General features: G+C 39.6%; 2 protein-coding genes across 4 annotated transcripts; one reads left to right on the top strand and one right to left on the bottom strand.

The window, feature by feature from the left end:
* Nucleotides 1–1,297: 1,297 nt before the first annotated feature.
* Dlgap5 (DLG associated protein 5) lies at nucleotides 1,298–42,761 on the top strand. Of its 2 annotated transcripts, none has more exons than XM_074067975.1 (19): nucleotides 1,298–1,422; nucleotides 4,545–4,783; nucleotides 8,261–8,454; nucleotides 10,800–10,862; nucleotides 13,325–13,409; nucleotides 13,504–13,626; nucleotides 14,367–14,437; nucleotides 16,233–16,501; nucleotides 17,879–17,961; nucleotides 18,390–18,516; nucleotides 21,774–21,859; nucleotides 22,743–22,903; nucleotides 24,037–24,129; nucleotides 26,503–26,719; nucleotides 37,469–37,643; nucleotides 38,509–38,560; nucleotides 39,135–39,366; nucleotides 40,338–40,387; nucleotides 42,385–42,761. In XM_074067975.1, the coding sequence occupies exons 2-19, from the start codon at nucleotides 4,546–4,548 to the stop codon at nucleotides 42,523–42,525; spliced, it is 2,460 nt and encodes an 819-aa protein (XP_073924076.1). In that variant the 5' UTR covers nucleotides 1,298–1,422; nucleotide 4,545; the 3' UTR covers nucleotides 42,526–42,761. The 2 variants fall into 2 exon arrangements, with proteins under 2 accessions (XP_073924076.1, XP_073924077.1); XM_074067976.1 differs by having other exon boundaries at nucleotides 1,301–1,426.
* Nucleotides 42,762–45,506: 2,745 nt separating this feature from the next.
* Lgals3 (galectin 3) lies at nucleotides 45,507–58,427 on the bottom strand. 2 transcript variants are annotated; one of them, XM_020175572.2, is made up of 6 exons: nucleotides 58,292–58,427; nucleotides 51,531–51,552; nucleotides 50,679–51,008; nucleotides 48,629–48,717; nucleotides 46,921–47,086; nucleotides 45,507–45,802 (listed from the first exon to the last, which is right to left on the bottom strand). In XM_020175572.2, exons 2-6 carry the CDS (start codon nucleotides 51,546–51,548, stop codon nucleotides 45,647–45,649), a joined length of 759 nt encoding a protein of 252 aa, XP_020031161.2. In that variant the 5' UTR covers nucleotides 51,549–51,552; nucleotides 58,292–58,427; the 3' UTR covers nucleotides 45,507–45,646. The 2 variants fall into 2 exon arrangements, with proteins under 2 accessions (XP_020031161.2, XP_073924078.1); XM_074067977.1 differs by lacking the exon at nucleotides 58,292–58,427 and adding an exon at nucleotides 56,117–56,242.
* Between the last annotated feature and the right edge of the window lie 2,521 nt (nucleotides 58,428–60,948).

Genomic DNA, 60,948 nt, shown 5'->3' with positions numbered 1-60,948 from the left:
AAATAGGCTGGACACACTGGTTCATACCTGTAATCCCTGGGAGGTGGATAGGAGGATCACAGTTAAGGCCAGCCTGGGTAAAAAAAGCTAATGAGACTATATCTCAAAGAACAAGCCAGGTGAGGCGGTTCACATCTGTAACCCCAGCTATGCAGGAGGCATGATAGGAGGATCTTGGAGGCCTGGGTAAGAAGCCCTTGTTCTGAAGCCAGTCCAGAGCAGAAGCACGAGACCCTATCTGAAAAATAACTAATGCAAAAAGTGCTAGAGGCATGGCTCAAGTAGGGAAGAGTTTGCTAGTCTTCAGTTCAATCCCCATTGCCACTGCCATCAAAAAAAAAGAAAAGAAAAGAAAAAGAAATTTAACCCAAACGTCCATCAACAGGTAGGCAAATGGACACAACATTGAGTGCAGTACTAACTGCAACCGTATGAGTGAATCCTGCAAACATTATGCTGGGAGAAGAACGACCCCAAAGAGTAACCATCACCTTGATTTTATGCAGGCAGACAGGCTGAGGGGACGCTTCGTGGGTGATGGGATTCTCTACATCTGATTGGATGAGAGTTACAGTTGTTTAAATTGACCAAAACTCATTAAAACGTCTCCTTAACAGCCCTAAGATTGTCACCGATTGTAAATGTTGCTAAACAAAAAACGGACTTTAAAAATGAGGCTGGAGATTTTGAAAACACTAGACAATGTTAGGAGGAATTTGTGTTAGCCCATAGTTAAAACGTTAAGGAAAAGAAGAAAAAAAAAATTAGTGCTGGGGGCGTGGCTCAGTGGTAGAGCCCGCCTGCCCATCAAGGGGGAGGCTCTGAGCTTAAACCTCAGAATCGCCTACTAAGAAGAACAACGACAATAACAGTAATCACTGATAATAATATTTACTATTCCAGGAAGGGCTGCGCATTTCGGTGACTAAACAGCACATTAACGACTCCTGCAAACCGGAATCCTGAGGCGCCGAGCCTCCGTGGCTCCCCTGCCCTGGTCCCTTCCCGCTCCCGGGGACTGGAGAGGCTCTGAGAGCTCAAGGTCGCCCTGTGCGGGACACCGGGCGGCTCCGAATGCAGCCCGGCGGAGGCCCAGGCACTCCGCTCTTCTCCTCCCCGGGGGCGACCCAGACTATTTCCGCAGTAGCACCCATCCTGAGAGGCATCCCTTTGACTTTCAATCAATTCAAATATCGCCCGGAGCGAGCCTATCGCAAGCCACGTCGAGGGGAAGGGGCGGGAGCTCGCACCGGAAGTGTTGCTTAAAGTCCCTCCAATCAGAGGCTCGCTGCGGGAAGTTTGAATTTTGCGCCGGCTCAGCTGGTAGGCGTTCCTGCTTAGGGGGCGACGCAGGTCGTCCGGGTCCAGAGGATTCCCCCACCTTTACTTTTACTTGAGGCTTCGCGCGAGAAGGTTCACCAGGTAGGTGAGTGCTGGGGTCCGGGGGAGACCATGGCGCACGTCGCAGGCGGGCGAGGAAGGTCAAAGGACCTGGCCTGTGCTCAGGTCCTCTCCGTGTCGACTGGCACGATCCTCCGGAAGAACAAATGTTTGTTGCCATGATCTGGGCAGCTGTCAGCATTTCACCCCGGGGCGTTATTGGACTTTGGGGTGCACAGTGCTTCACGTGCGGGACGTTTAGCATCTCTGGTCCTCACATTAGATTCCAGTAGCTCCTCCCAGGTCCTGGAACCCCTCAAAACGCCCAGGTTGAGAAAGTACGCGAGCAAGAGCAACGCCTTCCAGGCTTTCCAGCTGGAAGAAACTGCAGGGAGCCTAAAAACCTTATGTGTGTAAAAGCCAGGCTGCCTGGCTTGGGATCCGCCAGCTTTTAGCGCTGCAAATGGGGCAGTTAATTTACCTCATTTCTACGAAGGCGAAAAGAGGTAACTAGTACTTACCTTGTGATAATTAAATGTGCCTTTAATGGTCTCCCTCTCTTTCTTTCTCCAGTATGTACATAAGTTTTATCTTTCTTTAACATTTAGCAAAGGGATACTTGCAGGAGGTAACATTACATAATAAAGTACTTCATGAAAAGCACAATCCATTTCTAATTTCCCGGGGTTCTTTAAGAAGACGTTACTAGCATCCAAGTTAGGTGAGTTTTTATTTATTTTGTAGCCCAGGTTGGGCTCGAACTCCCTTGCCTATACCTCCTAGTGGTGGGACTAAGGCGTGTATCACCTTGCCTGGATTCAATTTTTCTGGAGTTTTTGTTTTGTTTTTGGTGGGACTGGGGTTTGAACACAGGGCTTCAGGCTTGCAGAGTTCTACCGCTTGAGCCACACCTCCAGTCCATTTTGCTGTGGTTATTTGAGATCTGGAAAACTCCTCCCCTCCCCCTCTTGCTGGCCCAGAACCTCTATCCTTCCTGTCTCAGCCTCCCAAGAAGCTAGGATTATTGGCATGAGCTACCGATATTCAGCTATCTGGAGTTTTTTAGTGGATTCTCTTAGTTCTTGTTGAAGAGTGTAGTGTGACTTTGATATTATTAAGTATATATTTGGTCTTTGTCTCTGTTTTTGGCATACAACTCCTAAAATCCTAGGACTCAAACTTTTTTTCTTTTTTGGTGGTACTGGGGTTTGAACTCCGGGCATCATGCTTGATAGAGCAGCCCAAGTAATAAATCCCTTATATGCTAATGAATTGACTGATTGACTGGCAGCCCCTAGGTAGCTTCACTTGCGGCTTGGTTACAGAAAAGACCAAAGTTGTCTTAGAGGGTCTTTAAACCCCACCCTCAACCTCCAGAGTGGGAAGAGATGCTGGAGATTTGAGTTGACCAACTTTGGCCAGTGATTTAATGAGTCACGACTGTGTAATGAAGCCTTCATATCAACCCAAAAGATAAGGTTTTGAGATTCTTCAGATAGAAACTTCTGAGGTTTGTGGACAGTGGTATGTTAGAAGAGGGCATGGAAGCTCTGTGCTACTTCCGGCTTGACCTATGTATGTCTTCCTCTATATCTTTTATAACATCTGTTATAACAAACCAGTAAATGTAAGTAAGCATTTCCCTGAGCTCTATGAGCCGCTTTAGCAAATTAGTACAACCCTGAAGGGGCGTGTCATGGGAACCCAGATACTGACAGGTTGCTGGTCAGTAAGTAGCACAGGTAAAACTACCTGGAGTTTGTGATTGGCATTGGGCCTGGAGACCAGTCTTGTGGGACTGAGGCCTTAACCTGTCAGATCTGGTGCTATCTCAGGTAGACAGAATCAGCACTGGATTCACTTAAGGAGACACACAGCTGGTGTTCACTGCAAAATTAATTACTTGCTTGACTGATGACAAGTGTGTTACTAGAATATAATGGTAGAAGCTGAGGTTGTTTATTTCTGTGTTTCAGAGTGCCTATAACTTTTTTTTTAACTTGATCACAGAGTTTATTTATTTATTTATTTGGGGGGGGCGGTACTAGGGTTTGAACTCAGGACTTTATGTTTCTACCACTTGGGCCACTCCACCAGCCCTGGTTTGTGTTGGGTGTTTTGAGACATTTCTGAGGTGACGTGGATCCTCCTGAGTAACTGGGATTACTCAGTTACTGAGCCACTGGTGCCTGGGTTATTTATTTTATATACTGCCAAGATTTTCATTCTGGAGAACCAGTCCTCTCACTAGTCACAGTTCACTATATCAACTCTATGGGTGAGCCTTTCATTCAGACTTTCCATTTCCCTTTATTCTCCTCAGTTGAATACATTGTTAGATCTCTTGGCACTGTCTTTTTTATCCTCCTTTGTTTTGTTTGAATACATTCTCACAGATCTTTCTAAGAAAAGTCTGTGTGACAAGTAAATTATATGGGTTCTTCCTTAACTTATCTTTTTGGGTTTTTCTGAAAACCCTTATTTCAATCATGTACATCCAGTCCAACTGCCTGTTTATTATCCTCCGTGTCTAATAGGCATCTCGTATTTCCTTTTGTTTTGTTTTATTTTGGAGACAGGATTTCACTATGTAGCCCATGCTGGCCTTGAACTTGCCATCCTACCTCAGCTTCCTGAATGCTGGGATTGCAGGCTGTAGGTTTGTGCCACCACACCCAGCTGTTTGTTCTTTTTGAATTGAGAAGAAATGCTAGCCTTCCTGTATTCATCACAGGAGAAAGTTAAAGAAGTTTTTCTGTTACATTCCCTGTTTTCAACTTTATTCACACCCTTTTTCTTTCCAGTGTTCTCTGTGATAATCCCAGAGCCTCTTGTCTGTATTGTTGACTATAGTTTTCCTGGGCTTCACTTCATCTGTCAGGAAAGTTTCTATTTAGAACCTCAAATAGCTAGTAGAGTTTTGTCCTCTGCACTTGCTAAGCAGGCACTCTACTGCTTGAGCCATAGCTCCAGCCCACGCCTTGTCCTTTGAAAGGAGGTTACTCTTTTCTGTTCTTGTCATATATTTGTCCCATGGTAATTTTAATACTTTTATTTCAAGAGATTGAGGTAGGACAGGAGGTGAACTGGAATCTTAATTTTTTTTAAATAATGAAATGAAAATCCATGTAAATTGGTTTCTGTTGTTTTTTTTTTTCTGACAGAATGTCTTCATCACATTTTGTTAGTCATCACAGAAAGGATTTAAGTACTGAAATGATTAGAACTAAAATTGCTCATAGAAAATCACTGTCTCAGAAGGAAAACAGATACAAAGAATATGAAAGAAATAGACACTTTGGCTTGAAAGATGTCAACATTCCAACCTTGGAAAATAGTGTTCTTGTTAACATAAATGAGACGTTGCAAGACCTTGTTCCAGAAAAAGCCAATATCAAGCCAAGTAAGTAATTTTAAATACTAATAAGAGTAAGTAAAAGTTGTTTTAATGCCTCTTTGTTTAAACAAAAAACTTAAAAAACCTTAGCCAGAATGGAGTTTGGAAATGTAATTCAGAAAAAGTTGGTGTTTTCTACAACTAATTCCTGTCCATTTAAAGTAAAGGTTGTGTTACTAGGTAGACAGAAGTCATTCACCTATGGAGTTTTATAGCATTTTATTATTTATATTGCCTTCTAGGGAACCTAATTCTTCTGGAGCTTGGGTAAGGAAAGTGTTAAGAAGATAAGTAGATAAGATGCTTAGACCCAATTATTAAAGACCTGAAAGAAGGGATGGAGGTATGGCTCAAGCTATAGAGTCTCATCAAAACAACAACAGTAAAATTCCTGGCACAAGAATACTTTGCCAATGGATACAAACTAATAGAAAAGAGCAAAGAATTCATTTGGGCAGTACTTACAGTTTGCAAAATGATTTTGGACCACTAGAATCAAGTAAGAATAAGTAAAGAAAAAGAAATAATCCCAGAAGGGGATGAAAAGAGAGTGTTTAAAAAGGCAAAAGATGTTGTAGGGAAGGAGGAAGAAATTGAGAGATGACTTTGGATTTTAGCAGGAGTCACTAAAGTTCTGTTTTGCATTTATATAGTAGGCATTAGGAACTGAATGGAAGCAAAAAAAAAAAAAGCAAGAGTAAATGGAGAATTGCAGAAAGAGATAGTCTTAGAAGTTTTATAGAGAAAGAAATGAGCTGCTACAGTTTTATCATTTTCCAAAACCAGTGTGGTACATACAAAAACATTCAGTGTATTTGGACTTAACTGATTCTGTAAAGAGTGGCATTGAGCTTATTAAAGTTTTCTTCCAGATTTTCATTTTGCAATGCTGAAGAAAAGTGAGGGAAAACGAATTAGACAAGCTATTGTGGTGATTTGGGGTGGGGGGGAGGGTTTTTTTGTTTTTGTTTTTGTTTTTTGAGGGGGTGGTTGTTTCTTTTTTTTTTTTTTCCATATTACGTTAGTTTTTATTAAAGAGTATCACATTCATACATATTATTCCTTCCCCTAATTGCTGTTGCTATCCAAGCTGCGCTGCTGCAAAGTGACCCAGTGTAGCTCTTCTAGATCTCTAACAAAGGGGACAGGCTTTACCTGGTGGTAACAGAAAGAATAGCCTTACTGTTGATGAAACGGGAGCCTTTTTTCCCCTTTGGACTTCAGCACATGAGAACTGGGATGCCAGGAAAAATGCCTGGGTCAGGAAGCAAAAGGATTTTTACAGCATTTTCTTTCAAGTTGTAGGAACACTTCTGATTGACGCGAATGAGTCCTATTGTGAATCGAAGACTCGCTCTCTTAGCTTAAGTTTTCACTGTGTTGTGATAATACTGTTGGACATGCTTTTTCCTTCTACATGTTCAGTTACGAATCCTAAGAGCATGTCACCAGGCCACCTGACACTGTAGTCTGAACCCTCACAGAAAAGTGAGGGAAAATGAATTAGACAAGATATTGTGGTGATTTGGGGGTGAAGGGGAGGGTTTTTTTTTTTTTTTTGAGGGGTGTGGTTGTTTCTTGTTTTGTTTTTTGAGACTGTTTCAAACCAGACTGGTCTAGAACTCATTATGCTTCCCAAGCAAGCCCTGAACTCTCAATTCTCTTGTTTCAGATTCCCATGTGCTAAGATTATAGATATGTACCACCATGCCTGCTCATTTTGTTTTTGAATTTCTTTTGATTTTTTGGGGGGGTGGTGGTGGGATGGGGGTTTGAGCTGGACCCGGCACTTGCTAGACAGTACTCTCTTACCACTTAAGCCACACCCCATTTCTTGCTTTTGTTTTTGACATGATATCATCAGTTCATGTTTCAAGGTCAAAGAAAATGGGCTGGTGGTCTCCTGGGAGAAAGGAAAGAATAACATCATTTAGGAGTTGGAAGTCAATGAGAGTGGGATGGGGGGAGGGTATAGGAAGGTCTTGAAAAACCAAGCATATTTTGTTTGATAAAATGTGGAGTGACTAATTGGGAAAGTTTGAGGAATATTTTTGTGTGTGTGATGGGGAATAGAATAGATGAAAAGATTTAAAAGACAACCAAATTCATGTGTGGATCTTGCTTGGTTCCTAATGAAGAAACTGGTGTTTTAAAAAAGATCTATTTGAAAAACAAATAGGAAGATTTAGTATGGACTGTAATAAGGAGGAATTACTGGTAGTTTTGTAATGTCTTTAGTTTTGGTGAGTGCATGAGGTCTGTAAGTAGAATTTGTCTCCCTGCAAAAATGTAGCAGAGATCTTCATAATTAACTACTGAATCTAGATGATGGGTATATAGGGATTATTGATTTCTGCTTGTTTGTATATTTGAAATTTTTCATGATTTTTGAAAAATAAAGGGGTAGATGTAAGGAGATGTGAAAAAAAAGGGGTATAGCCTTTTTTTCTCTCAAAGAATTTTGCCATAAGCAGGACTAGAAGAGATGAAGCAAATAGTAGATGAGAATGAGGATGTGGCTTGAGAGAAGTTACTCCATGTTTATAATTTTATGGTGGTAAAAATTCAATACAGAGGAAAACAATAGATGAGTGTTGGGTATATTGCTGGAAGGCTGCTCTTGAGTAAGTGGTAAGGAATGGAACACATCTACTATAGTGAATAACACCAATAATTATAACGGTTGCCTCACAAGCAATAGTAAACACTTATTATTTCACATAATTTTTGTGGGTCAAGAATTGGAGTGCAGCTTGTCTAAGTAGTTCTGAGACGCACTTGAAGACTTGCCTGAGACGCACTTGAAGACTTGCCTGAGACTGGAGGGTCTGCTGCCATGATGACTGGTTCACATGACCAGCAAGTTGATGCTGGCTTCTGGCAGGAGGCCTTAGTTCTTTGTCATATGAACATCTCCACAGGGCTGTTTGAGTTTTGTTTGCATTCCACATGGCCATGGCTGTCCCCCCTCCATCATTTCCATAATGCTATTCTTGGTCACTCAGGCCAGCCCTATTCAGTATGGGCGGGAAAACACAAGACGTTACTACCAAGAGGTAAAAATCACTACAAGTCAGCTTGGAGGCTGGCTGTCATACAAGTTAGTAGATTTAAAAGTGAAGTAATAATGAGCTTGGGTGTGGCTCAGTGGTAGAGTACCTGCCTAGCAAGGACAAGTCTCTGAGTTCAAACCCCAGTACCACCAATAAATCAATAATAAACTTTAAAATTGAAGTAATAATGCCTAGTTCATAACAAGCAGTTAGCATTTGGACAATAAGGTACAACAAGGAATAGACATTTTAACAAGATTAGAGGTCGAAATAACTTGTGATTCTTGTGTTAAGGAATTAACAAGAAGATAGTAAACATTTCTTGGCAGGAGTAAAGTTAGGTCAACATGGTTTTTTTTTTAGACATTTGCCGTACTTTTTATATGAAATGTTTCATATACTGTGTTTTGATGATTTTCTTTCTGCATAGGGTCAAAGAAAACTATTGAAAGTGATGAACGAAAACTAATGCTCCAAAAATACAAAGAAGAAAAGCAACTTAAAAAACTGAAAGAACAGAGAGAAAAAGCTAAACAAGGAGTATTTAAAACGGGTGTTTATAGACCTGATATACCTCACTTTCTTTTAACAAATCAGAATGCTATGAAAGTTGAGCGGCAGAAGGTAAACTTACGATCCTAACTTGAAACAGAGGAATAGTGCCTTTTAACTGAATGTTGTTTATGAGATTAAATGAGTAAAACTACCCTTTTCCTCTTAGTCCCTTTATTCATTTAACTAGCTGGTAGGAGTTGGGAATGACTTCATAGTAACTCAGGGGAACGAAAATCAGGTTTCTTGATATATAAATAGAGAAAGGATAAAACTAAAGAGAGTAAGTAGAGCCAGGTCAAACAATGCCATGCCAGAGGATTTGGGATTTATCCTATAAGTTATGGAGAGTTAAGGGAAGTTTAGAAATGACATAGTACCATTAGAAAATTAATGATTCAGAAAGATTACACTGGCTTTAAAGATTATAGTCTGCAAAGAAAAGCACTTATAGATAAGATGATTCGAGAGACTGTTGCCACAGAAGAGGTGAGCTAAGTGGGTTTGAAAAGGAAACTATGTATTTGAGAGGACTGGTGAACGAGATGGTGGGAAAGGGTAAAAGAGTAAGAGTCAGACATGATCATGCTGATTCTACTAGTTTGAACAACCATGTAACTTATGCTACTGCCAGAGAGAGATGAGGAACAGAAGAAAAGGAACAGGCTTGAGCGGATGCATGTCTATAAAATTTTTTTTTAAATCTTGTTTGAATAAAAATTTGGAAAGCAGGATCAGATGTGTCCTAAGATGTGGACTTAAGATGTGATATAAAGAGTATAGGTGATTGAGCTGTGAGACTAAATGAAACTACTTTAGTAGAATATTTAAAATTATGAAAAAGCATGAGGTCTACACAGCACCTTCAGGTGAGTAGAAGTGAAGCACCAGTGTGGGAGGCCTGATCAGAGTGGCAGAAATAGTGAAGCATGATAGAAGCTAAAGGAGGAGTAATCTAGAAAGGAGCATGATCAGTCAGTTCCAAAAGATAAAGCTTGAACACAAGTAGTTGGATTGTAAATTATATGGCCACTGATGATTGCCTAAGACATAGAACAGATCTCGTTGAAAATAATTTATTTACAGGGGCTGGAGGAGTGGCTTAAGTGGTAGAGGTCTTACCTAGCCAAGTGCAAGGCCCTGGATTCAATCCTCAGTACTACCAATAAAATAAAATAATTTACTTAAAAGATCCCCTTGTATATGCATTCCTAATTTAAATAAGACTTAAGTAAAATAAAGATCCAGTATATTGTCTATTTTTTGAAACTGATGAATCTCAATAATTCACCTGAGAAATCTTTAGTTATTTATTTCATGTACAAGATAGCTAAAGGATAATATGGGAGAAATCAAAACTAACACAGTTCAAGGTGGAAAGATAGAAATGAATATGTTCTTTCTATATTAGAGAAAGGAGAGATTATTTCTGTTGAGAAGAACAATAAGGCCTCTTGGAAGAGATCAGATTTAGGTTGACTTTAAAATATTTTTAGTATAAATTAATTGTACAAAGGGTTTTCACTGTGATATTTGCATACATGAATATAATGTATTTTAATAAAATTCACCCCAGCTATCTATTACTCTTTCTTAATGCCCCTTTCTCCTCCAGAGTTTGACTTTCTAAGAATATGTAGGAGGCCAGTCATGAGAGTATATCAACTACTTAAAAAATATTGCATGTAGGGGGAGAAAAAGGCACATCATTGTAATAATCATTGAATAGCAAGATTCACTAATAATTTTTTATTTTTCTTAGACAATGACATTTGCTGAGTATTGCTTATTTTATGTACATTCTAGAGGAAAGCCTAGGCTTTCACTGAGATTTGGAGAAATAAAATAGCTTTTAACCTAGAGAAGTCTAGGTTCTAGGAATTTTCAAGTCTAGGTTCTAGGAATTTTTCAAGTCTAGAAATCTAGGAATTATCGAGTTGACAGTACCAATCTCAACTTTGTCTTCTCCTCTGCAGATTTTTTCTGGATTTTGTGATCAAGTCTCCATTTTCTTATTGATAGTAGAAAAATATATAACCATTAGATTTGAAAGTAAATTATGAAAACTAGGAAAGTAAGCTGAAGATATCTTTTTATAAACAGAAAACAAAAGATCCTAAAATTTTAGGCCACTCATCTATCCCCTTCCAACATATGTCAACCTAATCATTTAATGAGGATTCTAATACCTAGAAAATGTGACCTGAAGTTTTTTTCTCTTTCCTCACTGAGAAATATGAGTAAGTTTTAAATTATTAACTTTAATTTAAATCCAGATGGAACCAGAAAAAGCAGGAATTTAAGTTAGCAAGTATCTTTATTTTTATACTGAGAACTTCATTTCATAATGAGACATGGAAATGATCTTTTGCCAGTTCATTCTTTTTTTAACTTGATCTTCTTTTGACTTTTTGAAGGGTATTCCATGTAATGTACGGATTACAAGATCAAAGACCAAAGACCAAATGGGACATACTAAGGTACAGAGTTGATAGTAAATGATTGTTACTGAAATAACAGATTGGTGGGGCATGGGTCTCATGTCTGTAATCTGAGCTACTTGGGAGGGAGATTTTCAGAGTGTAGTGGTTGGAAGCCAACCAAGGCAAAAAGTTAGCAAAATGCCATTTCAACAAGCAAGGTATAGTGGCCACCCTGCAATCCCACCTACACTGGAGGTGGAGGTAGGAGGACTGCAGTCCAAAGCCACTTCCAGGCAAGAATGCAAAACCCTATCTGAAAAATAGCTAAAATAACAACAAAAAAAAAGGCCAAGAGTACAGCTCAAGTGGTAGAGTGCTTGCCTAGCAAACAGGAGGCCCTGAATTTAAACTCTACTACTGCCAAGTAAATAAATATAACAGATTGTACTTCTTTTCTGAATAAGTAAATTCATTTTAAACCTAGTATCAGATGCAAATATACTGATTTTTTTTTTGTACTTGAGTTGACAGTTGCTAAAATTATTGTTAGTGATACAGTGACCTTAAAACAGTTTTTGTCTAGATGCTAAGGAAATGTTCATTTAAAATATTCTTTGCCTAAGTTGTGTTCTTTGCTGGTGTCTGTAATCCTAGCTATTCGGGAGATGGAGATCAGGAAGTTTGAGGTTCGAGGCCATCTAGGACAAAAAGTCTGTAAGATCCCATCTCAATCAATTAAAATTTGGGTACAGCTGGACACCAGTGGGGGACTGAGATTGGAAGGATTGCAGTTCATGGCCAACCATGGCAAAAAGTTCACAAGACTCCATCTCAACCAATATATGGTTCAGATGTCACCCCAGCTATGAAGGAGACTTTATGAGGATCACAGTTTCAGACTAGTCCAGAAAAAAAGTTTGCAAGACCTTATTCATGAAATAACTGGGTGCACACCTGCCATTTAGCTACAGTGGGAAGCCTAAAATGGGAGGATCATTGTTCCATGAAATCAAGACCTATCTCAGCCAGAGGGGAAAAAAGGCTGGAGGCATGGCTCAAGCCTTAGAGTGCTTGCCTAGCAAACGTGAAGTCCCGAGTTCAAACCTCAGTACCCCTGTGGGAAAAAATAGTTGGGTGCATTGGTACGGGCCTGTCATTCCAGCTGTGTGAAGAGTGTAAGTAGGAGGATTGGAGTCTGGGCTGGCCTGAGCATAAAAGCAAGAACTTTTTTTGAAAAATGATGAAAGCAAAAAAGGAGTGGAGGTGTGGCTCAAGCAGTAGAGTGCTTGCCTGGCACATAAGCATAAGGCCCTGAGTTCAATTCCTAGTACCACCCCCCAAAAAAATTCTTTGTCCAAACATCCCTTATGAATTCCCTATCAGTGGAGCTCTAGTGGCACAATCAGTTTGTGTGCAGTACTTCTGTGAAATCCATACCAACCATTATCTTAGTGTTTCCTTATTTGCTAAGCTCTTGTGCATTCCAAATTAACTCCATGAAACTCAAATAGGAATGAAAAATACACAGGGGATCTTCTAAATACAGATCCAGATGGAGGGTTACTGAATTAGATGAAGTGGGCAAGGAAGGAAATAGTACAAGTATTATCCAATAAGGAAGCTAAGGTTCATGTATTCAGTAGATCCTGAGTCACTACCTTGTTCCTGGCACTTTCCTAGCCTCTGGGATATGGTAATGAATAAAACAAGCAAAATTCTCTGGCTTCATGGAGCTTTTATGTAAGACTGGCAATAAATAAGCTGGGCAAGCTGGACATGGTACACACTTGTAATTCTTGCACTTGGGAGTCAGAGGTAGGAGGATCGAGATTTCCAAGCCACGCTGGGTTACATAGTGAGTTCAAGGTCAACCTGAGCTATATAGCAAGACACTGCCTCAAAAAAAGTTAATTTGAAAAATTAAATTATATAGTATGTCAGATGGTCATAAATATTATGAAGGAGATTAAAAAAGAAGGGAGAAGGGCAGTCATACCAGTAGGTATGGTGTACAATTTTAACTGAGGCCATCAGTGAGAGCCTCACTGACATAGTGGAATTTTGGGTTAAGTCTTTAAGGAAGTAAATGAGTGAACCCTGGGAAAGTCAGGACTCTCTAAAAGAAAATGTAAGGACATTTATGTAATAGAAAACTTTCATTTTATTTTGTTAGTAGATTTTTTTTTTAATTGAGTAGTTTTACGATCACCAGGATTCAGTGATCTTAGCTATCTTTTTTTTTTTTTTGGTACTGGAGTCAGAACTCAGGGCCTTCAACTTAAGCCACTCCACCAGTCCTATTTTTGTGATGGATTTTTTTTTTTTTTGAGATAAAGTCTTGGGAACTATTTGCCTGGGCTGGCTTTGAACCTCGATATTCCTAATCTCTGCCTCCTGAGTAGCTAGGATTACAGGCATAAGCCACTGATGTCCAGTTTAGCTATCATTTTATAGCTTAAAAATGTGGTGGTTTGATTCATTATGCAAGTAAATCACATAGCACCTGGTCTCTTAAACAGATTAGTAATGGGAGTGGTGCTGGAGCAATCCGACCTGGTCAAAAACAGACTTCTGAAAAGATAGTGTTAGACAAAGAGAAAAAAGGTGAGTATTAGTAATTGTTATTATAAACTCTAATGCTACCACAGTAATAATTTATTAATGACAAACAGCATTCATTATATTACTTTTCACACAGTTATGCAGCCTGTAGTGTCTGCCTCAGTGAGAATGACTCGATCAGCTACTCAAGTTTCAAAACAGATTGCCAGAACAGTCTCATCTACCACAGCAAGAAAGCCAGTCACAAGAGCTACTAATGGTAAGAACTATTTCTTAATCAGTGGCTAAACTGTAATGTGTAGTCATTGAGTTTTTTGTGTTTAATTTTTAAAATCATCATGTACTTTGAGTAGGAGAGAAGGAAATGGGAGGTTCCAATCCTGTAGGAAGGTTCTACGCTATGACATTCAGTTAGCACACATAGTGTGCTGCATTGTTGACACACCTGAACTAGTAAAACACTGCTTCAAAGTGAAAAATTAATGACCCCATTAAATCCCAGTTCACCAATTTAGTGAGGTACAATGTAGCCATTAAAAACTGTGTCATCACAGAACACTTGTGATGTGTTGTTAGTTGGCAGTGAAAAACAGTAGTACTATAACTCTGAAAAATGGTATGTGAATATGTGTGCATATGAAAAAATAGGGAAAAATATGCTACAGTGTCAGCTCAGTAATGGAATCTTGAGTGATTTTTTTTTTTTTTTGGTTGGTCTTGGCATTTTTTTTGTTTTCCTAGCAATCAGTTATACATATGTATTTTACATGTAGAGGAAAATGAAAAGGTAAAACACCTTTATTTTGTTTTGAAAACAGATGGCTTCTTTGTAAGGAAATTTCATTTATTTTTATCCCTGTTTATAATGTGTTTTTTAATCATAAAAAATCCTTCAAGGCATATATTCCTAGTGTTCTTAATTTCCTAAATTACTTGGTACTTTTAGTGCAGCATTTTCTGTCTAGTTAGAATGAATATCTTATCACATTTTTATTTTAGATAATGAGCCAGAAAGACAGGCAACAAATAAAGGAAGACCTGCCAAAAAGATGGAAACAAAATCAGACAAGGTAAAGTGCAAACATCTGTTTATTTCTAGATGCTTCAAAAGTCTCATTGCTACTGTCATAAAGTTGAAATTAAGCGTACAAAACTGCTTCAAGAAGTTAACCTACAAGTGTGTTAAACCTCTTGAACCTTAAGGAAGCATCATAAGGATTTGTTATTATTGTTTCTTGGGTGTCTTAGTCTCAGAGTTTTATAGTACAGAATACATAGTTTTGTAACAAAAAAGAAGATGGAGAAAAATAATAAAATAATAAAAACATTTTGTGAGAACTAGCTAAGAGTTAGGATGTAGTATGGTGAAATGTGTTGACTTTGGATTCAATTAGACCTGGGCTTGAATATTGTCTCTGCTTTCAATTAGCTGCATAACTTTAAGCAAGTTATATAATTTGAGTTTGTTTCCCAGTCTCTAACATAGAACACTGTGCTGGGCATGTGACTTAAGTGGTAGAATGCCTGCCTAACATAGAACACTTACATAGAGCAGTTTTAAGAAGTAAACATGATAATGTTTTTGACAGCATCAGCATAGTGTTTAATAAAGTCCTCAAAAAGGCATTATTTTGAGGGTCCAATCCATTGGTTTATAATCCATGCAATAATTCTTTATTCTTAAAAAGTTATCCTGAAGAATAAGATATCTCTAGATTTTTACTAAAAGTCAAATGTAACTCTTCAAGGAAGGCAATCTAGGGTTGATCTTTACACACCAACTAGAATTTATAGCTTCTCCCTTGATATTTATTTTCCCATAAAGACTTGTCACTAGTTTTTAGTTTCATTGCCACACTGGCCTTTGTGATAATACTACTACTACAATAATCTCTTGGCCAGGTTGAAATACCTTAGTTTGAGTTCAGCTCTCATTAAAAGTCAGACACATTAAAAAAAAATTGGAGGCTTTGAAAATTATAAAAATGTTTAAATACCAGCTAAGAACTAAATTGATCTCCTAAAGAAAATATGCTTCATATTATAGATGGTTAATCTCATTGGATCACAGTGAAAAATATTGTTCTTGTTACAAGGTTACTTTAAAGTTTTTTTTTTTTTTAAATGATGAGTCCTTAACAATAGGAATCATCTAATACGTATTAGATTTCTGATTCTCAAACCATTATGTGATTATCCATGTAATTTAAGTAAATTTGAGGTTTCTTGGGGGTTTTTTGTTTAGTTGGTTTTTGTTTTGGCTGCTGTGCTGAGGCTCAAACCCAGGGCCTAACACATGCTAGGCAAAGTACTCTTTATCACTGAGCTGCACCTCTAACCTGAGATGGTTTTTGTCTTTTTTTTTTTTTTTTTTGGTACTCATGGGGCTCCTCATGCTAAGCAAGCACTCTACCACTTGAGCTATGCCCCGAGCCCTGATACTGTACCAAGTCAATTTATTTTTGTATGGTGCACTTGCTTAGCATACTGGAGGCCCTGCTTGAATATTCCCCCACACCCCGATTTTTTTGTCTTAGTTTTCATGTATCTTAATTTGTTAAAGGTGTTATTTATTAATAGGATTGGTTCACTCTTTCTGGTTTATAGCAGTGGTTTAGTATAGCTGGTCCCCTAATTTTATGTATACATTTTAACTGCATCTTTTTACCTCTCAAATTATGTACATGGGATATGTAGTTAAATTGTCACATTTTCAAGCCTGTGTTAAAAAAGAATTTAAAAAAATGGTTTTGTAACTTTGAAGCAACCTGGGCTATATAGTAAGACCTCCAAATCAAAAGCAGGCAAAGTTACATGTATCCCTGGAAGTGAAATTCTTTCTCTATTCTGTTTACTTATATCTAGGTCATTTCTTTTAAAGTTGATAGTGAAGAAAATACTTTGGATTCAAAAACCAGTACAACAAAAGGAATGGAACCAGATGGAGTCTTACCAGAAATGGAAAACTTGCCTAAGACAAATCCTGCAAAAGGAAAGAATTCCTTTGCTCCTAAAAATTTTACGTTTCAGCCACTGGATGGTCTGAAGACTTACGAAGTAACACCCATGACTCCTAGAAGTGCCAGTGCTTTCTTGACACCCAGTTATACCTGGAACTCTTTAAAACTAGAAGTGTAAGAATATGACCTTTTAAAAAAAATAAATAAATAAACACACATTCTTAATAATGAGTCCCTTACTGAGAGGGATAATGTGTCTTTCTTAGATTTCACCTGTGCTTTTTAAGGGAGCAAAGTATATTAATAAAAAATCATAATTTGCTCTTTTAAGAAAAGTTCTTTTCTTAAAGAAAATAAAGGGAAGATTTATAGTGAATGGCCAACAAAAACAAAACAAAACTTCAGAAGATATAGTTGTGTTTTTGATATTTCATCACCCAAATGTTTCATCATTTGTGGGTTGTTTTGTTTTGTTTTGTTTTGTTTTGTTTTTGTTTGTTTGAGACAGTCTCACAGTGTAGCTCAGACTGGCCTGGAACTCACAGTTCTCTTGCCTGTGCTTCCCAGGTGCTGAGAGTATAGCATGTACCACCACACTCATCTCCATTTTTTTACTTTCAGTAAGTGACTTAAATTTATAACACCTAAGATCTCCTACCCCTTGTTGAGGATTAAGCCTAAGAATTTGCACATGCTAGGTAAATGCTCTACCATTGAGCCTGCATCCCTAGCCTCTAGAAATGTGTGTGTATGTATGTGTGTGGGGTTTCTTTTTGGCAGTAGGGCCTCATCCTTGGTAGGCTGGCACTCTACCAGCCCTGTTTTGTGTTGGGTTTTTTCAAGATAGTGTCTTGGCGGAACTATTTGCCTGGGCTAGCTTCGAACTATCATCCTCCTGAGTAGCTAGGATTGCAGGTGTGAGCCACCAGCACCCAATTTAAAAATAATTTTTTTGCAAGAAGAAAGTGGCCATAATACTACAGCTCAAATAGGGTTTTTCTTTTTGTTTTCTTTTTTTTTTTTTTTTTTTGGAGAGGATAGCTTTCATTTACTTTAGAAAAACTACCTCAAACAAAAAAATAATTAACTTTCAAAGTGAGAGGGCTGTCAGTTGGAATCTTTAAAAGAAAAAGCAAGCAAGATTGCTTTACAGAGACTGGCTAACTACAAATACAGTAGAAACTAATCAGCAGTATCCAAGACTATTAATGCTTATGTTCTATTAAGAGATTTTCAAATCTTTGAGTTACATTATAAATAATAAAGATTGTCATTTCCATTATTAGCTTTTAGAATTTTTCCCCACCAGAATTAAAGAAAAAGAAGCTAGGAGTGGTGGCTCATCTAAGGACTTGGGAGACTGAGGTAGGAGAATCAGGGCTTCTAGGCCAGCCTGAGCAACAGAGCAAGACTATGTCCCAAAAAGACCAAAAATAAATAAATAAGAAACATTTCTATATTTTCCCAGGTTTTTAAAAAGTTACACAATTTTGAAATCTCAATTACATGTATGGAGTTCATGTTTCATGAAATATATATTTTTGCTTTTAGTAATAAGACTGAAGAAAAAACAAAGGAAATCTTGGCACAGCGATGTATAACCTCCTCTACTAAGAAGGACCAGCAAGAGTCAAGTAAGCTACAGTGTCCTTTGGGTTCTCTGACACTTTGCAATGAGGGTATACTACTTTAATGAATTTTTTACTTTTCTGGATTATGGTTTATCAAAGTTTTGCTAAGAGGTCATTTTCACTATATAGGTCAGAGAAGTGACTTCAAGGTCAGAAAAAAAGTGGGAAAGCATGGATAAAGACATTTGGAGAGAGTGAATTGGAATCAAGAATGTGGACTGAGAACAAAGGGGAAATGTAAATTTGAGGAGGTAGAAGATTTTGAGCCATATTAGAGAAGATGTGGTAAATGGGATGATTGAAACAGAAAAGGTGTTTTCAAGTTGGAACATTGAAAAAAATCCAAGGATATTTAGAATGCTGTTTGTTAGGGATATATTTTAGGAATTGTTGCTTTGAAATTTACAGGTAATGTTTTCTTTAATCCATAGAACATGGCTTAAATCAAAATGAAGCTATTATTAAAAATTCAAATTGCCTTTCAATAAAAGAAGTCTCATCACTTGAAATAAGTGAAGATCAGATATCCCAGCCACACCATGATGTACCATATTTCAGGTTTGTCTGCCTGCTCGTAGCATAAGAATTGAGTATTAATATCTAGACATTTAAAAAGGCTAGGGAAGAGGCTCAAGTGGTAGAGTACCTGCCTAGCAGGCACAAAGCTGTGAGTTGAAACCCTAATATCACTAAAACCCAAATTGAAATGTTTCATTGTATATTTAAATATTTAGTATAGTAAGTTAGGGAAAAAAACTGTGGGTGATTTTTACTTTAAAATTTTAATTACTAGCTGGGCATTGGTGGCTCATTCCTATAATCCTAACTACTCAGGAGGCAGAGATCAGAAAGATCAAGGTGGGAAACCACCCTAGGCAAGTAATTCACAAACCCTATCTTAAAAAAAAACCCTTCATGAAAAAGGGCTGGTGGAGTGGCTCAAGGTGTGGACCCTGAGTTCAAGCTCCAGTACTGCAAACATTTAATTAATTTTCTGATACTAGTACATTTGCAGTTCCTAATTCAAAGGTTAGAAAAATGTGTAAGAGAAAAGTCTCCTTTCCCAATGCCGTCTTCCAACCCCATATTTTGAACCTTCCATGGAGGTGGGTGTTAATTTTTTCTTGTAATTCCAGAATAAATAATGAATATGTAGGAAAATATAAGCATTTTTTAAAAAATCTAAACAGTAGTATGCAATATGCTATTCTGTTTTCATTTAATGTTACAGTGTTGGAGGCATTCTGTTTTAGTACTTACAGAGCTTTCTTAGCCAGGCCCCGGTGACTCATACCTATAATCCTAGCTACTTGGGAGGCTGACATTGGAAGGATCTCAGTTTGAGGTCAGCCTGGGCAAACAGGTCTTGAGACCCCATCTCCAAAATATCCAAAGTAAAATGGGCTGGAGGTGTGGCTCAAGCAGTAGTGCCTACTTGCTTAGCTCAAAGCCCTGATTTCAAACCCCAGTTTCACACACACACAAAAAAGCTTTCTTTCGTTATGTATGTGTGGGTGTGTTTTAGTGAATAGACAGTATCCAATTATGTAGATGTACCACAATTTATCTAATAAGACCCTGTTTTTTGAGTATTGATATTGGATTCAGTTTGTGACTATTAAGATTGCAATAAATTTTGGATGCTATTTGATTGTCTGTATACAAATACACAATTTCAATTTATGTCCCCTCCAACCAGGTATGAGAGTTTTTATTCTCTCACTTTTTCCAGTGTTAGCATGAGAAATATTATCTTAGTATAGTCATTTATTTTATTATGAGAATTTTATATGTTGAAGAGCTACTTCACTTGTTTCTGGAGCATAAAGTGTTAGAAACATGAAATTTTAGAGATTAGTCTGTTGTGTTACACAAATGAGTCACTGAAGTAGTAAACAATTTAGCTAACTAGACGATGTCAGGGCTAAGTCATGAAGTCATGTCTCCTTATTAATTGTCATTCTATAATTTACCATCTAATATAAACAACTTTTAAGACACAAAAGCTGTCCTCAGTTTTTCCTCTTAGGATGATTAGTGGGGGTTCTCTACCACCATCTTCCCCTGCCCATTTGTTTAATCTCTTGGGTTAGGGGGGACATTTTTCTCAATTTTTTGATTGTAGTAAAGTATATGTAACATAAAATTTACCATTTTAATCATTTTAAGTGGTACACTTAAAATGATAAAAGTTATCTCCATAACTTCTTTCATCTTGTAAAATTGAAACTCTAAAGTCTATACTCTAAAAGTAAATTCACATTTTTCCTTCCCAACAGCCCCTGGCAAGCACCACTCAAGTTTCTGTCTCTGATTTTGACTACCTAAATATGTCATATAAATAGAATCATACAGCATTTGTCTTTTTTTTTTTGAATGGAGTCTTATTATATAGTCCAGGCTGGCCTGGGATACTCAGTTCTTCTGCCTCAGCCCCTCAAATGCAGGATTACAGGCATGCTAGACTAGGATTTGTCTTTTTGTGGCCAGCTTATTTGACTTAGTATAGTGTCCTTGAGATTTATCCATATTGTAACGTATCAGGATTTCCTTACTTTTTAAAGCTGAATGATAGTCCAATACATGTATAGATCACATTTTGCTTATTTGTTTTCCTTTAACATGCGTATGCAAATATATCTTTGAGACTCTGCTTTCGATCCTTTGGGGTATATGCCTGTATGTAAAGTTGCTGGATCATACTGTAATTCTGTTTTTAATATTAGTAACTGCTATACTACTTTCCATACAATCTGTACCATTTTCCATTCCTGCCAACCATGTACAAGAGTTTCTGTTTCCCCACATGCTGAGGTGCTTTTTAATATAAAAACAGATGAAACTTTCCCAAGGTCTAGGTTTCTCAACCTAGGTATTTTTGACATTTTAGAATTATGTACTTGTTTTGGAGCTTCCATCCTGTACCCTGTAGGATGTTTTGTGACATCCCAAGATAGTAGGGCCAGGCAAAAGTATCTCCAGACAGTGTGTTTTGGGGAGCAAAGTTGACCCCAGATGACAATCATTGCCTAAAAATTAGATAGATTCTGTAAGGCCTATCATTTTAATCACAGATCTAACCACATTTAGTGTTAACCTGCTCATGGCAGTTGGGTTGACCTTGCTCTGTATACAATAACAGAATGTAAAGCACGCCTAGGACTGTTGGATTCTGATCAGCCTCTGAAAAATGAGAATGTAACAAGCCAGAACTATTAGCATAAAAGGTGGGTTCTTGGTAAAGGGGTAAGGGAGAGTATTAAAAGGGATTGAACAGACCAAAGTTAAACACACCCACAGTAGGCATACATTGAGACACCCCTTTGAACGTCAACTCAAATACTAATAATGAAAACCAAGACTGTAAAATAGGCACAATGTGTGGGAGAGGGTGTAGAAAGGAGATTAAGGTAATGATATATGTTTGATAGACTTCATAAACCTATATGAAACAGAACTAAAAAACCTCTTGCAGTTGCTTTAAGTGCGGTGGGGAGGGGGCTGAGAGGAAGAGACAATGGGGGTAATGTAAATAATGTGCAATATGAGACTAATTGGAAGTATCACTATGAATCTCCCCCCCTTACAACAAATATATCCTAATTTTAAAAAATTTAGAATTAAAAAAAAAAAAGTGTTCTTTGCATCATCAATCCATGTAAGTTTTGGGTGTAGAAGGATGGACATAAATAATCAACTTATATTTATGGATATTAATATACTACATTAACAAATTAAGCATCAACTCTTGGAAATTAACATTGCGCCTATGTTTTATATCTTCCTGATAACTGAAATGCATGTCATAATTTTAGAGATATCCTCCAGTCTGAAACTGAGAAATTAACCTCACACTGCCTTGAGTGGGAAAGGAAGCTTGAATTGGACATTCCAGATGATGGTGAGCAAACATTTATACTTTTTGCTATCTTAGCATTGTTTTTAATGTGGCTATATTCATATGAAACAAAAATCTAGTACAACTTTGTAGTTCATTATTATTTAAAATAGCAAGAATTTTACATATATCAACATATGTTTGCTAATATCTCTGCTAAAATAGTATAAGACTTCCATGTATTTTAATATTAGTTTTTTAAAAATACGATGTCCCTTTTGGGTAACATCAATATCTAGTAATATTTAATTACATAAAAATATTTTCTGAATGAAAATCAGAAAATCAATATGAAAAAGATTTTTCTGAAAAAGTTCCTTTATCTTACTTACTTGGCAAAGCTGTTTATTAAAAATCATCTGTGTGCTGTCATTATGAAATCCTTCTTCAGTACTTAAGTATAATGACTTGAGGTTGAATTTTTGTAAAATACAAGGAGAAGAAGGATGCTATTATATAGCAGTTAATTTTTTTGTTTTGTTTTGTTTTTGTTTGTTTTTAGCAGTTAATTTTATGAGTAAATATAGCTGCCAGGTGCTGATGGCTCACACCTGCAATCCTTGCTACTTGGGAGGCTGAGATCAGGAGGATTGAGGTTTGAGGCCAGCAGAGCAAGTAGTTTACAAGACCCCATCTTAAAAATAACCAGAGCAAAATGGAACCAGAGGTGTGGCTCAAGCAACAGAGCACAAGTGAACATAGCTAATTATTAGTAAGAATTGAAGCATACAACTAACGTAGTATTGTATGGCAAAGTTTTATGGGAGATATTTTTGTCTTTAAGAAGTTGGTTTTGTAAGCCCTAGGATGTTTGGGGTGGAATCTTTTCAGTTAGTTTGCTTCCGTAAAGATGCTATTTTCTTTAAAAATTTCTTATCTCCTTTAGCTAAAGATCTTATTCGCACAGCAGTTGGTCAGACAAGACTCCTTATTAAGGAAAGATTTAAACAGTTTGAAGGACTGGTGAATGATTGTGAATATAAACGAGGTGAAAAGGAAACTACATGTACAGATCTGGATGGATTTTGGGATATGGTTAATTTTCAGGTATGTGATGAAGTATTTAGAATGTATTACCTTTTAAAAAATAAAAAGACCTACCCAGAACATGTTTAAGAACTCTTAAAACTCAGCAGTAAGAAAATGAACAGCCCATGCTGGGGTGTGTAGTGTGCAGTGCTTGCCTAGAATGTAAGATGTCTAGCATCCTTCCCTTCCCCAAAAATAAAGAAGACGGAAAAAAAAAAAAAAAAAAAGTGCAAAAATTCCTTTAGGACTGGTATTCCTTTAGGTATGGCTCAGTGGTAGAGCACCTGCTCAGCAAGCCAAGGTCCTGAGTTCAACCCACAGTACTGCCAAAAAAAAAAAAAAAGTGCAAAAAAAAAGAAGACGGGCAGATGGCGGATGAGCATGTGAGAAGATGCTCAGCATCCGCGTCATCAGGGAGTTACAAATGAGTACAGCATCCAGTGCTGGCGAGAAGCAACAGGAACTCTTGGTCACTGCTGGTCACAGTGTAGGATGGCACGTCCATCTCAGAAGACAGTTTGGTGATCTCTTGCAAAACTAAACATATTGTTACCATATGGACAGCAATTGCAGTCCTTGGCATTTACCCAAGTGAGTTGAACACTTACGTTCATACACAAATCTGTGCGTGATGTTTAGCGGCATTGTTCATAATTGCCAAAACTTGGAAGCAACCAAGAAGTCCTTCAGTAGGGGAGTGGATAAATGAATGTTAAAAAAAAAAATTGTGCTCATGTTGTGTAATTTAAGAAACAAAAAACAATCAGTCTATCTTTCCTACCATTTTAGGAGAGTTATTCATCTTTTATATAGGTTTTGGAGGTTTGTAAAAACAAAAATGACAATGGGCACTTTTACCATAAAAATTCTTGATAGGCAGGAGTGGCTCACACCTATAATCCTAGCTACAAGGAGGATTACAGTTCAAGGCCAGCTCAGCAAAAAGCAGACCCTATCTCAAAAATACCCAACACACATACAAAATAAAGGACTGGTTGAGTGGCTCAAGTGGTAGAATGCCTACCTAGCAAACATGAGGCCCTGAGTTCAAACCCCAGTACTGTCAAAAAAAAAAAAAAATTCTTGGTTTGTTTATAACTTTAACATGGTTAGCATTATTTTGATAAATTTGGGCTTTTATTTATTAACAGATAGAAGATGTTAACCGAAAATTCAACAATCTGACCAAACTTGAGGAATCTGGATGGCAAAACAATAATAATACAAAGAAAAAAGTCTTTCGGGTAAGTTTGTGGGGTTTTACCCAAATTTCTAATACAGGACCTTTTATTCTGATTCTTGTTTTAAAAACATGCAGCTTCAGTTTTTTCATTTTACAAAGTAAGTTTCATATTACTATGTATTGATTAAAGAAAGATCAAGGAAGTAATCAGTACAAAATTTTGGCTGTTTATTTCTGTTGAGAAGAAAATAAGAGTTGTGATTGATTTGGGGCATCCAGAAGGTTTTAAAATAACCAGATGGTGGGTACATGAGTGTGTGTTTTATCCTTTTTGTATATGTAAGGGAGGGGCAGGGGCAGGGGCTGGTTCTGGGGTTTGAACTCAGGGCCTTGTACTTGCTAAACACACAACTCTACCACTTGAGCAAATCCTGTGTAGTTCTTTAACCAGTAGTGTTTAATAGTAGTGTTGTGGTGACAGTAGTAGTAGATAGTTTATATTGTGCTTTGTAAGTGCCAAATATCATTCCAAGTACTTCTTATGTATCAGCTCACTTCATCCTTATGATAATCCCATGAGTAAGTGCTGCATCCTCATTGTGTAATTGAAACATTAAGTCACTTGCCCAAGGTAAAGCTGGATTCAGGCCACATTTTCTCATTACAGAATGAGAAAATGGAGTCATAGTCTAACTAGTAGACTATGTTTTCTTATTGTTTTATATGCTTTTTTATATAATAGACAATAGATTTTTTTTTCATTTTATTTTATTCTTTTTGGTGATACTGGCATTTGAACTCAGAGTTTCAAGCTTGCTAAGGAGGTGCTCTTACCACTTGAGCCACTCTTCCAGAAGAAAGTTGTTTTTTGTTTTTGTTTTTTTTTTTAACAAAGAACTGCTCTTCAGAACATATTTCTTCCCTGTAGTTTCTTACATAGTTTTCTAACTGTAAAATTTGCTGTTAATTTCTTTATTTTTCTTTTGGCAGTACTAGGGTTTGAACTCAGGGCCTTGCACTTGCTAGCAATCAGGCACTCTCCCACTTGAGCCATGATCTAATACATTCCAAACTTACCTATTTCTAGTATTTTTGTTTCTGGTAATTTTCCTCTAGTAGTTTGTGGTTTGGTTTTGGTGGGATAGGGCTTTGAACTCGGGGCTTTTCACTTGTAAAGCAGGTACTCTACCATTTGAGCCACACCTCCAGTCCATTTTGCTCTGGTTAGTTTAGAGGTGGGGTCTTAGGAACTATTTGCCTGGGCTGGCCTCAAACCACAGTCTTCCCTATCTCAGCCTCCCACATAACTAGGATTATAAACATGAACCACCAGCATTTGGCTTTTGTAATATTTTTAACTCAAAGGTTTCAGTAAAGGTGGACAGGTTAAGTTAAGCATTGTCAGTTTTTCTTTGAGAATTTAGTAAAATGCCTATATTACAATAGGTATACCTAGGTTTGAGTAATATATCTGTGGTTGTTTTCATTCATTTTCCTATGCCATCTTACGCAAATAAAACTCTTCTGAATCCTATCTTAGGAGTTGAAGGTGTTAAAAAGTACCTTGTTATAAAATGATAAACTAATGAAGTCTCATGACAAGGACACTGAGGAAAGTGACTAAATGAATATATTTGAAATCTACTCAATACTGAAAGATATTTCTTTGTTATTAAAACTACTCTTTTAATAACTCTTTCTTTGGGGAGAGTGGTCTTTTGAGACAGGATATCACTAGGTAGCCCAAGCTGGCCTTGAACTTGCAACCCTTCTGCTTCAGCCTCTTGAGTACTGGAATTACAGACAGGTGTGTGCCACTATGTCCTCATACTGCAGGTATTTCTTTTTGAGCATTTAGTCTTGGAAATATATCATCAGTGAAGCAGATAATGACTGTATCATATCAGAATCTTGCAGTTCTTCCTGTTTTCACCAGATGTCTCTCTCCTACTTTATGTTAAGTTACTGTTTGGTTTTGGTTTGGTTTTTTCTTTCTTTTTTTCATTGTTAGGGATCAAACCCAAGACTTTGTGCACGCTAGACAAAGTACTCTATCACTAAACCATATCTCCAGCCTTTTGGGATACTGTTGAGTTTATTAAACAAATAAAATAAAGCTAATCTAAAAGTAAAAATGAAGCTAAGTGGGTGATATATTTTATGTATGATTTCTTTTTTCGAAAGTTCAATTTTTTTAGCCAGAGGTAGTACTATATACCTGTAACCCCACCACTCAGGAAGGTGAGGCAGGAGGATCTTAAGTTTGAGGCCAGCCTCAAATGCATAGCTAGGTACTATCTCGAAATATAAAATAAATAAATAAAAACAAAACAAAACCCTTAAATTTTCTAAATGACAAAAATGTTATGTTTTGTGTGTTTCTTATAAGATGGTAATGAACAGCTTTAATAAATATCCTAATTTCTCTTTGCAGAAAAAAAAAGTCTCAGGTATCGAGAGTAAACCAAAACAGGATGATGGAAGGATTGCAGCTAGAAATCGTTTAGCTGCCATCAAAAATGCAGTAAGAGAGAGAATTAAGCAAGAAGAGCACAATGAGGCAGTGGCCTCTGTAATGCCAAAGGAAGTTGACAAAATAGTATTTGATGCTGGATTTTTCAGGGTTGAGAGTCCTGTTAAATCATTCTCAGGTTAGTTTTTTGTTTTTTGTTTTATAAGGGTTTTTTTGGCTGAGCGTTCTTAAAAGAAATATTTGAGGTAGATGGGGACTTGTATAAAAAAATGAGAAATAGTTTTCATATGTAGATATAAGTGCTGTGATTTCTAACTCATACCCATATGCAAATCACATTTTGATGTGTGTGATAAGATTGGGTTAAATGTGATAGATCTTCCAAGATGGCTTTTGTGTTTTCTAAGCGATTCACAGCTGTTGTGAACATGCAACCCCACAATATGGGCCGTTAGGTTAAGGAAATAATGGAAGTAAGAGAAGAGATTTCTGCTCTCCTCCCTCCCTTCTCTCCTCTTCTCCTCCCCTCTTCTCTCCTTCCCTCCCCTCTTTGTTTTTAGACAGGGACTTGCTTTGTAGCCAGGCTGGCCTAGATCTCTCAATCCTCCTGCCTCAGCCTCCCAAGTGCTGGGATTACAGTGTGCACCACCACACCACTACATCCAATTTGTGAAAGGATTTTCTTTAGGTCAGTTAGAAGTTGGCTTAGAACTAAGATGCAAAGGAATTGAACATCAAGTTATTAGACTTCTCTAGCTGTGCTTTAAAAGAAAGCTTATGGAAGGTAGGTTTGGCTTTATTTTCATTTGATTAAAACTTTTGATCAAATCTTTCAGAAAGGCAGCAAGTGTACTAATTTGTAGTACATTTGTAGTAAAATTAGTGTTCTTTCCTTTTTCTGATTTTCCTTGTGGTGCTAGGGATTGAACCCAAGTCCTTGAGCATGCTAGGCAAGCGGTCTGCCATTTAAATCCTAGCCTTTTGTTTATATTTTTATTTCTGAGATAGGGCCTCACTAGCTTTTGCAAGGGCTGGCCCTGAACTCCTAATCCTCCTGCATCCATCTCCTAAGTATTCCAGGTTTGCACCACCACACCTGGCTTGAAATCAGTGTGTAATACTTCAGTAAACCATTCTTAGAATTTTCTAAATATTTTTCAATAGCTGATTTTTACAGGCTACTTTTACTTAATGTACTAATCTTAGTTGATATTAATTATTTATAAGCCATATATGCTTACTGGAAAGTTTCATAAAAGTAAGCATAAGCGTACCTGCTGCCTAATATTTTATAAAATGTACATTTATCACCACAAGTATATTCTAACCTCCTGTTAGTGTAGGTATCATAGCTAGTGTGGTTTTCATTTGTTTTCTCTACTTAAGCAACTGCACTCTGTGGGTACTCAGAATCTCCTACCATTACTAGTAACATGGCCCCTGGCTACTTACTTTTCAAGTATTCTGGTGGCTTCTGCAGATATGAACTGATCACTCTCAGTTCTTCCCTATTTGTGGTAAAAACTGATATTTTTTTTTAAGAGACAATTTTATTTTATTTTATTTTTATTTTAGCAGTACTCTGGACCTTATACTTTCTGCCAGTATACTCTACCAGTCCAAAACTGACCCTTTAAAGTTGAGTTTTATAGAACACAGAGTTTATATTTGGCTTGTTACAGAACAGTAGTCCCTGAAGAAGCTCCTCTCCTTCCATTTGCCAGTCCCAGAGACAACCACTTTCAATTCTTAGATCTAAGTCTTGGGTTTAAAATAGCTCTAAACAAGCAAAGTTTAATCTTTTTTTTCAGAAACACCTATTTTTCTTCTGGTAGACCCACTTTCTTTCCTGTATTTACTATTTTTGTTTGTTTATTTGACTATTTGTTTTGTTTTTTTGCGATGGGGACTCTGAGAACTTCTTGCCTGGAAGTTCCTCTCACCATGATTCTCCCAATCTCTGCCTATTAGTAGGATTATAGGAGCAAGGCACCACTCTTTCCTGTGTTTACTGTTTTCTTCTTCCCGGGATCTTTCTTCAACTTTCAGGCTATCAATCATGTTTTAATTTCCTAAGAGCACGTTCTCCTTCTCTGAATGTTCCATTCAATAGCATTCTGCATATGTTTCATAAGTAAATTGTCTTCTCTCTCTGTAAATATTAGTAACACTTTATGACTTTCCCTTATTGTAGTCAATATTCATTTCAATAAATATTTCAATATGCTTTCATCTTTGGTTTTGGTTTATATCCCTTCACATTAAAATTAACCCCTTGATTAGAAGCTTTCCTTAGGAGTCTGATCCTTCACTACTTGTTCATGGTTAAGAAAGAATGGGGTACTAAGCAGCTGACCAGAACCTCTGCACAGGGGTAGGGGATTTACTGTGGAGTGCTGGGACATTATACTGCAGGCCTATGCATACTTTTTTTTTTTTTTCCCTGTGGTACTGGAGTTTGAAATTGGAGCCCTGAGCTTGCTATGCAGGCATTCTACCACTTGAGCCATGTCTCTAGCCCTTTTTGCTTTAAGTTATTTTTCAAATAAGATCTCATGTTTTTGCCTGGCTGCTGGGCTTGTACTGTGATCCTCCTACCTGTGCCTCCTCTGTGGCTGGGATTACAGACATGTACCACTAGTACCTGGCTTTTTTGTTGATATGGGGGGAGGGAAGCTCTCACTAACTTTTTGTCCACGCAGGCATATAACCTTAATCCTTCTGGAATTAAAGATGTGAGCTACTAGCCTGGCGCTACATTTAAGTCTTTTCCTTCGGGATATTCAGATTCACCTTCTGCCTAGAGTGTATAATTCTGTCTGCCGGCCATTCAAGAGCCATGTAGAGGAAGAAAGCTGAGTGTCTCAACAGTGTATTTGTAAATATTCACTTATTCCTCTTATATTCCACAAGATATCTCATCTTTCACCTGTATCTGCTATTCCCAAAACCATAGACTCTCTACTTCATCTTTTTTAAGGATATAAACCTCTAGTTTTTGGCTTTGGGTAAGGAGGAGGGGGTATTAACTTCTGCCATGCAGAATGATCAAAGGAACCTGAGCTCTAATTATTCTTTAAACTAATGTACTACTCCTGATTTTAGCTCCATTTTTATCTCCACGTCCAGATAAACTTAGAGCCACTAATTCCTTTGAAGGATTCTATGGTAGAAATTGTATTGACTCTCTTCCTGATTAGTTTGGGTCAGCTTAGTAATATCTCATCTGCCAATTTATATTACAGCTTCCAAAATATTATTGCTAGCATCTCCTTAGTTTCCTGTGTCCATATAGAGTTTTGCCTTTTACTTGTGTTAATGTTACAATAATGGGGTGTCAAAAGAAAGCAAAATCTAGCAGGATGCAGAGGTTCACACCTGTCATCCTAGCTACTTAGAGGGCTGAGATCAGGAGGATCACAGTTGGAGGCCAACTCAGGCAAATAGTTCATGAGACCCAATCTCCAAAATAACCAGAGAAAAATGGACCAGAGGTGTGGCTCAAGCAGTAGAGCACACAGTCCAATCAAAAGTAAAAATAATGATGATGATAATAGTAATAATATTATTTCCCTGTGTTGTCATCTATCTATCCTGCCTCATTTCCCCCCTATGCGACTTTGGTCCCTTTTAATCTTAAAAGGGGTTCAGAGGGTCTATAGTCCATTTTCTTTAGCTGCGTCATGCTAAGAATAGGACTGCTGGCCCTATCTGGAAAGGGAACCAAAAAGTTCTTTCCCTGTGGTAGTTAGGAGGTAACATGGGAAATACAGTTGGCAGGAAATTCAGTGGACAGGCTGCCACAATCAGGACCAGAAGACATCAAGTTATTCTTTTTTTTTTAAATTTTTATTTTATTCATATGTGCATACAACGTTTGGGTCATTTCTCCCCTCTTCCCCCTGCTCCCTCTCTTACCCCGCCCCCTCCCTCTCCCCCCCTACCTCCTCACTACCCGGCAGAAACTATTTTGCCCTTATCTCTAATTTTGTTGAAGAGAGAGTATAAGCAATAGTAGGAAGGACCAAGGGTTTTTGATAGTTGAGATAAGGATAGCTATACAGGGAGTTCACTTGCATTGATTTCCTGTGCATGTGTGTTACCGTCTAGGTTAATTCAGTTTTTTGCAGACTGCTAACCAGTTTTCCTAGCAGTTTTTGTTGAAGAGGATGTCTTTTCTCCATCGTATATTTTTAGTGCCTTTGTCAAAGACAAGTTGGTTATAGTTGTGTAGCTTCATTTCTGGGTCCTCTGTTCTGTTCCACTGGTCTTTGTGTCTGTTTTTGTGCCAGTACCATGCTGTTTTTATTGTTATTGCTTTGTAATATAGTTTGAAGTCAGGTATTGTGATACCTCCAGCATTGTTCTTTTGACTAAGTATTGCCTTGGCTATTCGTAGCCTCTTGTGTTTCATATAAATTTAACGGTAGATTTTTCAATCTCTTTAATTAATGTCATTGGAATTTTGATGGGAATTGAATTAAACATGTAGATTACTTTTGGGAGTATAGCCATTTTTACTATGTTGATTCTACCAATCCATGAGCATGGGAGCTCTCTCCACTTTCTATAGTCTTCCTCAATCTCTTTCTTCAGAAGTATATAGTTTTCCTTGTAGAGGTCTTTCACATCTTTTCTTAGGTTTACACCTAGGGTATTTGATTTTTTTTGAGGCTATTATAAATGGAATTGTTTTCATATATTCTTCTTCAGTTTGTTCATTATTAGTGTATAGAAATGCTAATGATTTTTCTACGTTGATTTTATATCCTGCTACCTTGCTATAGCTATTGATGTGTCTAGGAGCTTTTGAGTAGTTTTTTGAGTCTTTAAGGTATAGGATCATGTCGTCTGCAAATAGGGATATTTTCACAGTTTCTTTACCTATTTGTATTCCTTTTATTCCTTCTTCTTGCCTAATTGCTCTGGCTAGGAATTCCAGTACTATGTTGAATAGGAGTGGAGATAGTGGGCATCCTTGTCTGGTTCCTGATTTTAGAGGGAATGGTTTCAGTTTTTCTCTGTTAAGTATAATGCTGGCTGTAGGTTTGTCATATATACCTTTTATAATGTTGAGGTACTTTCCTTCTATTCCTAGTTTTCTTAGAGCTTTTATCATGAAATGGTATTGGATCTTATCAAAGGCTTTTTCTGCATCTACTGAGATGATCAAGTGGTTTTTGTCTTTGCTTCTGTTAATGTGGTTTATTACGTTTATTGATTTTCGTATGTTAAACCACCTCTGCATTCCTGGGATGAAGTGTACTTGGTCGTGGTGAATGATCTTTTTGATGTGTTGTTGAATTCGGTTTGCCATTATTTTGTTGAGGATTTTTGCATCACTGCTCATTAAGGAGATTGGCCTATAGTTCTCCTTTTTGGAGGTGTCTTTGCCTAGTTTTGGGATAAGTGTAATACTGGCTTCATAAAATGTGTTTGGCAGTTTTGCTTCCCTTTCTATTTCGTGGAACAGTTTAAGGAGGGTTGGTATCAGTTCTTCTTTAAAGGTCTGATAGAATTCAGCAGAGAATCCATCAGGTCCTGGACTTTTCTTTTTGGGAAGACTCTTGATTGCTGCTTCAATTTCATTTTGTGTTATAGGTCTATTCAGGTGATTAATTTCCTGTTGGTTCAGTTTTGAATGGTCATATGTATCTAGAAATCTGTCCATTTCTTTAAGATTTTCAAATATATTTGAATATAGGTTCTCAAAGTAGTCTCTGATGATTTCCTGGACTTCCATGGTGTTTGTTGTTATTTCCCCTTTTGCATTCCTGATTCTACTAATTTGCCTTTTATCTCTCCTCATTTTAGTCAGGTTTGCCAGGGGTTGTTGATCATGTTTATTTTTTCAAAGAACCAACTTTTTGTTTCATTAATTCTTTGTATGGCTTTTTCGGTTTCTATTTCATTGATTTCAGCTCTTATTTTTATTATTTCTCTCCTTCTATTTGTTTTGGGACTTGCTTGTTCTTGCTTTTCTAGGAGTTTGAGATGTATCATTAGGTCATTGATTTGGGATCTTTCAGTCTATTTCCTCTTTTATTTCATCAATGACCCATTGTTCATTAAGCAATGAGTTATTCAGTTTCCAGCTGTTTGCATGTTTTTTGTCTTTACTTTTGTTGTTGAGTTCTAGTTTTATTGCATTGTGATCAGATAGAATGCATGGTATAATTTCTATTTTCTTATATTTGCTGAGGTTTGCTTTGTGCCCTAGGATATGATCTATTTTGGAGAAAGTTCCATGGGCTGCTGAGAAGAATGTATATTGTGTAGAAGTTGGGTGAAATGTTCTGTAGACATCAAGTAGGTCCATTTGATCTATTGTATATTTTAGATCTAGGATTTCTTCATTGATTTTTTGTTTGGATGACCTATCTATTGATGATAATGGGGTGTTAAAGTCTCCCACAACCACTGTGTTGGCATTTATATATGCTTTTAGGTCTTTCAGGGTATGTTTGATGAAATTGGGTGCGTTGACATTGGGTGCATACAGGTTGATGATTATTATTTCCTTTTAGTCTATTTCCCCTTTTATTAGTATGGAATGTCCTTCTTTATCTCATATGATCAATGTAGGTTTGAAGTCTACTTTGTCAGAGATAAGTATTGTTACTCCTGCCTGTTTTCGGGGGCCACTGGCTTGGTAAATCTTCTTCCAGCCTTTCATCCTAAGCCTATGCTTATTTCTGTCGGTGAGATGGGTCTCCTGTAAGCAACAAATTGTTGGATCTTTCTTTTTAATCCATTTTGTCAAATGGTGCCTTTTGATGGGTGAATTAAGTCCATTAACATTAAGTGTTAGTACTGATAGGTATATGGTGATTCCTGTCATTTACTTGTCTTAGTTGTTTGAAGGTTTGATTGTGTGTACCTAAGTTGAGGTTACTGTCTACTTTCTTGCTTTTTCTTTTCCTGTGGTTTGGTGCTGCCTGTCTTTTCATGGTTAAGTTGGGTTTCACTTTCTGTGTGCAGAATCCCTTGAAGAATCTTTTGTGGTGGCTTTGTGGTCACATATTGTTTTAGTTTCTGCTGATCATGGAAGACTTTTATTGCTCCATCTATTTTGAATGATAGTTTTGCTGGGTAGAGTATCCTGGGGTTGAAGTTATTTTCATTCAGTGCCCGGAAGATCTCACCCCACGCTCTTCTTGCTTTTAATGTTTCTGTTGAGAAGTCTGCTGTGATTTTGATGGGTTTACCTTTGTATGTTATTTGTTTTTTCTCTCTTACAGCCTTCAGTATTCTTTCTCGGGTCTCTGTATTTGTTGTTTTAATGATAATATGCCATGGGGTAGATCTATTTTGATCTGGTCTGTTTGTTGTTCTGGAGGCCTCTTGTATCTGTATGTGAATAGATTTTTCTAGATTTGGGAAACTTTCTGTTATTATTTTGTTGAATATATTGTGCATTCCTTTTGCTTTCACCTCTTCTCCTTCTTCAATGACCATGATTCTCAGATTTGGTCTTTTGATGGAGTCGGTGAGTTCTTGTATTTTCTTTTCACAGGTCTTGAGTTGTTTAACTAATAGTTCTTCGGTTTTTCCTTTAATTAACATTTCATCTTCAAGTTCTGAGATTCTGTCTTCTGTTTGTTCTATTCTGCTGGATTGGCCTTCCGTTTTGTTTTGCAGTTCTGTTTCGTTCTTTTTTCTGAGGTTTTCCATATCCTGGCTATTTTCTTCTTTATTGTTGTCTATTTTTGTCCTGAGTTCATTTATCCATTTATTCATTGTGTTCTCTCTTTCACTTTGGTGTTTATACAGTGCTTCTATGGTTTCCTTTATTTCTTCTTTTGCTTTCTCAAATTCTCTATTTTTGTTGTCTTGGAACTTCTTGAGAGTCTCCTGCACATTTTGGTTGACCATATCGAGTATCATCTCTATAAAATTCTCATTGAGTACCTGTATTATGTCTTCTTTTAAATTATTCTTGTGGGCTTCATTGGGTTCTTTGGCATAGTTTATCTTCATTTTGTTGGAGTCTGGATCTGAGTATCTGTTCTCTTCATTCCCTTCTGGTTCCTGTCCTAATTTTTTGCTGTGGGGAAACTGGTTTCCCTGTTTTGTCTGTCTTCCTGTCATTGCCCTTGGTGTTATTATTGTCCCTGTACTGTGTGCAATTAAGTATTTTCTAGCTTGTAATAATAACAATGGTGATATTTAGAGAACGGTGAGAGGAGAGGGAAAGCAAAGAAGTTAAAGAAATAGGGAAAAACAAGTAAACAAAAAACCAAAACAAACAAAAGTTTCAAAGATATAGACAGGGAGAGATAGTGTACTAATCAACAGTAAACTGAACAGGCATTAGAGAAACAGAGAGAGGATTGAGAAAAAAAAATAAAAAATAAAGAAAAAGAAAATTAAAAAATTTAAAAATCTCCAAGTTCAAATGCAGTAAGGTTTCAGTCTTAATACTTTTGGTGTTAGTCCCTCAGCCTCCAATCCTGGAGATGGTGTCTCAGAAGTAGTTCCGTCGTCTCATCAAAGGGGAAAAAAACCAAACAAAAACAAAAAAAAAACCACAAAGTGTCCCAAGTTCAAATACAATACAGTTTCAGTAAGTTTTTCAGCATGCAGGTGTAGTTCAGCTGTTGTCTCATCAAAGGTAGGGAGAGAAAAAAAGAAAAGAGTCTGGAGACAGGTCTGTGAATGGTATCTATGGCTGTGGCTCACCTGCCCACTGCTGTCAGCCTTCTGTTGCTGGAGGCTTTATTTATGCAAATCTCAGGGGTGAGCTTAACACTCACCTGGCCCTGCAAGCTTTGTTTACTCAGTTCTCCTGTGCACGAGCCTCTGCTACAAGCTTTCCCCTTTCCAAGCACACTGGGGGAGGTGACACTGCACCCGCTTTCTTAGGCCTGCATGTTTATTTACAGTTCACGTGGGAAGTGGGTCTTCCCCCCCTCTCCTGTGGAGTTTTCCTCCCACCGCCACTTTTTTTTTTTTTTTCATTTTTCTTTTATTATTCATATGTGCATACAAGGCTTGGTTCATTTCTCCCCCCTGCTCCCACCCCCTCCCTTACCACCCACTCCACCCCCTCCCTCTCCCCCTACCTCAATACCCAGCAGAAACTATTTTGCCCTTATTTCTAATTTTGTCGTAGAGAGAGTATAAGCAATAATAGGAAGGAACAAGGGGTTTTGCTGGTTGAGATAAGGATAGCTATACAGGGCATTGACTCACATTGATTTCCTGTGCGTGGGTGTTACCTTCTAGGTTAATTCTTTTTGATCTAACCTTTTCTCTAGTACCTGTTCCCCTTTTCCTATTGGCCTCAGTTGCTTTAAGGTATCTGCTTTAGTTTCTCTGCGTTAAGGGCAACAAATGCTAGCTAGTTTTTTAGGTGTCTTACCTATCCTCATCCCTCCCTTGTGTGCTCTCGCTTTTATCATGTGCTCATAGTCCAGTCCCCTTGTTGTGTTTGCCCTTGATCTAATGTCCACATATGAGGGAGAACATACGATTTTTGGTTTTTTGAGCCAGGCTAACCTCACTCAGAATGATGTTCTCCAATTCCATCTATTTACCAGCGAATGATAACATTTCGTTCTTCTTCATGGCTGCATAAAATTCCATTGTGTATAGATACCACATTTTCTTAATCCATTCGTCAGTGCTGGGGCATCTTGGCTGTTTCCATAACTTGGCTATTGTGAATAGTGCCGCAATAAACATGGATGTGCAGGTGCCTCTGGAGTAACAGTCCTTTGGGTATATCCCCAAGAGTGGTATTGCTGGATCAAATGGTAGATCGATGTCCAGCTTTTTAAGTAGCCTCCAAATTTTTTTTCCAGAGTGGTTGTACTAGTTTACATCCCCACCAACAGTGTAAGAGGGTTCCTTTTTCCCCGCATCCTCGCCAACACCTGTTGGTGGTGGTGTTGCTGATGATGGCTATTCTAACAGGGGTGAGGTGGAATCTTAACATCCCACCACCACTTTTATAGGCTTTCCCACTCCTGCTTGCTGGGTGCACGCCACCGCTCATGCCCTCTCTGGCCCTGCTTGTTTATTTACAGTTCTGTGAGGGATTTCCCCTCTCCCCACCTCGGCGCTCAGGGTGCCCCACCTTCTTTGCTACGTGTCTTTTTTGTTGTTATTGCTTATTATTCAGGGTTTTTTTCTCTTTTTTTCCCCTGGGTGGGGGTCGGTTTGTCCAGGGGGGCTATGCTGATCTGGCCCAGGTTTGTCTGTGGGAGTACCACGTGTCACTTAGCTCACCTTGTGGTCTGCATCTTCCGAAGCAGTCTGGGTGCTGCCGTCTGGCAGCCTGGGAGCCCTCCTGGTTTCTCCATTTAACGTGAAGTGGAGATGCTATGCACAGGCTGGAGGTGTGGAGGAGTCAAAGTTTTGCCTCTTTTTGGTGGTTTTTCCTTTAAGATATATCTCCTGCGTCTCTCCAAGATTTTACTTTAGGAGGCATGCTTTCTGCTTCTTCCCTGTAGCTGCCATCTTGGAATCCTCAAATTATTCTTTAACTTGTGAGATCCCTGACTCAAGCTCACCAATCTTCTATCACCAGATGATGGAGTCTCACAAGGTAGATGTTGCAGCAAGGATTTATTTAGTATAAAAGGATTACTTAGTGAGAAATAGGGGAAAGGGAAGAAACATTTTCTGTCCCCCTATTCAGGAAATGGGAGTTAAGACTTTGTTTTTGCAGACTGGGGTTTGAACTCAGGATATCAGGCTTGCTAGGCAGGTACTCTACTACGTGGGGTCATCTTCCAGCCTGAATAAAGACTCTTAATGCTATCTTTAAAAGAAAGTTTCAGGCATCTGACATTAACAAAGATGATTCAACAGGATAAACATCATTTGAGTAGTTGGTAGGATTTGCTTTGCCTTCCTGATTATAAAGAGAAGTGAATGAAAGAGCTTTCTTGGTGTTGAGATGATTTCTTCCATCTTCTAGTTCTTTCCTCTGAGTGTCGTTCTCAAAGACTTGGAACACCTAAGTCTGTCAGTAAAGCTGTGCCCAAGAGCAGGGCTGGAGTGGACCTAAGACCGAGGATGTCACTGGAGAAGCCTGATCCTCAGAGTGAGCAAAGTGATCAGAAGACATTGTTTTCAAATATTCCAGAAAGCAGGTATTGATATAACATGTAACTATTGATTTAACAGATGGTGACAGTAAATAAATCACTTCAGCTGGGAATGTGGCTCAAGTGGCAGAAAACTTGCCTAGTAAGCCTTAGGCACTGAATTCAAACCCCAGTACTGCAAAAATGAATGAATAAATAAATAAATAAAGTATCTTTTCAGATTGTTAAGCTGGAGTGGCTCAAGGTGTAGGCCCTGAGTTCAAACCCCAGTTTGCAAAAAAAAAAAAAAAAGCTTGATTGCCCAAAAGTAGTCCTGAAATAGAGCATCTTGGAAATAAGCAACTTTCTGCAATAAATGCAAAATGAGGCTAGAAAATTAGAAAAATAAGGTTTTTTTTTTAAGCTTCAAAGAAGTTGATAAAAATATTTCTAATGAGGTACAAGTTAAGTACTTTGTGACTGAAATACATTGTTTTACAACTAGCAAGCAAGTGTAGCTAACTTGCAGGGTATGGCGGTACATGTCTGTAATCCCAGCACTTGGGAGATTAAAGCAGAAGGGTGGAGAGTTTGAGGCCAACCTGGGCTACATAGGGAGACTCTGTCTTCATCTGTGACTCTAAATTTAGCTGAGATTCAAAGTATTGCTGGTAGAGCAGCATTAGCCTGGCTGATGGCATGGTACAGGCTTGTGATATTTTAGGGAAAGAATGCATTGTTTGTAAGACCACTCTACAATAACTATAATTCTTTCCTTCCATATCAGGGTGACTCTTGGACCATATTCCATCTTTGACCCATTCCCTAAACTAACACCCTCCATAAAGTATAAACAAACACATGTCAAAAAAAATAGCAATATGTTTAATTCCCTGAACATAGTGCTGCTTTTTTTCTTTTCTTTTTTCAGAAACAGCAGACTAGAAGATGCTCAGTGTCCGGAATTACAAGACTTAATTGAGGTAAGTCATGTAAATCCTACTTCAAGGTGGTAAATAGCCCAGTATGTAATCTGTTATGTCACTATAGGTAGTAATTCTATTAAAAAACAAAAACAATTTCAACTGGAAATTCAAGTTAATCATACAACAAAAACAATTTTTGTTTCAGTGGCCTTTGGATTATTTAAAACTTTAGTGCCTTTTGTAGTCTTCAGCTCACATCAACATAAATACGGAACCAGCAAAGTCAAGTTGGTATCAGCAATCTTTGTAAACCAAGTTTTGTGACATAGTCATGCTCATTTGTTTATTGTATCTGGGGGCTTTTGCAATACAGTGGTAGAGCTGAATAATTATGACAGACCTAAAATATTTACTACCTTATCTTTCAAGGAAAATGTTTGCCAATCCCTGAACTTGTTGTAGGTACTTGTTGAGCAACTTGCCTTGATTCGTATGACTTCTATCTGAACTAGTTGGCATGAGACAAGACACTCAGATTTACAGTGTTCTTTAGGTTGTCAGCCTTCTGTCACACATACACACAGCAACAAGTTTTGGTCATTAACTAAAATGGCCATTTTTATACTTCCAGGATACAGATAAGATCAACTTTGAGATGCATTGTTTACCCAGTGAAAGAATGAGTTTGCCTCTTGGTGATGGGGTAGCAGATGACACTACTACTAGCAAAAAAGACGTTTCAGATGTAGAAGGAATGGAACTGACTTCTTCAGTTACCTCACAAGATGTGTTGATGAGGATCCCCGAAAAAGATACATTACAAAATACTATCTCAAAACAAGAAACTCTACCTTCTCAGTCAGGTAAGAGCTTTTAAAATAGTGAGGCTTTGTTAAAAAGGCCATAAATTATCATAAATTTGAGTACCAGTTTCTAAGACTGAAGATTGAGAAATTGGACACTCACAGAAAATAACTCATGAAAAGTAGTTTAAGAGTACTCTGCTCTTGACCCTGTGCCTTGGTGGAGACCTAATGAAAACCAATAGCAGACACTGACATACATCGGATATAATGAGTACTTCCCATAAGATCTGTTTGGGAGCCTCAGTGTCAATGAAAACTCAGAAAACTTCGCTGATGGCTATCCTTACCTACTTTGTTGTTGTATTCTAGAAGAGGAAGTGGGTCTTATATTTTTGTTACAATATAATGTGTGCCTGTTTCACCTGTTACTTTCCTCTGCTACTCTGTGGTGCTAGTCTTTCTGAGACCTGAGGTAAAATAACCATGGCCAGACATTTAATACCCTCTACCTGTTCTTCCAGGGACCTTTAATCTTACAAGCATGAGATTTGTTTAGACACGTTTTTATTTATTTTATTTATTTATATGGAGTTTTTTCTTTGTGGTGCTGGGTTTTAAACTCAGGGCCTTGTGCTTACTAAGTAGGTACTCTTCCACTTGAGCCCTTCCACCAGCCCCCAGCCCTTTTATGTGTGTGTATGTTAGGTATTTTGGAGATAAGGTCTCAAGAACTATTTGCCCAGGCTGGCTTCAAACCATAATCCTGCTGATTTCTGCCTCCTGAGTAGCTAGGATTACAGGAATGAGCTATAGAGCTCGACTAGACTCCTTTTATATCAAAGTTAAAAATAAGAATTTTGCCAAGTATTTTAATTTCATTATAATAAATACGTAGCATAACATGGCCTGTTTTTGCCTTACCATTTGTTGTATAGAACTCTTTGTGTCTTTCAAGGTTTTATCCATTTATAACAACCATTAACTCTGAGACTATTCTTTTAAACTTATCTTTTGTCCTTGTTTTTCAGCACTATTTGATCATAAAAATGTCACTACTGCATGTCATCTTCTTGATTCAGTAAGTTTTCCAATTTAATTTGATAAGTTTCTTTATATTCTAGATAGATTGTTTCTGAGACAGGGTCTCACTATGTAGCCCAGGCTCACCTCACATTTGATCCTTCTGCCTCAGCCTCCAAATGCTGGAATTACAGGTGTGTACTACCACGCCTGGTTGTACATTTGTTTTATAAAATGAATATTACTCACTTTTCTATTTGTGTGTGAGGTTTAAATTTTTATATACTATTGTTTTTGTTTACTTTGAAACCTATTATTCGTTTTTCTAAAAATGGAGAAAAATATTCCTTGTTTACTTACTCTAAAAAATAGTATGAAGATTTACTTTCTCATATGATTTATATATCAAATTTGATATGACAAATTGGCTGAATACTTGAATATCTAATGTGTGACTTGGGTTGTGCTAAGTATTTCTAAGTAATGCAAGAAATGCCCAAGACAAGACTTCTGCCTTTTAGAAACCTACCAGCTTGTTGGGGGGACACAGGGAGGTGGGGTATGTCTATCCTACTTACAGTCATCTTTATTTTCATCCCGATTCATTTATATTTTGGTATTTAGGTTCTGCTATTTTATTTGGAAGCTTCCCAGACATTACTCTTGGTGGCCTGTCCTCTAAATTTAGTTCAAACATTATGCCTTTCTGTGACACCTTTCTATTAAAGCTCTCATCTTCCACGTTCGTTTTCGCACAGGCCCAGCGCACGGGCACATAATGCATGCGTTAACTTGAGTGTTTTATGAGTGTGTTGTGTTCCTGAAACATTCCCTTATTGACACTGAATTCCTCATTAGCTGCCCAACTTCTACCCACTGATACTGGTAACTGTGACATGCATGGGATAGTTCTCTTTCCTATTAATTGTTTACAGCATTGGTTTCAGCCTCACCCTGAGACATTTTTATTTCAGTAATTTAGATTGGGACTTTGTCTTTTTTTTTTCCTTCATGAGGTGATTCTAATGGATATAGTTTGGATCTACACTTGTGGTTTACACCCTAAACTTGAATGTTTCCAGGACCAACAGTTAGAATGGGATTGTTAATCTTTGATCTCAGATCATAAGAAATTTATTAAAGCACGAGTAGGATTAAATAGCAACAGTTTTTTGTCAACCTCATGAAGTCCTGAAGATACTTGAATTCCTTAAGGATCCTTGTGTATCTTGGCTTGTGTTATCTTTCAAAGCTGCCTTGTTTGTGGTTAGGCTCGGGGCTGCCCTGTGTCTTGATGGCAGAAGTGGTTTTTTTCTTTGTTTTGGCCTTCCTTGATATAAACTGAGACCTAGAAGATCCAGAACCTAGCATTAGGCCAATTTATGTAAAACTGATTTAATACCATTTAAGAGCTGAACTCCAAATGATTGGTTCTGATAATTCATAAGTAAATCAGGAAATCATTAAACCATGGTATTCTGTTTTTGATGTTAGTAATATGATCAAAGGTGCCACACAGTTACATGTTATATCATCAATAAATCTTACTACTTTAGTTTCTCCACCATTCTTTCCATTTTCCTAAATATTAAAATGTAGATCTGTAATCCATCTGTCTATTTGGGCCAAATTATACCTTGCCAGCAGCATCATTTGCAACTGAAATAGGACTTGAAGGGAAAAGAGAAAAGGTTACCAGTAGGATCGATCACACTCTGGTAAAAGTCCAGTAAGTGCTGTTGAGCAGTTTAGGATTGGTGTAATCTACATAAATAGCTTCAGATGTAGCCTCAGTTTTTATTCAACCAACTATGCTAAGTCCATTTATGTAACAGTTATATCTTAGGCATGGATTCCTAGTAGGACTTTTCAATTAAAAATTATTTGAAATTAAGCCTGCTTAAAAGTAGCATAATCATTGTTATTAATAACATTATTGTTATACAGAGGAACTTATTTATGTTATTTATTAACTCACAGTTATCTAGCAGCATTGAAGATCCAATTGGGGAAACTCTTGGTTACTTTAGTGACTTGTCTGATTTTGTTCTCTAGCCAGGCCTAAACCTCGGTAGTCCATGTACTCAGGTGGAGAGCAAACATCAAGAACACTCCAGACACGTCTCTTTTGGTGGTAACCTGATTGCCTTTTCCCCTCTGAGGCCTCTCAGTGGAGAACAACCAGGAAAGTTTTGAATTTAAAAATAAATCCAAACGTTTTTCTTCGTATTATCAATGCTGTGATATATTCTTAGACGAAAGGACATTTGAAGAATATGTATCTGTTCACTTCTACTCAGTCCACCTGTGTAATGTCATGTTTTACTATTCAGTGTTCATCAAAGTGTATTTTAGATATGATATTGTTTCTCAAGGGAAGTAGGGATATTTTGTATGTTGACTGCACAAAATAAAATAGGTACTTTTTCTTGCGTCTTTTGTTTAAAATGTATAACTTTGAAGCCAAGAATACTTACCTATAGCTTATAAACATTCTTTAGGTTAATTTAAATATTAAACTTTGACCAAAATATTTGTATCCTTTTATATTTTATATTTCATTTGACTTCCTAAGTATATTTGAATTCCTAAATATATTACACTGAGTAGCTTTGGGGAATTGCATTTTCCAGGTTATAGTAAGTTTCTTTAGATGAGCTTTCTGGATTATGAAGGCAGTTCACATGCTGCAATTTCAAATGGTTAAATTATTAGGTGCCCACTAAGTTCTTATTCTTGTTTTCTCTTTAAGAAGACCAGCCACTATTAACACAAATCTTATCAATCACATAATGTGTTTGAAGTATTTTCTCTTTTAGGCTGGGGGTGTGGCTCAAATGGTAGAATGCCTGCCTAGCAAATGTTAAGCTTTGAGTTATAGGCATATTTGTTTTTTTTTTTTAATAAACTTTTTAACTCTAGGATGTAAAACACAGAGCTACAGAAATAACAGCACCAAAAGACTGAATAGCAAATGCTTATAACCAGGTCTGCATTGTTATTTTGGTCTGAAAATGAGGATTTGACAAGTAGGAACTTTATGGGTAAGCCTTTAAAATTAGGGGTTTTCAAACAAGGAAACTCACTGACTTCTGATGCTAGAGGAGGATGTATTAGGCTTTGGAGAATGATGGTATTTTTTAGAAAGCCTGAGTGAGCTATTGGGAGGCTCTGTGAGGTGCTGGCCTAGAAGAATGTTCTCAGAATGCCTTCTTTTACCAAAAGATAAAAGAAGCTTTAAGCTGGGCATGATGGCACATACCCATAATCCTAGCATTTGAGGTTGAGGCAAGAGGAGTGAGTGGGGGAGGAAGGTGGCCCAAACAATGTATACACATATGAGTAAATGTAAAAATGATGAAATAAAAAGAAAATAAAAAAATAGGACTGAGAGTTCAAGACCATCCTGAGCTATACAGTGAGTTCAAGTCTAGCCTGAACTACATAGCAAGACCCTGTCTCCAAAAGCCAAGAAAAAAAACCAAGGTACCTTTAACAGCCCATGAATGAATAATTCAAATAAGCATGCAGAAAAAGGAAATATATATATATGTTTATAGTTTTCTAAGAGCCCAAGCCCATGAACACCTAAAGTATTGGTAAAGAGTAACCCAAGACTATATATAAAACAATATGAATATGCAACATAACAATAAAATGTCAAGGACAAAGTAGACAAGAATAAGGCAATGTCAGTAATACTGCCAATAATAATAATAATAAACCATGAATTGGGGTAGGTTTAATAGAAACACTATTGAGTCATTTAGAAAACTTTCAGTTATTTAGACGTTCACATCTTGAGAAAAACTCTGTAACTTTTGTGAATATATGTATACATTTTTTTCCTTCCTAGCTTTGAATTTGTCTAATAAATGTTATCAAAGTGACCTAACAATAAGGAAATTCATTATTTCACAAGTTACCAAGGTAATTCCAATAACTGTTTTACAATTGACAGCCCAAGGTCCAACATTCCATCCATAGTTGTTTCCATCATCCCCAGGGTTGCCTTCTCCTCTACGGCAGGGTCCTTTTGGGGTCATAAGATGGCTGCTAGTAGCAATCAGAACTCCGTCCTTCCCTTTAGTTGGTTAGGCCAACTAATACCACATCCTCGTCTGGAAGTCAGGGAGTCAAGCATTACACTAATCAAGAATTCCTATCGAATCTGGGATAGTACCTAAATAAAATCAGGCCTGCTAGGAAACGGAATAGATACTGAGTAGGCCACCACAAATGTCAGTGTCTCTCACAAACAGATAGGGTTCGTGGATTCTAGAATTATGATGCATTATGAAAACCTTCCAAGACCAAAGTAGAAAGGAAACTTCCATTTATTGAGCACCTACTATTTGGCCCTTTGCAAACAAAGTTTTTATTTTAGTTTTTGACAGATTGGGATCAAGTGGTAGAGGGTCTTACGCTTGTGCTTACTAGGTAAGCCCTCTACCACTTGAGCCACACCTCCAGCCCAAACAAAATTTTATGTAGTTAAAGTAAATCTATAAGATGTGTGCATTTTATAGGCAAAGGGGTCAAGGGTCAGAGGATTTAAGTAATTTTGTGTAAACCAAATTTTTCCGTCTCTCAAGCTTTGAAGCCAGCCCGTTCAAATAGTTCCTTGGAACCTATCTCAAAAGTACTTCAAAAAAAGGGCTGGAGGGGTGGGTCAAGTGGCAGAGTGCCTACCTAGCAAGCAGGAGGCCCTGAGTTCAAACCCCAGTGCCACCAAAAAGAAAAAAGGCCAGAAAATGAGGATAAGGAATTGACATAGTTATTGGAATACAACATGATGCACTGTGAAACATCACTTTCAAACCCCAAGGAAGTGCAGCCAGCAGCGGCAGACAGCCTGAAGCTTTTTGTACATGAATCCAGCCTCAATTGAGGAGAGCCATTATACCCAAGGCCACACTGTTTTCTGGGTGCCTTAGATTTAGTAATTGACCAAAGTGGGCATTGAAAAGTCTGGCCCCTTTGCAACTCTAAAGGGTCATCCCAACTTCAGAACACCCTACCCTTCTAGGGTAGGCAAATAGTTCAGAAGACCCTATCTCAAAAATAACCATCACAAAAAAAGGCTGGTGGAGTGGCTCAAGGTATAGGCGCTCAGTTCAAACCCCAGTACCAAAAAAAAAAAAACCTCTAATTAAACGACATAAAGACAAGACAGCTGTTAGCATAGAATATTTATTAAATTTGTGGCTTACAAGAAGGATATATATGAATAAATGTAAATTTGTCACTCACAGTGAACATGAAGCTTTTAAATGTTAAAGCTTAGATTCAATTTTAAGCATCCACACTTTCTAGATTATATCATAGTGGATGAAGCACTGGTGAGGTTTATATCACCAGAAATTCCCAGTGTGCTGATTTCATGGAGATTTCTCATCCGATGATTGTACTGCAACAAGTGAGCATCATTGACTGCAACCTTGAAGTGGTCAGGTTCAACCAGGACTTGTATCTGAAAAGTCACATACACAACTGTCATGGTAGGTAATGTAAATGTTACCTAGCTCAATTTAGCCATTCCGTGATGTGTACACATTACATATTTCAAAACATTGTATATAACATAATTTTTCTCAACTTACATTAAAAGAAAAAAATACCCAATAATTTCAAACTAGTCTACCCTGAGCTCAGAGTGTCTAACATTTCATTTTTATCATTTGTGGAACTGACTCAGATCCAGAGAAAGTAACTTTATAGCAAAAATTAATTCCTGATTTTTCATAAAGAACAACAAAAAGGATGAAGTAACAAAATTATTATGTAAATGAAGCCATAAAAGGAAAGGCAAATAATTTCTCTACATAAAAACTCAAATTTTTTTGAACTGGAGGTGTGGCTCAAGCAGTATGTTCAAGCTCCTGTACAGCCATTAAAGAAAAAAAAAAACATACTGGAAAAATACCAAATTAAAACCTCTGTGAATATAGCAGAATGGGTAAAAGGATAGATGACTTTTTACTTAAACATACGTAAATTTTTTTTTCATAAAGCAATTTTTAAAGTTAAAAAAAGCTGGGTGTGGTGATGCTGGCCTGTAATCCCAGCCTGTCAGCCTGTCAGAGGCAGGATGATCTCAAGCTCAAGGCTACTCTGAGCAAATGAGGGAGACCCCCCCCAATCTCAAAAACAAAAAAGGGCTAGGGATGTAGGTCTCTGGTGGAGCGCTTGCCTCACATGCTTTAGGGCCCTGGGTTCGATCCCCGCTACCTAAAAAAAATTTTTTTGATCACAATGCCAACTATGTTGTTTTTAAGGAATTAAGTAAGTCTCAGTCTACATGTACCGTAAAGATTTTACTGCCTTTCTTTTCTTTGACAAAATGATGCTGTTTTTAATTTCTAGAGAAGTTTAGACTGAGGTGGGTGGCAGCAGTGGTGACGAGGTGCCTGAATGGAATTCGGAACCTGCCATTCCTGGCCCTGTTTTCAGCCTGCCAGGCCTCCTTCCCTGGGAGGGTCTGGTTAGGCGTCCCTGGCCAGGTGGTAGACATTCACGTGTGTTGTGGTTTTAGAGTGATACTGCACGATGAGCATCCATCATCAGCATCGGAGAGTATCCGGCACTTACTTTGAATGGCTTCCCAATTTCAAAGGGGAAAGTCGGCTGCCTTTCTTCCTTCCCCCAGGTGTTGTTCACCTTCGTGTTGCACACGATGACCCTGCGGTGGTTCTCGTTGAAGCGGGGGTTAAAGTGGAAGGCGACATCGTTCCCCCTCTTGAAATCCAGAGCGAGTCTGTTTGAAATCAAAGGCCAGAGACCAAATGATGAAAGCCCGCGTACCAAATGAACGCAAGTTCTCAGAAGTAAATCTTTTCATAATATACAGGAAAGGTTTATGAGTGGGTGGTACACAAGCCAGAACGGATTCGAATGGAAGGAGCCTCAGGATGTTCTGAACCATCAGACCGCTTGTGTTGATCCTTTTCTTCCTCTTGTCTGCGGTCCCATCATTCCCTTCCAGCTGTAACGCCCACTTTACAGACTCTACTCATGAAAACCCTCCAAGGGGCTGGAGACTTGGCTCAGGTGATAAAGCACCTGCCTAGGAAGTGCAAAGCCCTCAGTTCAAATCCCAGTACAGCCAAAAAAGAAAATCTTCCAAGGTTTCCTTGCAGAGGGTAAAGCCATTTTGAGGGCATTTTGTGCCTTACTATATATAATAATGGTTTTCTTTTTCTCCCCTGATGGGCTGCTTTTAATACCTGTTAAAGACAAGGCAGCTGCATCAGTAAGAACCATCAAATACCTGACTTCCTCTTGGTTAACCAGAATCCTAGCTCCTCCACAACAGCCAGGGTGTTTACTTCCTGTTGCTAAGTTGTCAAGTCATAACAATAAATATGTTAAACATTCCGTAATGTGAGGTGGGACTAAAGAAAATGCCAGTTAAATTTTGACCTTTTTCCTTCTCCATGGATACTAATGCAACACAAGTCCTCCATGTTAAAGGCCTAGCTCCACCCTGGTTTCTTAAGGTGTGCTCCCTAGAGTGCTAAACCAGAATAAGCTGATGTCCTTGTTCAAAGCAAAGTCTGTCTCTAGACAGACTAACAGTGATTCTCTAGATATGCTGAATAACTCAGCAACTGTCACTTTCAATCACAACTGTATCTCCCAATGGTTAAATTCACAGGGAAAATGGCAATAAATTTATATTTGACTAAATATGCAATGCTCAATTTCTTTGGCAATGAAAAGGAAGCTATTATCTCTGTCACCTTACAAACTTTTTTTTTATAGTGTTGAGGCTTGAACTCAGGGCCTTGCACTTGTTAGGCAGGCACTTTACCAACTCCCAGACCCTAAGCACTTTTTTTAAAATGCAGTTCCTCATGTACAGTTTGTAGGACTAATCAACAGTTTTTTCAGTTTACTACCATTAACCATTTCAACCAGAATTAGCTTTGATCGTCAGCTCTCAGTCTATATCTCTAGTGTTACTGGAATTAAACTTTCTAGTGTAATGACCCCAAGGTAAGGATACTATGTGGTTCTACCTTATGTTATATAAAATATGGATAGGGACCCTGGCAAAGGAGATACATATATATACACACATAGTAACTATAATGTATAAAATTATGTACTACATAATAATATATTTTGTGTATAATGTTATATGGATAATATGTATTATATGCACACCTATATTACATACATAGTAATTTACTGTCAGACAGGTTTTCCTTAAGACCTGTTAAAATTCAAGATAAATAATTCTTTATTCAGAAACCAGTCAACAGATACGTTAGGTTCTAAACACTGCCCTCCTTACCTGTTTGCATTGGGCTTCACTGTGCCCAGAATTGTTATCAGCATACGAGGCATGACTCCTCCAGGCAAGGGCAGGTCATAGGGCACAGCCTGGGAATGACAAGTACATATGTGTCAATGAAGCATGGGAGAAAGAAAAAAATTATTCTGCTAAAGTTGAATCACTATTAATATTTGTGACTAACACATAGCCCTAGCCCAGGCCATCTGTCCAAATTCAGGCCACCTTGCTTACAGCCTAAAGAGATGAGGTTCTTACACAAATGATAAGAGAATAAAAAATCAAAAAGGAGAAAATATTCCCTTTGGGAACACCACTAGTATTTCAATCCATAACTCACAGGGATGACTTTTGGGAAAAGCTTTACCTAGACCTGCGATCAACATTAACTTTCTGTGCTACTCATAATACCTGTCATGTGACATACTGCACTAGGTTACTCTGCTCCATGAGGACAGGTTTGTGTCACATTCAGGGACTTCAGGCTCCTCGTGGGCTTGGTACTCAGGTCACCAGCAGAATGCTTTGTGCATGGCAGATTCTCAGTGTCTGTGGAACAAACACTTCTTGCCTACTGTAGCTCATTCCACAAATGTTTACTGACCGTCTATGTTCAAGATTCCTAAGCTCAGTCCATGGCCTCTTCTCTTTCCCTTTGTTTTTGTTGGTGGTGGTACTGGTGCTTGAATTCAGGGCCTCACGCTTGCTAGGCAGGTGCTCTACCACTTGAGCCACAACTTCAGCCCTTTTTTGGGCTGGGTTTTTTTCAAGATAGGCTCTTGTGAACTATTTGCCCAGGACTGGCTTCAAATTACAATCCTCCTGATCTCTGCCTTCTGAGTAGCTAGGATTACAAGCATGAGCCACCAGCACCCAGCTTCTTCCCTTTGTGATATTTCCCCCTGGCTTTAACCTTTACCTAAATCTTTCATTTCTAACTCTGATCTGTATAATGCTATATGTCCTCCTACCTGGATTTGCTCCTAGTGCCTTGAGTCCAGCAGATATGAACCAGAAGGGTCTCCCCTGCTCCATTCCCATCAGTGCTCTTTTCTACATTCCCAGTTTGGGCCAAAGTTTTGCTGATGTTCTCTGGCTTCAAAAGCCAGAGATCTGACTCCCACCGGATCCTGGGGCTTCTTCCTCTGCAATCGCTCTCCTATCTGCCTGTTACCCTCCATGGCATTCATGGCCCCTTCTGCCTACAGCTGACCAACCCAGCTCCACGCCCCGACTCCAACCCACACTTTCTCTGAGCTCTCCTCTAAGCTGTCTCAAAGGGAGATGCTGCTGCTTTGTGCTGTCTTCTCCACAGTCCTACACTGTTGTGTAACTCTGCACTTTTACATCTGATCTCCAACTAGACTACAAACCTGCAAGGGAGGACTCTCTAAGGCACATGTGGGTTCCCATCCCCAGAGTTGTGTTTTCCTTTGAATGCAAGTTCAGTCCTTAGATCACACAATGACCTTTCTAGAGGGCTTTTCAAAACTGGATTACCTTGGTTTCCCCACATGTTCCCTCGATGACCCTGGCCAAGCTAATATAACTCCTCCATTGCACCATTTCCTCATGTAGAAAGTGGGGATAACAACAGTATCTTCTCGGTGGTTATGGGGTTAAATAAGAGAACACATAGACTCATATGCTGTTGTGTTGTGTACTCAGTGTCTATTTAATAAAACAACTAAAACATTGCCCATTGACTGCAATCTTTTCTTTACAGTCCTGGGGATTGAACCCAGGGCCTCATGCATGGCTAGTCATGTGCTCTCCCACTTTAAGCTATGCCCTAGCCATCCACTGCTAAATCTTACCTAATTTATATTAAAGCAGCTTTATCAATGCCTTCAAAAGTTTATTATGCATAGCACTTAGACTAGTGCTATGCACAATAAACTCAATACAAACACATTTTTTTCTATTTGGCTAACATACACCTGTGGCTGTTCCTTGAAGTGTCTGTAAGATCTAAGCAGCAGATTTAAGGCTTCACATCTCCCTGCCACCCTTTGTACATCAAGTTCAAGAGCCAACTATTCTGTCTTACCAGTGGTCCAGCAGGGGCACCATAGGGGCCAGCTGCTGGGTAGGCCCCAGGAGCACTCGGGTAGGCCCCGGGCCCGCCAGATTTTCCTGGGTAGGCTCCAGATGCTGGTGGGCCAGCAGGATAAGCTCCAGGTGCTGGTGGGCCAGCAGGATAAGCTCCAGGTGCTGGTGGGCCAGGATAAGGTCCTGGTGGTGCCTGCCCAGGATAAGGTCCTGGAGGTGCCTGCCCGGGGTAGGCCCCTGGGTAGCCCCCTGCCCCAGGCTGGTTCCCCCATGCACCAGGCCATCCTTGAGGGTTTGGATTTCCAGATCCAGATAAGGCATCATTAAGCTGCAAAGAAAGACATAAACAATTACAGGATAGAAGCATTCACAAAACAGAATTGACAGGAAAACAAAAAAGCAAAGGGTGGGGAAATATAGGAGAGGTATGAAATTCATACCAATGAACTTCCCCATCTCTAAATAGGTTTGGGAATTCTATCTGCTTTTTCACGTTACTCTGGCCTCTCATCAATTCAGATCAGGCAGGGCTGCTACTTTTCATACTTTACTTAGGTATGGAGCTGGCTCTCCTCTGTCTATAAGCACGTGCTTTCTCATCGTCATCATTTCTCACAGTCAAAACGTCAGGGTCCTCGGACTGTGCTGCCGGCCTTCTGCTTCCAGCAGGGTGAAAGTTTTCTGGGGCTGAGTCCCAGTCTCTGTCTGGCTCCCTTCCCAAATCTGCAGCTGGCAAAACAACTACAGCTAACAGGCCCCCAGTGAACAAGTGAGGCAGAGGAAACTGTGTTGTGGGAGAAAAGCAAAAACCTCAACCCTCAGCCCATGCGACTGCATATGAAATACTTACCGAAAAACCGTCTGCCATTTTCCTGAGAGAGAGAGAAGAGAAAGACATTATTATTTTACCCTAAAATATTTCACCAATCTCCATGAAATTTAACATCTCAAATAGCTCATGGGCAGTTCTAATAAATCCACTATTGCCTAAGTCAATAGTGTGGAACCACAAAAGCGTCGCATCAATGTTTTATTAACTCATAAATTCAAACTTTGATCATTCTAGCTTGTGTTCTGAATCCTGAGAGCAGAAGACCATGCAATGCCTGAAGAGAAGGAGCAGGGAGAAAATGTTTTGCCTCTTTCTTACATAAAAAATGCAAACAGTCATGGCTTCTCTTGGGCCTCCTTCACATTCCTTCCTGCACTTTCTCCACTACCCCTCGCAAAGGGTTCAGCACGGTAATATGGCCAACCTCCCTTCTTTTTCCATCCACAACCCATACCTTGTGGGATTTGGGAGGAAAGCAGTGTTTTTTGGTTCTTAACTTAGATCTGAAAGACAATGACCTCCTGATACAGCTGCTTCCTGCTTATGTATTCCTGCATTGGTAGCCAATGCTGCCTGCGCTGGGCCAGGCACTGTGCAGGGTCCTGTCCAGGTGTGAGGACGAACAGGCCATGATCTCTATGGTTGAAGGGGAGATGGGACACACACGTGGCAGTGTGAGATAATAAGATGTCATCAGACTGCCTGCTGTGGGGATTCAAACCCAGGAACTTACTCCTGAGATGGGAAAGGAACACCACATGGTGTTTGAGCTAAGCCTTTAAGGACAGGTGACGGCTGTGCCATCTTTTCCCCGGCCAGCCTGGCAGTTTGGGCCTGCCATTAAACTTTGCTCTATGAAAAAAAAAAAAAAGGACAGGTGTCATTTTTTTTTTTTGTACTTGTTATTCCAAATAAAATCCTGGAGGTAAAACCAACAAAGGTGGAACAGCCAGGCAATGTAGAGTAAAGTATTTGGGGATAGGTTGCTAGCAAACAAACAGGGCTTGTCTTGCCCAAAGCTGCCACAGAGCTGGTTTGGAGACATGGATCCTGCTCCTCCTGCTCCTTCCCGAGCCATACTGCCAAAATACAAGATACTAGACACCTACTCCTGCAGCTCCTGCTCCCCTCTCCCCGCTAGCTACATGGGGCAACTTTGGATTTTTTTTTTTCTTTTTTCTTGTGGTGCCAGGGATGGAACCCAGGGCCTTGGACATGATAGGCAAACGTTCTACCACTGAGCTGCCCTCCCAGCCCTTTAGAGGGTGGCTTTAGACTCTTGCAAACTGGGTGAATTCTTTCTAAGTTCAGGATCACCTGTTTTATGGCCAAAGTAACCTGGACCTAGAAACAACTGGTATCCTTTCTTCTTTGATTTGCCTACTTGTGATAGTTACAGAGTCATTTGAAGAAATGATATTGTTCCTAAGGGATCCAATAAATGACAACTACCTGATAGGTCCTGAAAATGTAAAATATTACAGGTGAAAACACATACAGGCAGAGCTTCCCGCAGGACTTAATTTGCACTTCATTTACACGCACCTTATGTTTTTACATGGTACTGTTGTTATTTATAGCCCTGTCAAACATTACTTTTGACTAATATTTTTTGCACATCTTGTTTTTAATTTTTTTACTTTAACTTTTTTTTGGCAGTACTGGATTTTGAACTCAGGTTCTTGCCCTTGCTAGACAGTGGTCTACCACTTGAGCCACTCCTCTAGTTCTCATCCTGGGCGTTCTTGGACTTCACTCAGAGCAGTTAGGTTATGACTGTGTCCATCGCCCAAGGTGGGAAACTGCTGGCCGTTTGACAAAGAAGTCAGTGCACCCAGAGCTCACCATGCCTTCTCACTGTGTTTCCTATCGTACTTGACCTTTTTAAAGCAAATGCAGGGGCTCCTTATGCCCCTTCCCCACAAGTCTGCCACACTGCTATGCAGGAACTGTGCTGCCACACAGGAGGAACCTGAGAGAAGAATTGTTACAGAAAAGGAGAAGAAAGGAAACTTAACCTTTCTTTGGGTGGAGGGTGCTAAGGATGGAACCAGAGCCTTGAGCATGCCAAGCAGGCATACTAGCACTGAGCTGTATCCCCAGTCCTAGAAGGATATTAAAAGAAAATAAAACCTCTTTTATTTTGGAGGGTGTTTGGAAATAATCTTGAACTTCAAGGTGGGCAGTGAGCTTAGCACATATCAAAGACTCAACAATAACTTCATGAGGATTTTTTTTTTCTTTTAGCCCAGGATGGCCTTGAACTTGCAATCCTCCTGCCTTAGCCTTTGGCATGCTAGGAGTACAGGTGTGTGCCACTAAACCTGGCTGTATAAGGATTTTGACTTTTAAATGTCCCCATTGCCCCGGGCACTGGTGGCTCACGTCTGTAATCCTAGCTACTAGGGAGGTTAAGATCAGGAAGATGGAGGTGTGAGGCCAACCCAGGGAAATAGTTCCCATGAAGCCATCTCCAAAATAACCGGATCAAAATGGACTGGAGGTGTGACTCAAGCAGTAGAGTGCCTGCTTTGCAAGCAGGAAGTCCTGGGTTCCCACCCCTCCTAAAAAACAGAATAAATGAATGTCCCTATTGCATAGGAGCTTATTCTGGACCCCGGCACAATTGTTACTCAGGTAGGATACGTCATGGCAGGGCGTCGTCCTGTACTTTGTTAGCTGTTCAGCAGTATCTGTGGCTTCAATCCAACACCCTAAAACTTGTGACAACCCAACGTCTTCAGATATTGCCAAATATGCCCTGGGGGCAAAGCCATGCAAATCTGAGACCGGCCAATCCAGGCTAGCCAGCATGCATATGCCTGTGTAAATGTACATCCATAGGACAACAGAAACCAACGAGTAGCTTTCATTGTTAAAACTAGCTAACTTTCACCCGGCATGGCAGCCACGATCAATCCCAGTACTCAGAGGCTAGGGTGGGAGGATGGTAATTTTGAGGCTAGCCTGGGCTACATAGTGAGACCCTATGTCAAACAAAGAAAAACATAAAACACCACCCAGCTTTCTACTATTTGGCCCATAACATGCCTTATTAATGTAACCGCAGTCAAACTGAGATGTCTGAAGGATGACTACAACTGAAGACTCAAAGGGGGTATTTCCACATTTAGCATTTATTCCCCAAAGCCTCGGATCAGCCTTGTTTATTTTCAAATCTGACCAGAGTTTGAGAAATAAGAGAAATTCCACTGTCTCCCATATGCCTTGGGTGACAGTTTGGACTGTATTGTGACACATTCCACAGGCCTGTTAGAAGAATGACACCCTGCATTTCTGCGGTGAGTTTCAGTGTGCAAAGCATTTTTCACATCGCTTATCTATTTTGATTCTGTTAGCAATCCTATGAGAGGGACAGGAGAAAGTTAATGCTCCTGCCTTCAAGTGAGGAAACTGAGGCTCAGAGAATGAAAGCAGGGCCCAAGGCATCCTCTCATTGGCAGCTCAGCCACCAGGGCCCAAGTCTCCTGACTCCTAGCTCCTGAAGCATAGTCCTAAAAAAGTGGACATCACTTGACCACTTGAGAATCAATTCTCTGAATTATTCATCCAGAACTACATAGCATGCTGAAATGGTAAACAAATTAAAAACAAGATCATGTTTTTGTCAGAAAATATGGGTGACTCATTCAGCACACAGTAATAGTGAATACAAGATGACATTTTGCACAGTCACTTACTAATTATAACCACATTTTTATATAACCACATTTTCATCAACAAACTGTGCTTTTCCAAAATTTGGGTAGGCAGTGTTTTGATTATGTCAACTTCCAACCATTAGTTCTTTTTTCTGAAAAGGGTTTTACCTGTATTCTTTTTTGGGGTGAGAGGAGTGTTAGTATAAGTTTTATCTTAGGGACTAGACATAAACACAAATGTTTACATGAAAGCAAAGACTGAAAATTAATGAGTTAGTGGCCCAATCTACACATAGCACACTGGTAAGGGTAACTCCACACTCACTGTATACTTCTTTGTTCCCAGTATAAATTATCTTGTAGTCACTCAGTGACGGGCCGGGCATTAGAATCCTCACACAGATTACATTCCTACGGTGTCCCACCTGTATGAGTGTTCAAGATAAGAATCACTGAAAATTTTCCAAATTTAATACACTCATGGGTTTTGCCTCCAGGAAGAATTTTCCTGTTTTTTTTCTAACATAAGAGCCATCCCTGGTGGTTACCTGTATTCTTTTGAAGACAATGTTAGCAATCTCAGAACTTCAGGGAGGAAAAAGATATGTTTTCATATAAATATCTACCTTACTTGCCTAAAAATTTTCTTTCTTTTCTTTTTTTAGAGAGGCATACACAATCAAATATCAAACATCTTCTCACTCTACAGGTTGTACAGACATATAAACTTATCCTGGTTCTCTCAGAATCAGAGAAAAAAAATGTATCAAAACAACAACAACAAAAATAGAGACACACTACCAGGGCCTCCATGTTTGGACCCATTAAGAGCAAGCAGTTCAGTGTAGATTTGGAATAAGGAGTTTAAACATGAATCAAAATGTAGACCATTTTAATCACCATTAATTGGTAGCTTTCCCGTTTAATAGAGTAGTTACCCACAGCGCTATGTTTCTCTGGGCTCACTTAGAAGTTGTCTGGGTTCCCACGATCGCTTCTGGGATTTCTGCTCATAAAGGAGGAGGCCTTCAAACAAACTGCAGTGAAGAAGAATGTGGGGGTGTTTCCTCAAGGCTCCTGGACACTCCCCACACTCCTCTGCCAAGAACCCAGGCCAGGTGCTCCACTTCCTGCCCTTGCTAAAACATGGGGCAGGGTTTGAGGGAAGTCCCTTTCCAAAGCCAAACTCAGTGATGCTGACTTGGGACAAAGGAGGCTGCCCTTTCCTGGGGTTTCTTTCTGATCACACTTCTTCCCATCAAGGAAGGTAATGTTACCTCATGCTTCTCAGTTACTGATTTTCCCCCTTTGGAAAAGCTGAATAGAATAGCACATGACCTTTAGTCAGTTGGAGGCCTAAGGCAAGACGGCCCTGGCTGGCTCTTCAGTTATTCTCTCAGAACGTAAGGAGAGCCAGTTCAGGCACCAGATACAAAATGCTACCCAGCTACCCTCAGCAGAAACCTGCGTCCCAAACAATCAGAGCAAAGTTTGAAAGGCCATGTTGTAGGTGAGTCACTATGAGTCTCAGGCCATCTGGTAGCCAAGGTCAGCATAAGAGTCTCAAGTTACACTCTTCATACAGGCAAATAAGAACGTAAATTATAGGTAAGAGCAACATGGACCTCCTGAACTCACTATCAAGATAAGAAAAATCTTTCCAAAGCACCTATGATTATTTGTGGCACCATGAACAATCGTTGATTAAGGACCCCCCAATAGAGCTAGGCTCGCCCATTCTTCTTGAACATGACCAGCCTTGGGGGTCAACCCATCAAGCAGTACTCCGCCCCTTCTGCTTCCTGTATAGCTTAGTGAGGCCTCTTCCTAATGCTTCTGAATTCAGAGCATTCAAAGACCATCACCCAACTTCTCCCCAGAATACGGAATAAGTGCTGATTTTTAAATAGAAGTCCCAAACATTAGGAATTTAGGAAGCAACTCCGATTCCCCAAAGATCAAGGATCAGGCATTGCCCTTCCTTGGAAAGGAAGACCCTAACTTGAAAAAGATTTGAAATCAATATCCAAAAAGGAGACTACTGTTGCAAAAAAAAAAAAAAAAAGTAAATATTTATTAACTTTAATTTTTATGAAAACACACAATTTCCTAATTTGAAAGGTTTATTCTTTTGAAACAAACAAGTTAGAATTTTGAAAGTTGGTGAGAGGTTTACCGCGCTCTATGCCATTATCATTTTCTTCATAGTTAACTGAGCCTGGCTTGCTTTCCTTTCCCAGGATCCTAGGAACAGACTGGGTCACTGAGATCCAGATGTCCTCATTGTCCAGCAACCCAACTCCCAAGAGTCACTTTACAAATATCCCAGTGCCTGCAATAGGAATCACTCCATACCTATATAGGTTAGGCTGAAACCCAAGTCACAGACTCAGTCCCTGTGCCCACTCCCTGACATTGAGCACTACTCCTCAGAAGCAAGCGTGTTTTAAACCCCCCCAACACACACACACACCAACCAGGGCTCTGCACGCTGGGACCAGCGTTCTGCCACACCCAAAACTTCTTCAGCCCAGATCTGAGAAGTTATTGCCCAAATTAGCCAGTCTGGGCAGGGATGAGTCACTTGATTTGCAAAAGCTTAGGGGTTGCTGTCTTTGCCTGGCACGTACCCATTCAGGCCCTGGGCAGCACCATTTTCTGTGGGGTCAGCATTCAGAGAGCGGTGCAGCCCCTGTCACTGCTGGACCTGGCGCCCTGTAGAGCCCAGGGCAGTACCCTGGTGTCCTGGGAAGGGGGACCTGGCTCCTAACATCGGTCACCCGCAGAGGTTGGTCCCAGCCGACTGGCAGATGGTGGTGGTGGGTTCGGGCTTCCTCTGCGTGCACGAGCACAGCTGGCAGAGGGTGCCCGGTCCGCGTCCGCAGACATGCCTGCCGCCCCAAGGCCGTCTCAGCCCGGACAGCCCAGGGCTATGGTGGTGCCCACCCGGGCTGGCAAAACACCGACTGCCTGTTCTCGGCGGCCGCCCGGTCCCCGAAGCCGAGCCCTCCCTGGACAGCGCACCGAGCCGCTCCCGGGCGCCCTCGCCCTACCCGGCCTGGAGCCGCCAGTAGGTGCCGTGCCCTCCGCGCCCCCCCGCGTCCCTGAGTCGCTCACCCTGGCCTGGGCGCTCGCTCGCTCGTTCGCTCCGATGGCTCCTCGAAAGGTGCTGCGGGGCCGGGGCGGTGGCCCTGTCCTCAAGTACCGCCCGCCCGCCCCTCCCTCCTGCCGGGCGGGGCAGCGCCGGCCACCGCCTCTCCCCGGGGAAGTGCCCGGCCGCCCCGCGCCAGCCCGACCCCAGGCAACGCCCCCGGGGCGCAGAAGAGACGCTCCCGTCCCGACCCCGAAAGCAGGGGGAGGGCGGACCACAGGATGCGCCCCTCGGTGGCCCTCTGTCGCCCTCTGCGACGGTCACCAGAGCCCGGCTGCGACCGCGACCGCCACGCTCGGCAGAGTCTAGGGAGCACTAGGCATGGCACAGAGCAAGTGCTTGGTGACAGTTACCTGTTGTTATCTTTACCTCCACTTTGAAAATTCCTCTTGGACATCCTTAACCATTTCACTCCTAGGAAGTCTGTTTTCTCAAAGCAGAGAACGGTGACATCAAAAGCGTGTGCTTTTTTTTTTTTTTGCCGTGTTTACTTATTTTCCGTCTGAATCAATCACAGGCAATCTCATCCCGTCTCCATTTCCCCTTCCAAACCCTTTCCCGGAAGCGCGCCGTGACTCGTGTCACCGGAGGTCCTCGTCGCTTGGTGGGGTCTGCACGCATCCGCGCTCTGAACCGGGCGGGGCGCGCACGCACCTCTCAGGCGGAGGCCCAAGCTGTTTTGCTGTTTGCTCGCCTCGCATGCTCAGCCGTCTACTCGGGTGTCGCGCATGGTAGGTTCTCAGCAAAGATTTGTTGAAGAAAGGCATGAGTCAATGAATTGCTCCCTAGGAAGCCTGTTTGTATGTTTGTTTCAAAGACTGGAAGAGACCTGCAAAGCAGGAATCAATGACCTCAGAAGTGCCTTCGGTCAAGGCAGGAACAGAAAGAGCCAGGGCTGTGGGAAAGAGCGTACCTAGCCATGCTTGCAAGACGTAACATGTATTTGGTAGCATTTACCTGCGCAAAAACTGAGTGAGATGGTTAAAGGTGTCAAAGATGGAAGATTTTTAAGACTTCAGAGAGTAACGGCTAATATTTACCACCACTTGTGTATCTTATACTATGCCTAGTACTTTTCATACATATATGGGGTATTATTCTTAATCCCATTATACAGGTGAGAAAACTTAAATCAAGGGAAACAAATGGCAAGGGCTCACCACTCCCCTTGTGCTGCTTCTTTCTTTGCTTTCAATTAAGTTTTGCTAATCAGTACCTCCTTGCCATCAGGCAGGGGCCCACTGCTTTTCCTGCAGGGCTTTTCTTTTCTTTTTTCCTTACTATTTCCCTCCTTCCAATAAAGGTTTGTTACTGTTTTGCAAGAGAAAAAAGAAAGAAAAGAATAAAGAAAGACATATGGCCATGGTCATAACAGAAATTAAGTTGAAATGATATCAAGGGTCAAAGAATTCAGCCTTTGGAAATAGGATTTCAGTATTCAACAGTCTGGGGCGATTTAAAAAAAAAATAAAGGCCGAGGGATGACGGGAGAGGAAAAGGAAGGAAGGAAGGGAAGAGAGGGAGGGAGGGAGGGAAAAGAAAAAGGGAGGGAGAGCGGGAGGGAGGAAGGACCAATAGCAGATCACCAAAAGTTGGTGGGTTTAGAAGTAAGAAGCTGTCGTTCAGAAGTGTGAAGAATAACTGACCACAAGGTGAAACTATCTGTGGACAACTGAGTGGCGTTGAAGGGGCAGCCCTTCACGCAGACATTTCAACACCGGGACTCTGCAAGAACCTCGGGATCCCCTTGAGCTGCTTTGTGCAGGAGCCTTTGGGTTTTCGGTTAGAGGAGGAAGGATTAGGACAAGGAGGACTTGTCCTAAATTGGAATCCTGGGGAGAGAGGCTGGGGGTGGGGGGATGTTGGAGGAGGTGGCAGGCTAGCTCATGGAAAACTGAGAGAAGCCGCAGGCATGCCAGCCTGTGCTGGCTACTGACTGGCAGGACCATTGGGAGGCTCCCTCAAGTAGGGTAAGGGGCATTCCCCACTGGGACATGGCAGTCTGCGGCTGACTGAGGCTGACACTGATTTGTTAGCCTGCTACAAGAGACTAACAGGATCTGAGAAGGTCTGCTTAGGGCACTGGGCCAGATGCACTAAGCAGGGGAGGGGCCCTGCTTGTGCAAGAATAGGGCAATGGGACACCTACCTATCGTCTCAGTGCAAGAAGGAGGACCTGCTGAGCTGACCACTAGGTGAGCATGATATGGTTGGTTGTGTCCTGTGTTCTGTGTTTCAGATCACGGGGTCACTCAAAGCCAAAATGGAAACCAGAAATGTGATGTGATCTCATTGGTACGAAGTGACTGAAGGATAGTAATGAATGAAAAGTCTGAACCACATTTTTCCAAAAATACATGCAGAGGGTATTAGGTGACTCAAGTAGCCTGATGATGTTGACTACTTGGGATGCATCCTACGGCATCAGAGAAGAAAGAACATATAACAAAGAATGCCAGGTTGAAGGAAGCAATAATTCAATCTGGAATTTAACTCTGACATTTCTTCTTACTTCCTCCTTGCTCACCCTACCCTGGCCACAAGGGCACCCATGCTGTCCCACCCATGCTGTCTTCCTTTTGACCTGGCATTCCTACACCGGTTGTTCACCATAACTCTCTCC

The sequence above is a fragment of the Castor canadensis genome, chromosome 3 (genome assembly GCF_047511655.1).
Source record: "Castor canadensis chromosome 3, mCasCan1.hap1v2, whole genome shotgun sequence".
NCBI lineage: Eukaryota > Metazoa > Chordata > Mammalia > Rodentia > Castoridae > Castor > Castor canadensis.
Note: the sequence above shows the minus strand (reverse complement) of the source record. Positions and strands in the feature narration are given on the sequence as shown.

Excerpts from the sequence above, each read along its gene's own strand:
- Dlgap5 (XM_074067975.1), top strand. The coding sequence starts at position 4,546 with ATGTCTTCATCACATTTTGTTAGTCATCACAGAAAGGATTTAAGTACT. Across the intron at positions 8,455-10,799 it reads TGAAAGTTGAGCGGCAGAAG|GGTATTCCATGTAATGTACG; the intron begins GTAAACTTACGA and ends GACTTTTTGAAG. Across the intron at positions 13,410-13,503 it reads GTTAGACAAAGAGAAAAAAG|TTATGCAGCCTGTAGTGTCT; the intron begins GTGAGTATTAGT and ends CTTTTCACACAG.
- Lgals3 (XM_020175572.2), bottom strand. Across the intron at positions 48,718-50,678 it reads GTGCCCCTGCTGGACCACTG|GCTGTGCCCTATGACCTGCC; the intron begins GTAAGACAGAAT and ends TGTCATTCCCAG. Across the intron at positions 47,087-48,628 it reads GTGAAGCCCAATGCAAACAG|ACTCGCTCTGGATTTCAAGA; the intron begins GTAAGGAGGGCA and ends GATTTCAAACAG.